Source organism: Dreissena polymorpha, chromosome 5 (assembly GCF_020536995.1).
Source record: "Dreissena polymorpha isolate Duluth1 chromosome 5, UMN_Dpol_1.0, whole genome shotgun sequence".
NCBI classification, from domain to species: domain Eukaryota; kingdom Metazoa; phylum Mollusca; class Bivalvia; order Myida; family Dreissenidae; genus Dreissena; species Dreissena polymorpha.
The window spans coordinates 73,548,376-73,617,842 of NC_068359.1; the positions used below are offsets into that span (position 1 = coordinate 73,548,376).

General features: G+C 35.3%; 1 protein-coding gene across 1 annotated transcript; it reads left to right on the forward strand.

The window, feature by feature from the left end:
* The first annotated feature begins 31,637 nt into the window (after positions 1-31,637).
* On the forward strand, positions 31,638-59,388 carry LOC127831343 (uncharacterized). Its single transcript, XM_052356311.1, has 7 exons — positions 31,638-31,697; positions 32,056-32,214; positions 33,261-33,567; positions 35,630-35,857; positions 37,637-37,764; positions 41,650-41,888; positions 59,211-59,388. The coding sequence occupies exons 1-7, from the start codon at positions 31,638-31,640 to the stop codon at positions 59,386-59,388; spliced, it is 1,299 nt and encodes a 432-aa protein (XP_052212271.1).
* The last annotated feature ends 10,079 nt before the right edge of the window (positions 59,389-69,467 follow it).

Genomic DNA, 69,467 nt, shown 5'->3' on the forward strand with positions numbered 1-69,467 from the left:
GTTTTATATGTTTTTTTTTCAACATATTTCGCATTAGAAGAATTTATCGAATCTGTTATTGTCTATAAACATTGATCACTATCAGATTAGGGCCTTACGCAGGGGTGCAGCATCCTGTATCACCAAGGTCCCTTTTATCTACATATGCCTTTGTAGTGATTTTATCACATTATTATAACGCAAGTTGTATTTGATGTTTCAATAAATCCATTCAGAATTCTTGCAAGTATCCGTTCTGTGTCGATAATTTTTTGAAGCGTAATGTTTTTGAGAAAACAACTGACTTTCATTGATCATTGATATTGCCGAGATATATCAATTGGCATAGGAACAATATTTACGAAAGAGTATGCTTTATTGAGTTAAAGGCTCTATAAAGGTGAAGATCCGTAATTATTTACCGATTTTTAAATATTATTTTCATATTTTATTTATAAAGGTTATCAAAAAACAATATATATGTGCAATTGGACATTACAATAAAAAAATGAGCAATACAACTTGTTTTGAGCTCAAAATAAAGTGTCCTCCAGGTCAATTGTGTTTACAAACAAACCGTTTATTTACATCGCTGTTTACTCGGGAAAAAGAAAGTGAAAGTGACTCAGGTCACCAAAAATATATCGATGATTTTTAACGTTTTCCGGTATTACTCACAAAGTAGGTCTCTTCTAAATGGTTAAAAAGTTTGTAGTGAACTAATAAGTTACTTTCTGCTGGTAAAAAGTTGTTTAAATAGAATTAAAATTGAATTTTCTTTCGGCTATTTTTAGCATATGTCACCGCTCTGAGGCTACACATCATGTAAGTTGCAAAAATGTAAACATTTCTTCCAATTATGAAACGGGTATATCTTCCATAATTCTTGGCAACGTTGTGCCTAAGCTGTGTTATCAGCAGTTTTTATGCAAGAGTAACTGAAATCCGGAAAAAATTTGACCAGTTGGTATGCATAATAATTGGATTTGTCACCTTTATAGAGCCTTTTATTCAATCTTAAACATGTTCGGACAAGAACAGTGCTTATAAATAAGTTTGTGTTCTCGCCTTGTATTTTTGAAAGTCTTATTGGAAGGAAATCCTAACTCTAAGTTAATTTATAGACATTAATTAATACTTTGCAGATGTCTATAAAATTACAATTGCCTCTGAAGGTCTTACTGCGTACTTTAAGAATATTGATATTGCTTACTTTAGGCTCATACAGTTGGTCGTCTGACGGAATAATATTTTGTGTGTTTCAAAGAATTTTTTTTATCTTTTTTAATTCTCTTTGTTCACTGAATATTGAAGCTGATAAAAGAGTATTCTAAGACAGACGTGCATATTTAAAGTTTATTAACTGAAATATCAACCGATTCAACAAAACAAGTTTAATACACGTGTATTAATATATGGGAATCTAAGTTGTTCTAAGACAGACATGCATATAAAGTTTATTAACTTAATTATCAACTGATTTAACAAAACAAGTTTAATACACGTGTATTAATATCTGGGAATCTAATTTAACAGGTTCTGTACATGCAAGTAACATTCTTTGTTCAAAAGTTTTACACATTAAGCGCTATCAATTTCTGAGATACACTGTCGCTCTTAACTAATCCTGAAAAGTATTGGAACCTTTGCGTGTGGAATGCTCTGTGCTGAGCAGCAGTTTTTGTAATTTACCGGTAGCTTTCCCATTCATTGCGACGCACATGGGTGCAACTTTAAACAGGTGATCTATTTAATGGTATGAACAACGGATATACACATACATTGAAGTCAATCGCTAACTTGACATCTGATCTTTTCGAATGACTAGGAAATTGAAATACTTTCTGCGCATGTGTTGAATTTATATTCAAATTAATACATGTACCAATAGAAACAAGAAAGCATTTTCGAAATGTTAAAACAAAATCAACAACAAGTGAAACTACATGCAGAAACAATGGAAACAAAACATAAAGTATGAAACGCAAACTTTACTCATCCTCACGCTGATTCTGTAACGAGGGTAAACAAAAGGGAACATATTAGCGATTGTTCACAATAAAGTAATGCATACAAATGTAACAAAGCATTCACGAAGCTTGCAAACATACATGTACATGTACGGTCTGGAATATCGAAATGAATTGTGTTAATTTCACATTTACCTGTATTTCACCGCGAACCACCGAGGCCGCGGTGATCCACCGCGATCGCGGCGGTCCACCGTGAGATCGATTTCCCGATAACGCCCGCGGTGATCAACCACTGTCATCGCTATTTATCACGTTGGATAGATCACCAGGTCACGGTGATTGTCCACGTTGACGAAAAATTGTCCACGGTGGTACTGTGTTTTAGGCAGAAATCGCTCTAGACGTACTCATACTGACCGCGAACTGACCTTGATACCTTGCGGGTTGGAATGCAGTGCACTAAAGTGAGGTAACGAGTCCACTGCTGGGACAATGGCTTGTTTAAAGCGTTATACGTTGACAATTCAATTTCAAAAGCAGTTAAAGATATTTTTGTCAAAGCGTGTATAAGGTTATTGAACAACACTAATTATATGATCTCAAATATAAGAGTATACACACAATGCAACATTGTGGTACTTACTAAATATGAGAACACAGCCTTTAAGGACAAACGCTCTGTCGCTAAACATATTCTACTTATAAAGGGTCACACACAAAATGAATTGATATCGAGAGTTGAGTGAAAAACTGTTTTATCTCTCAAGCCTTATAATGAGAGATAAAACTGTTTCATGCTGAACATGATGTTAATATCGTTGCAAAACGCACTGTTGTATCCCTTTTCATACCCTATACTCCCCAAACATAGAAAGTCAATTGAATAACATATTAATGTAAATGTCAGTTTTAAACTGTTTGTAGATTGCAAGTATTCTATTTCGAAAAGTGTCAGGCCTACCTGCAGGAAATGTTATATTCAAATTGATAGGACGCTTACAAAGGTCAGCTAAAATGAAAAGCAGGGTTAGACAGCTAGGCCGAAAAACATCGAAACACAAAACAATGTTAAGATTGTAAATAATGCCGATGAACAGCTAACGTAATTTCGTCTGCTTGGTTTTAAAGAACAAGTACAGAAAAAGTTCTTTACGCGGCGGGTAGTAACCTTTGCCTGAGTTTGCATCCATCTGATTTATAATCGGCTGCATAACTAATTCAAACCTGTTGTGTAACATTATAGTAGTTGACAAATCGGCCATTGGATAGGTACAACAATATTCCATTGTCTATTTACATAACAGGGGAGCTTTGAGCAGCGTTTTACCATTGTTCAATATAAGATAAATTACAGTCAGATGCTGCAATCATCTCTTACTTGGCATTTGTACATAGCGATGGTGAATTCAGTATAAAGGGATTATATATACATTATTGTGAACTCTGTAATGACCATATAATTGTGTATGTATTTAGATGTGTTTTGGTATCGTTTGAATAAATCGCATTTTCGCGTGGGATTGAGTTTTATGTTTATTACAAGTAGGACAATGAGAGCGTTGCTTTAAAAACAATTGTATGCAAAAAGTACAAATGCTAATCTAAAGTACAATAGTATGTCAGACAAAATTAAATTGTCGTTCTGCTGCTCAACAAAAAACATCCTACCGAAAAACAAACTAAAAAAGTATCCATCACATAAAAAAACTTACGTAATATATAACTTTTCTAGCTCAAGATCAGTATTGATATACATGTACCCATGATTTTGCAATACTGTTAACATAGCAACATTTTGACACGATGTTTGCAGAATTGTATATCTTAACGAAGTTACCTTAAAATGTATTTCAATATATTTCCTGAAATGATAAAGAGTATTAAAGTGTGTTTATTGTCTTTCTTTTACACAAAATGAAAACGATTAACTTCATTTTAATTTTAATCTAACACCTAAAAATAAACTACCAAACATATTCAATTCTCAGCTTTTTAACATGCTGCGTTAAATACAGGCACTTTATGCAAGTAAACTATTAATGATGTACATATATGATACCATCTTGCATATGGAACAATAATGCTCCGATTGTTTTTAAATTTAGTGGCTTGTTTCGAAAACTTATCATTACGATATAATGTTTTCAAATAAAATACATTATTATACATATTGGCTTCATTCGGTCTTAAAATGTAATGTGCATAAAAGTTAAACTTAAGCCCAATTGTAAATAAGACCGCTTATTCTTTATTAATTTTCAAATCCCAACAAATAAATCATCTACAAGTATACACACACGTAATTTATACATAAACAAACGAGATACGGCAACAATATACCGCTATGAACGAAGTTAATGTTATTGCGGGTCGCAAGGTATTAAACAACTTTTCAATATATTTTTTTTCAAATGATAGTTTAAGTGAAATAACCGAAAAGCCATTGATGCGAAGCGTTAAAGAGACGCTACTTGATAGTCTATATTGTGACCCAAGTAAAACAATACTAGGCGTGATTGTAATTGCAAATATATTACTCAATCCCAGTAATGAATCACGTTTCTAACAAGTTAGATGGTTTCATTAATTTGTATCAAGATAAAATGCCCATAACTATGCATCATGTCAGGTTATTGAGAATGCGCAGTGTTTGTTTTTGTTATTAAACATATATTTTCCTCATGCCCACGAAATAAGCATACACAATTTACATCTTAGGCCATCAATAAAAAGGCCCAAAGTCCCACGTTCGTATAAAACCGCCACTGATGTCAAACATAATCTGTTTTGGCCAATTTTGACTGTTGGAATTTGAGTTCGACCTTGTCATTTGAGTTAAAATTCGGATAATACAAGTACGATGCAGAATTTTAGAAATATCGCTATTTATTTTGTTCAATATTTTAACTTCAAACATGTAAAGTCATAAGATTATGACATATCTTTTGAGTTGATTCGTTATTGTATTATACAGTTCACAGTTTGGTACTTGAAACTCTGTAAGGCGTTCTGTTAACTGGAGATTCCTTTAAAAACTAAAAGGCGTATTAAAAGCATAATAAAGAGTTTCCTGTTGTTTCAATACATGTGACCAAACGTATTTGCAATCACGCAGATGTAAGTGTACCAAGGCTGTAAAAATACGTTGAAACCATTTATGTTATGTAATAATTCACTGCGTTAACAATTATTGAATATTATACATTATAGTTGACATTTGTGAGCTTGTATGAAAACGCTTGACTTACTTTCATGTTAGCATGCGGAGACTACGTGAATCTTTACATTCTTTAATACTGGTATAATATGATTATATTTCCATTTAATAACAAGGAAGTCTTCCTCTTGCAGTAATACAAACCATCTAACAACGTTTAAATTTCGCTGACCATATTGAAAATCTACCTACCTGAATAAAAGCTAAGGCAAAGATGTACAAATTATAAAAATATATAAAGAATGGTGTTGTTTCACTAATGTATTACAGCTTTTACGGGAATATCGATGGCATTTCCCTTACGTATCAACATACATACAAAAATGTACAACCCCTTATCTCAAGCAATTGTGTATCTGTTAATAATGTTACATTGACGAAACATATACATGTATAGACGATGTCAAAACATTTTATTTCATAACACGACTCCTATTGGATTCAACAAATGACCTTCTTCAACGGAATGATGACGTCACAATATTTAATATGCATGCATATTTCGGCATTTCATGCACATACGTTACGATTGTATTTTACAACTGCTTTGCCTAAGTCAATAGTATGTTCACTGTTGTATTCATTAACGACTATGCTTGTCCAGGAAACGTGAGTATACATTTTGAATGCTGTATTTTTAATAACGGCAACAGAGGCATGGCTATAAGTCACATTAAACCACATGGTATTGATGAGACTTTCGTTTGATTTGCCCTACCAAAAAAAACAATCGTGTATTTTTTGTTCCCGCAGTTTGTTTTTACAGAGGAGCTATTTTTATGCCCCCTTTTGAAGAAAATGGGGCATATAGTGATCGGACTGTCCGTCTGTCTGTCTGTCTGTCCGTCTGTCTGTCTGTCCGTCTTTCCGTCACACTTTGCGTTTAGGTTTTGAAAAATGCTCATAACTTCTATGCCCCTTGAGATATAACCTTCATATTTGGTATGCATGTGTTTATGGACAAGGCCTTTCCATACGCATACATTTTTTTACCCCTGTGACCTTGACCTTGAACTTAGGGTCCGCGTTTAGGTTTCGAAATCTGCGTTTAGGTTTCGAAAAATGCTCATAACTTCTATGTCCCTTGAGATATAACCTTCATATTTGGTATGCATGTGTATATTGACAAGGCCTTTCCATACGCACAATTTTTTTATCCCTGTGACCTTGATCTTGAACTTAGGGTCCGCGTTTAGGTTTCGAAATCTGTGTTTAGGTTTCGAAAAATGCTCATAACTTCTATTTCCCTTAAGATATAACCTTTATATTTTGTATGCATGTGTATATGGACAAGGCCTTTCCATACGCACAAAATTGTTTACCCCTGTAACCTTGACCTTGAACTTAGGGTTCGCGTTTACAAATGTAGGTTTCGAAATCTATGTTTAGATTTCGAAAAATGCTCATAACTTCTATGTCCCTCGAGATATAACCTTCATATTTGATATGCATGTGTATATGGACAAGGCATTTCCATCAGCACACAATTTTTTACCCCTGTGACCTTGACCTTGAACTTAGGGTCCGCGTTTAGGTTTCGAAATCTGCGTTTAGGTTTCGAAAAATGCTCATAACTTCTATGTCCCTTGAGATATAACCTTCATATTTGGTATGCATGTGTATATGGACAAGGCCTTTCCATACGCACAAAATGTTTTACCCCTGTGACCTTGACCTTGAACTTAGGCTCCGCGTTTAGGTTTCGAAATCTGCGTTTAGGTTTCGAAAAATGCTCATAAATTCTATGTCTCTTGAGATAAAGCCTTCATATTTGGTATGCATGTGTATATGTACAAGGCATTTCCATACGCACAAAAATTTTGACCCCTGTGACCTTGACCTTGAACTTAGGGTCTGCGTTTAGGTTTCAAACTCTGCGTTTAGGTTTCGAAAAATGCTCATAACTTCTATGTCCCTTGAGATATAACCTTCATATTTGGTATGCATGTTTATATGGACAAGTTCTTTCCATACGCACAAAAATGTTGATCCCTGTGACCTTGACCTTGAACTTAGGGTCCGCGTCTAGGTTTCGAAAAATGCTATAACTTCTATCAAAGCGTTGATAGGGGGCATATGTCATCCTATGGTGACAGCTCTTGTTTTCTGTTTAGAAAACATGTTTAACAACGTAGACAGTAATTTATCCCTTCATTTATCAAAGGTTAGCCTGGGAGCATTAAGCTGTTGTCATGTCTTAAAGGAAAGTTTAATTTACTCTCTAGTTGCTCTAAATCATTATGTAATACATATTTTTGAAGATATTTTTTCGCTCAGCGGCATCTTCCATTGATCTATGTAAAGTTATTAAACTGTTTTCAAAATATCACAACAGGAAATTTGATTGGAATGAAAGCCAATATCACGTGCATATATATTTTCTTTTATGTGAATACCATGAATCAAAGCTAGATATCAGCTGAGCTTCCGTTTAAGGTATAAGTTTAATTAGTTTTCGTTTTCTCGTTGCATACTTTTTACAATTCTTAAATCTTTGTCTACGAATTTTGAAAGCTATTTTGATAGTTGGCAAATTTTATATAAATATGATACAAAAGCTTCGTCGAAATGTGCTTTTGTGGTTAAAATGTACATATCTTCCTGCTTAGCGTACAACCTGCAGGTGTTCAGTGTTTACGTCGGCCTAAGGTGACTTTATTCATATCTCAATATCTTGATGGTGAAAAAGTTTTGAAATGTTGATGATCATGTTACATGGGATAAAATAACATTAACATAGAAAAAGGGGTATAATGTGCATTATGATGGCCCTTGCAATATATAGACTGACTCAACTGGTGGGCTCACACAGGTTATTGAGAGTCCGCAATAACGGGTTTGCAATTCACAGACTATTTTGCAAAACGGTCTTGTATCAAATACATTGTACCGTCTAAAACAATCGTAAGATGACATCCGTTGGTCAATATTCGATCACTGATCAATCGAAGTCCTTTTACGTTTGATTGGGGACAGCGACTTCATATTGGTTTTATAAGGATTAAAGGGAATGTTCTATGCTCATGTTTTCATGTTAAGACACGTTTATAAATGTTGGTTACAAGGATTGAAATTCTTAAGACAATACAAAATGCCGGATATAGAAAGTTCATTTGCTACGTAAATATTGTTTTGAATTTTTTTTACATTCCGTTATTTAAAAAACAATATAAAAATTGCATAATATGGGAAACATATGTGTTATTCCACACATTGCTTGCATACGTATACACATTGTCGGTAAAGCAAACTGTAATTGCTTAAGCACATCTAATGCAAAACGTTGAAATTTTGAGAAAGCGATAAGCAATGACCTTTACCTGTAATGTGTTTATCCTTTTAAAGCTAATATTACTGTCAGCGATAAAACCCTGCTCTAATTACATTATACTATTATAAAACTGTCATGTCATTGTAATGACGTCCGCATCTATATCAAGTGACTTATTTGCACAAGAAGGTCGGTGGATTTGCGCAGATGGGTGAAAAGTCTGAAAGCAAGAAAGAAGAAACGAAGAAGTTCCCATTTTTAATGATAATAAGGTTAAGTTTAATATATGAAATTCGACAGTTTTGAGGTTCTTTTTATTTTGCAACGTACTGTTTTCTTACCATATATCATTTATCCGATTAAAGTGCGTACAAAAGTATGTTGACTGATCGGAAATGATTGCATGCGTGATTTTGGGCGATAAGGGAAAATCTGTTACTGTATGCGCATTTACGGACGGATCAGTAACATTTTTAACACACATTATTAAAACCGCTCCATGTTTCATATTTTGTGTTTAGCAGTTCAAAGTTTGAACTTAGTTTAATGGAAAGACAATTAAAATACAAACGCATTGGCATCGTATTCATATGATATGTAATGTACCACGTAATGAGTACGCTATTTCAAAAACTTTATGTTGATAGTTTTCGGAGTTTGACATCCGGTTTCCTGTGATATTTTCTTAAGAAAAACTTAAGATCTTAAGAAAAAATACATCATGCGCGAAAGGTATATGACACTCATTCTGTTTTAACCGACTGTAATATTACATGATATTTTCTTAAACTGGTCCTAACATTTCGTGCATAAATAGATAATTTAAATATTGTTTAAGGGCTTATTTTCTAAATGAGTCACAGTCCTGAAGAAAAAAAAAAGAGCTAAGCGGATTGCGGGACTAAATAGCCATGACTACAAACGGCAGGAGGCAGCAATTAAACTTAAACATAATGTTTTACGATCAATGCATGATAAGGTTTATTGGTGACATCATTGTTATGCAACAAAATAAATATCAAATAGGTCAACAAGCATGTTTTGAGCACGAAACATACTTTGTATGTCGTACAACACATATATTTTGTACAGCACAAATACATACTTTATTGATGTAGTAACTGGGTAGTTCCATACATTTCGGACTTATGCCGTTACACTATATACCATATTGTATAAAAACAAATGTAAATATTAAATAAGAGCAGATAAACGTTATGCATAGTATCAGTGTATACATGTACCATGCGTACATGACTTTGGCATGTATGTTCAAATTGTACATAAACGCGCATAGAAGTACGTTGTTGTCGGTTATTTCACGAATGTCGAACATACTATGGCATATATCAATGCAACAGAATGTTCTAGTAACATACTTACAGTTTTAATTGTTTAATATATAGTCTGAAACCAAACATTCTAAAAATCTAATCAATACTAAAGAGTCAGTGTCAGTACCAGTGCAATTACATCCTCAAAAAAACGTGCCAGTACAAATGCATAGACATTCTCAAGAACAATTCTCAGTTCCTGCAATATCATCTTCAACAGACAGTGTCAGTAGTAAGGCCATTACAAAAACAAGGGACGGTGTCAGTACTAATGCAATATTATCTTAAGAGACTGTGTCAATAATGCAATGACATCCTCAAGAGGCAATTTAAGTACCCATGCAAAGGCATCCTCGAGGAGCCAGTGTTAATACCAATGCACCGATAACGATTTACCAATGTAATGACAATATCAAAAAGATGTGTCAGTACCAATACGATATCATATCAAGAGACAGTGTCAGTACCAATGCAACGACATCACCGAGAAACAACGTCAGTACCAATGCAATGACATCCTCAAGAGACTGTTTCAATACCAATACAATCCCACCCTCAAGAGGTTATGTCAGTATTAATGTAATCAAATTCATTAGAGATTGTGTCAGAACCAATGCAACGACATCCTCAAGAGACAGTGTCAGTACCAATGCAACGACATCCTCAAGAGACAGTGTCAGTACCAATGAAATGAGATCCTCAAGAGACAGTGTCAGTACCACTGAAATAATATCGTTATGAGACAGTGTCAGCACCAATGTTATGACATTTTCAAGAGACAGTGTAAGTACCAATGTAATGGCATCATCAAGAGACAGTGTAAACACCAACGTAATGACATATCAAGAGGCAGTGTCAGCACCAATGAAATCACATCCTCAAGAGACAGTGTCAGTACCAATGCAATAACATCCCCAATGGACAGTGTCAGTACCAATGCAACGACATCCTCAAGAGACAATGTCAGTACCAAATGACATCCTCAAGATTCAGTGTTAGTACCAATGAAAAACAATCCTTAAGAACCGTGTCAGTACCATTGCCATGACATCCTCAAGAGGCAGTGTCAGTACCAATGTAATGGCAGCATCAAAAAGACCGTGTCAGTACCAATACAATACCATCGACAACAAGTGGCGTGTCCGTTGCAATGAAATGAAATTCTCAAAGGACAATGACAGTACCAATGCAATAACATCTGCAAGAGAAGTGTAAGTACAAATGAAATAACATCGACATACGGCAGCGTCTTTTTTATATATGACCAATACCAATTTATTGACTATCAAGAGAGATAATAAAATGCAATAACGTACTCAAGAAACAATGTCAGTAACAATACAATAACATAATCAAATGACACTGCCAGTACCAATGCGTTGACATCCGCAAGAGACTAATTTAGTACCATTAAAACAACATCCTCTAGAGACAGTGTCACTACCAAGGCATTGACATCCGCAACAGACATTTTCAAAGGAATAACTTTCTAAACAGACAATGTCATTACCAATGCTATAACAACCTCATGAGACATTGTCAGTACCAAGGTATTGACATCATAAATCAGTACTTATACCGTGACATCATAAAGTAACAGTGTCATAAGTTATAAAGTGAATTCCACAATAGGCTGTTTCAGAACCTATACAGTGACATCCACAAGGGGCAGTGTCATTACCTATACAGTGACATCATATAGAGACATTGTCAGTACCTATTCAATGGCATCCTCCGGCCGCAATGGCAGAACATATGAAGTTACATTAGAAAGAGGCAGTGTCAGTACCTATACAGTTACATTATCAAGTCACAGTGTCAGAAGATATAAAGTGAATTCCACAGGAGGCAGTGTCAGTACCTATAAACTGACATCCGCGAGAGGCAGCGTCAGAACCTATTTAGTAACATCCTCAAGATATATTACCAATGTAATAACATACTCAGTGTCAGGAACACCCTTAAGATACATTGACATTACAAAACAAATGTAGTAACATACTTAAGAGAATATGTCAGAACTTATGTAGTAACATCCTTTACAGAAAGTTTCAGTACAAATACATTAGCACAAGCCAGGACCATAACAGTGAAAGCCTCAAGAGACATTGTCATATCATTTTCTGGAGTAAGATTCAAAGGTTAAAGATCATTATGTTTGGTCTGTTTAAGTGAACAAACGTTTGGTCCGCGATACTCACCTACTGCCTTTACCTTCATGCCCACAACTTGCTTTCAAGTTTGGAAAGCAACAGTTATCTTGGCATTGTTTTTAAAACCAACAGTTTATTTTAGATTATTTCTTATTAAAAGCCCTATTTCCTAAATGTTGAGGACAGCTGTAACAAATGCTGATTATGGGATGTATTGCTGATTTAAAATAAGCGAAACAATTGTTGTAACTGTTCTCTAAAGGAGCGTTATTTCGCTTATTAGATTGTTATGTTTATATTCTTTTTCGAATATTGGACAAATGTTTTCGAAAATTGTCATTTAATTTAACCGTTAACAAGTCCCATATAAGTGTTATTTACTGCAGAAGTGCATAGAAAATCGCATTTGTAATTTATATTTAATAAAATGCATCCACGATTAAAATATCAATTTATATTAAAAACACAAAACATAAGTCATTATTTAACATATCGTTTATTATTGTATGTACTACACTTTTAGACAGCTACATAAACCAATTCTCAATTCAAATTTGGCTACAAGCTTAATTTTTTGCAAACTTTAAACACATTCAGCCATGTATGAAGTGTATGAAATGTAATACAAGGTATGTTCCTTCTTCCGTTTGAAGAAACACGTAAAACAATTTATAGCTTCTTAGTATGGGATATTTAAAACCGTTCGGGTAATTTAAAAGCGGTGAATACTTTTCAAGATATGACTCAACGTGTGTACAACCACGGTTACTATATGTTATAAGTCAAAGTTGAATTAAAAGTTACTTTAAAACAAGGAATTTATCTTATTCATATGAAAGTGATCATGTTTTATTCGAAGTATACTGCAAATAAAATATATACAATATACATATAGTGCAACAAAGCAGTATTAAAGAACGTATTTCGTTTATATTTTTCAATGATACGAGTTACGGTCAGAGCATCGCAACTGACTTAAAAGAAATCAATGGCATACACATATGTATAATGATATTGAAATGAAACGTTTTATCACGTATCAAACCTATGTTCTGTAATGAAGTTAACTTTAATAACATAGCGTTTGGTATTATCTGGTGACCCCTAGTAGTTCTGTTTTGTCTGAACATATAGCACGATTACACTTTGGCATATGATTAAAGCAAAGACACTAGACGGATTTACTTACGTTAAAAACATACAAGCAAAGTCATCTATTATAACACATTTTAGATTTATGTTAAATTCATCACGTTTATTTGTACAAAGACAGTTATGCAATTACTAACTCTCAGATAGAGTTAAAACACTATCTAAATAATTATTTGTGTATACTACTGAATGGGTTAAACTTTAAATGAGGACTAACTTTCATTAAAATGTGTGATAAATATTTTCTTATGATAATGTTCGATTTCGATGAGACAAATAATAATAGGATGCAACAACAATATAATGTATTATTGCATACACGTATGTGTAACTGAGTGGTTTAAATGAAGCGTTGACTGTGTTTAACTGCCATGTAGTAAGTTATTGCCTTGTGGCGAACGTTTCAGTAATTCAGTAATCGACAACTTAAAAAAACTTGCAAGTGCATTTAAATATACACGAGGCGTTTACCCATCATTTACTGTATCATATTTTCCGATAGTGAGACGATTATTCAGTTTCTTACTAAAGCTTCAGTACTATGTCAATCCATTAAAGCAGTAGCCCATAACGTTTGTACCATGAGATACGCGTCTCTGGCCAACCAGTAACGAGCTAACTGGTCACGTGGTAGTGTCACGGTTTTGTGCACACTGCGCATTTGGTTTGTAACCAAGGAGTGTTAAGGTTGTTTAAGAGATGTTATATAAATTCGAGCGAATTAAATTATATATCCTGTCCTACGTACTATGTAAGTACAATTATATGTTTTATTGCTAGTATTTATGATTTTATTTTTGGAATGCACGAAATGGAAACAGGCATATCTTTAAATTACAACGTTGTAATTTTGATGTATTTAAACATCAAACGTCAACATAACAATAATTAAGTTTTTCCACTAAGTTGCATACTATAAATATTTTAATAGCAAATATAGTATTAACCGTCGTATAGCTTTCGAGCCCAATTGAAATTCCGTTAAGCATATAGAAATTTTACAACGAATATATATAAACAGTTAAGCGAACCATCGCACTAATGCTATGTCTCGATAATAATTGGGATCGAATGAGTTACTCACAACTGTACTCGAAGTTTTCCTCGACCAGGAGTTTGGAAAAGACTCCTTTCAAAATTCCTTTGATGTGACGTGTTCGGCCCTGATAACAATACACGAGAATGACTACAAAATGTAAAGCAATGATTTAATGTCAACATATATAAATTCATAAATAGATCAAGTTGCTATCTTCAATATTGCAAATATTGAAGATTAAATAACGCGCGTGGAAGCAAAAGATTTTGATTGGCTGTTATTTCTGGAAGAGCACTGATTGGCTATAATATTCGCAGGAACAATTAAATCCTCCTTAGGAAGAATTCAAAATTCATAGGAAGATATAATAGCGCGAGTGAAATGTAACGCGTATTTTGATTGGTTGTTATTTTTAGCAGAACTCTGGTTGGCTATAACATTTGTAGGAACAATTAAATCTTCTAAGGAAGAATTCGAAATTCACAGGAAGAATTAAGATGACGCTGCTAAAAGGGTCATAAGTCACGACATTTATATCTTTCCTAGAAAGATGTATATCTTCCTTAGGAAGATTTAATTGTTCCTACGGAAGATATTAATCTTCCTTAGGAAGATTTAAATATTCCATAGGAAGATGTATATCTTCATAAGGACTAAGGAAGATGTAATATTTCCTAAGGAAGAATTCGTTACTTTAGATCCTCATGGTACGTCATAGTCTCCCGTACTTCGATTGAAAATGTTAGTCGTTCATCTGCGAAGAACTAATGTTAATACTACACGCTTCTGCCTTGGATTTACTACGACATACCAACTTGCACACAAATCGAGGTTTAGTGAAAGCAGTTGTATCTTTTAACATTACGTCATGAGATAAAACAGTTTCACATCCAATCCGCATTCGCGCACAGAAAGAAAATCTATTTGAAATTTAGGATATTGTCTGAGTTGGACATGTTAATGTTGAATAAAATGTTGATTTTTTTAACGAATCTTATGACCTAAGCAAACAACACAATAATCGAACACATAAACAACTTATGCGTTATGTCACAAAGGTATAGTGACTTTATAGTCACGTGGTCAACCAGTGAAAAAATGCTATCTCACCGTTTCTCATTTGCGGAAAGAAGGAGTGCCTTTTACGACGATACACAATTTAAAAAAAAATGCATCGTTAAGTCGAGATACGAATTTCAAAGAAAGTAAAATAGTATAATACTATGTAAGGATCGTCAATTAATTAAATTATTAATTCATAGAGATGGACTGAGTAAAACTTTACACATTCTTATGAATATCTCGCTTATTTATTGATTCAAGTTTCATTTTATGTTTTATGCCACCTTTTCAAGTCTCACAACTGTTCATTTGATCGGGAAAGATAATGAAGAAATGCGTAATTTAAGCAGCACAGGTAGTCTTTTAAAATATGATGCAATTATTTGGTCAGGTAAAAACACACTACTCTAATCAACACACACTCTGATCGGATATTTGAGGTATATTATCCTCGTACACATCTTCAATGTAGTCGTTGTTCAGTCGTCAGAGAATATTTTCAGAAGAGCTTTGTTTTCTTATGTAGATGAAACATATTTAAAGCTGTCCGAGTTGATATTTCTCACAACAATTCAGTTATCTCACTGACCTGAATTGATCAGTATTCGTCAGATACATTCTAAAGCTTCACTCTTCAATACTGATTTTCGCAAAATTGTGCCAAAAAATGCCAAAAGCATAAAAAATATGAAACTTAATCATGAACATAACGGAATCCTCAAGACTATTATTAACCTGTGACGTATGCACGCTTTGGGTCACGTGAGCGCCAATTTCACGTGATGTCAACTCCCGCGCATTTCAAAGCAAAGAAGAACTACTAAATAACATAATCAGTTTGTTTGTGTTTGGATCTAAATCCATTAATGTTAATACTTTGTACATTTAAAGACATATTTTAAGTGTTGTCCTGTACAAAAGCAAGTTATCTACCTTTATAACATATACGATATCAATACGAAACAAACATGGCTGCGTGTGTAAAACTTACATTACAACTGGACATACACGACACTATACATGAGGTTAAAATAATCAAGTCAATGACATGTACAAATAAAAGATGACTGCGCCCATGAATTAATCGTTAACGGGCATTTTATATTGACAAGGTAAAAATAGATCATAGCAGACGATAAGAAGTGTATCGATAGAGATTTAAAGCTGAAATTTAAACTACGTGAAAACAAGCGGACGATAGTAAAGTTAACATGGGGCGGGTTATACGAGTATTGAAAATGAAGTCATAAAGCAGACCGAGTGTATTTACGAATTAAATCGGCACTATACAACAGAATAATGTGAACATGATTTAAACTAAATGTGCATGTGTAAGACAGCATATATTTAAACTGGTAATGACATTATTATTCATCATTCATGCAAATGGCGTTGTCAACAATGATGCAATGGTCATGTGGTTTTACATGTGACCCGCGCGTGTTTAAATTTAGATCATGGACAGAAATTGAAAATCTCTATCTTTGTACTGAATTTGGGCATTTCTTGACCGATTTTGACCAAATTTTTTGCACATCTGACATAAATACCATCACATTTTGACTCATAATCACTTTTTTACAACAAATTACAAAAATGGGAAAATATACCAACATCAACTCGGCCGGATTTAAGATCTTTCTTGAACCTAGTTTGTTTGACATATTTCCCTTGATAGTTGGATATATTTTATATGTAGATTATAGACCATATTTTGTTCTATACTTAAAACCTATCGCCGGATCTTTTGAGTAGATTTCCGAGACATACGACACTAGGACACTTAATTACATGCACTATTTGTTTGCGCGTCACGTTTTGGCATCCATGTTTTAATTTGTCTGCATAGGAGCATTTGATTTAAATCATTTTCACAAATATCACAACATAGAGTTAAATCATACACTATTATATGCAAACATAACATTTAATTTATAATATAAGACGGCACGCGTAAAACTTATGTAAACTTATTAATTTTCTCTGTTTGAAGCTTAATTGTACACAGCATGCTAAGTGCAAGCTTTGGGATCTCCTTTTATAAATTTATGACGTGCGTCATCCCAGCGTACACGTTCGAAACAAACCTGTCTCCTCTTAAACCTATGGGATGAGTATCACGAAACTTCACAGGAGTAATAATTGGGTTAACATGTTTCAAACTTATGTTCAAAACTGTTTGGTTTCGCTTCATATTTCATTCAAAAGAGCTTACAATTATTCTAACAATAAAGTCTTCTCATCTAAATCTGCATAGAATTTGGATGTCACACGAGATTTAGACTTATAAGGCATATGTTTCAATAGATATGGTATAAGTATTGTGCATTTAGACAGGTTTATTGTTTAGGTTTAAATGCACTGTTTGTCGTCAATCTGAAATTGTCTCTTGAAACCCACGTAAGCTGTGCTTTTTTGCTGATCACTGTTTAGAGGTTCATACTTGTTTTTAGGTATTGGTTTAAATAAAACGAGGTCGCGGCCTTTATGGTTTGCCAGTATTTTGGTCATGTCAAGTTGTTAATCGAACCATTTTAAGGTCACTGTAACATACCCCACGGCCGTTAATCACGGGCGCCAACTCGTTTTACGCCCTCCTTCGAAGAAGAGGGGGTATATTGCTTTGCTCATGTCGGTCTGTCGGTCTGTCGGTCGGTCCGTCCACCAGGTGGTTATCAGATGATAACTCAAGAACGCTTGGGCCTAGGATCATGAAACTTCATAGGTACATTGATCATGACTCGCAGATAACCCCTATTGATTTTGAGGTATGAGGTCAAAGGTCAAGGTCACGGTGACCCGAAATAGTAAAATGGTTTTTGGATGATAACTCAAGAATGCATACGCGGCCAACAGGGCGAACTCTGAACAATATAACTGAAGCAACTGGTCTGTTATCCTAAACCTGAAATTATCAGTCCAATGAAACATCATCTTTTGAGTAAAATAATGTGGATCAGTAAAAATATTATCAGAATATGATTTTTTTTGTATATTTTGTATATTAAATATTGTGTTTATGTTTAATTTTGTTTATTAATATAAATATAAGCAGGACAGGGGAGGTAATACACTATTATATCTTTCTTAGGGGAAACAAATGCAATAAGTTAAAATTTCATGTTTAATGAATAGATGATATCATCCTCCCCCCAATTTTTTTTTAAAACATCATGTAATAAATTACCACACCCCACATTAAACCCCCCTCTCACCCCACCCCCCCTACCCCCAACCCCCCCTCCTTCCCCACCCCCCCCCCCACCACCCCCCCATTTTTTTTAAACATCTAATAAAAAACCCACCCCACATTATACCCCCCCCGCTCACGCCCCTCTCTACCCCTCACCCCCATTTTTTTTAAACATCGAATAAATTACCCCACCCCATATTATACCCCCACTCACTCCCCCTACCCCCCCTATTTTCAAACCCCCCACCCCCAATGTTTTTTTAAACATCTTATAAATTACCCCACCCCACATTATTACCCCCTCTCACGCCCACCCCTACCCCCCCACCGCACCCCCCCAATTTTTTTTAAACATGTTATAAATAACCACACCCCACATTATACCGCCCTCTCATCCCCCACCCCCACCCCTACCCCCCCATCCCCCCTACCCCCCCATCCCCCACCCCCCCCATTTTTTTTAAACATCTTCTAAATACCACATCCCACATTAGACCCTCCGCTCACTCCCCCCGAAAAAATTATCCAACCCCACATTAGGACCCCCGCGAGCCCCACCCCGGACCCCCCACCCCCACCCCCAAGGGGGGAAAAAGAGCGGGGAAAGGACCACCCCCCACAGGAGACCCCCCGCACCCCCGAGCCCCCACCCCCCTACCCCCCCCCCCCCCCCCAAAGGGGGGGGGGAAACAGCGAATAAAAGACACACACCCACAGGATACCCCCATCTCACGCCCCCTAACCCCCCCCACCCCCCCCCCCCCACCCGCCAACCCCCGCCAATTTTTTTTCAAACATCTAAGAAAGTACCCCACCCCACAGGATTACCCCTCGACCCCCCACACCCCACCCCCCACCACCCCCAGCCCCCACCCCCCCGCCCATTTTTTTAACCATCTTATAAAGGGCCACACCCCACAGGGGACCGCCCTCCACCCCCCTACCCCTCCATCCCTACCCCCCACCCCCCACCCCCCCTAATTTTTTTTAAACAGCTTCTAAATTACCACAGCCCACAGGATACCCCCCTCGCACGCCCCGACCCCCCCTACCCCCCACCCCCCCCCACCCCCCCAATTTTTTTAAAACATCTTATAAATTACCACACCCCACATTATAACCCCCCTCACTCTCCCTCCCCCCCGACCCCCGACCCCCACCCCCCCCCAAAATTTTTTTTTTTTTTAGACATCTAAAAAATTATCCAACCCCACAGGATTTCCCCCTCCCACCCCACCCCCACCCACCCCGCCCCCCCCACCCCCCCCACCACCTCCCAAGGGGGGGGAAAGAGGGGAAAGGACCACCCCCAACATTATACCCCCTCTCACCCCCCCGACCCCCACCCCCCACCCCCCCCCCCCCCCAACCCCAAAAAAAAATAATTTTTTTTAAACATAATAAATAAAATACCACACCCCACATTAGATCCCTCTCACTCCCCCCACCCCCCCCCCCCCCACCCACCCCCACCCCCCCACCCTCCACCCCCCAATTTTTTAAACATCTAAGAAATAACCCCACCCCACAAGGATTACCCCCCTCACCACCAACCCCCTCTACTCCCCAACCCCACCTCCCAACCCCCATTTGTTTAACCATCTTATAATTTTCCACACCCCACATTATTACCCCCCTCTCACCCCCCTAACCCCTCCATCCCTACCCCCCAACCCCACCCCCCAATTTTTTTAAAACATCTTATAATTATCACACCCATCACCCACATTAAATAAACCCCCCTCCTCACTCCCCTACCCCTCCCATCACCCCATCCCCCCCCCCAATTTTTTTTTACATCTAATAATAACCGCACCCCACATTATTACCCCCTTCCACCCCACCCACCCCCTACCCCCCCCACCACCACCTCAAATTTTATTTGTTTAAACAATCTTTTAAATTACCACACCCCACATTATTACCACCCCCTCTCACCCCCACCCCCCTACCCCCAACTCCAATTTTTTTAAACGTATTATAAATGACCACACCCCACATTATACCCCCCTCTCACCCCCTATCCCCCAACCCGCCACACCCCCCCCCCCCCAAATTTTTTTTAAACATCTTATAAATTACCACACACCACAGTTGGACCCCATGGCGTCGCGCCCCCGACCCCCCCGACCCCGTCCTACCACCCCCCCACCCCCACCCCACATTATTACCCCCTCTCACCCCCACCCCCCTACCCCCAACCCCCAATTTTTTTTAAACAACTTATAAATTACCACACCCCACATTATACCCCCTCTCACCCCCCACCCCCCCCCCCCCCCCCGCCCCACCCCAATTTTTTTTTAAACATCTTTTAAATTACCACAACCCACATTATACCTCCCTCTCACTCCCCCATTGATCATGACTGGCTGATGACCCCTATTGATTTTCAGGTCACTAGGTCAAAGGTCAAGGTCACAGTGACTCGAACTAGTACAATGGTTTCCGGATGTTAACTAACATTAGGTCAAAGGTCAAGGTCACAGTGACAAAAAACGTATTCACACAATGGCTGCCATTACAACTGACAGCCCATATGGGGGGCATGCATGTTTTACAAACAGCCCTTGTTAAGGGCAAGTTAATGCCAAATTATATTTTTTATATGGAAACTTAGCGGTTTCATGCAGAACATGTAATTGTGAAGTTTCTGTTAGAATATTCATATTGTGCCAAAATGTCACAACTACAAAGATTTCACTCTGTGAAATGAAAAGAACATGTACTACTTGACCTTCATTGTGTTTATAATAATGTCAATAAAAAGGAAGATATGTGTAGTAAATGTCGGACATGCTACAAAGATTAGGTAAAAGTAGATCAGAATTATTGATCGTTTAACAGGACCAAGTTTTAAGCAATTTATTTGTCCGCTTAACTTCACAGTTTAAATAAAGTTGATACACCATCAGTTGAGGTGAGGTAAGAAATAGTAGAGGTCATTTTTGTGACATACAAGTAACAAAAGCTAAAAGTAGATTACAAATATTGATTGTTTATTTAAGGCCCAAGTTTTAAGCAATGCATTTGTAAGATTAACTTCACAATTTAACTTCTATTCATTCATATTTTACCTGAGGTTCACAATTTTAATATGTGTATATATGACAGATTCCCTTATAACTGTTTCACTGTTTTTTGTTGTCTTGGATATCAATTTTCTATGAGCTATTGTCTGACCTGGGAATTATTATGGGCTTGGCAAGTGGACATTGCTGTCTAACTTGTATATAGACAACTAGTAAATTGGGGCAAAATTCAACAATTAATTTCATAAATATACTCGTTTAGTGTATTTCAAACATTCTATGTTTATTATATGCAAAATATTTTATGTTTACAATTGAAATCAGAAAATATCTTTAAAAAAGATATTCAATGTATATCCTGACTTTGAATTAAGGTAGAACATTTATTTTTCTAAGTTATAAATTAAAACAAAAGTGTTCTTTTTTTCACCTTAAAGTCTCATATCCACTGCATGAAATGTTTGTCATGAAATGCATTAGTTTTCGTAGATACAAGTTTTAGTAGGTTTGATCACAGAATATGTTTTTCTCATGTGTCTAATTATTAACTTTTTTTTGTCATCAAAAACTTTGATATTTGATTAAGACACAACTTGCTTTCCATCATTTTAATAACAGAGCTACAAACACGTCATGCAAAAATAGGTCTTATGGCATTTGCATTCAGCATAGCTCGTGCCAAGCCTGCGCACTTCGGCAGATTTGTTAGGGGATACACTTTCAGCTATAAAAAACACACAAGCTTGAATGGTTTCTCCTAAGTATCCTCCTCAGTACGTATATGCTGACAAGGCTGCGCAGATGCACATGCTAGAATGGAGCTAGGTCGCATAGGTCCTGTTTTTTCTTAAAAAATCTCATTGCATGTTTAAAATGGAACTTCAAACCACGATACTTTCCGATAGAAAATTGATGTCATACTGTGTTATTTATAGCAAAGCAGGAGCTGATAGACTTTTGTAATACCTCATTTCAAAATCACAGGGGAAACGGTTGTCCTTTTTCAAACCTTCCCTGATTTGGGCAGACGAAATAGATATTTAATATAGTATTTCGTAATTATTAACTTACAATTTTTCATTAAGAAACTTTTTTCTAACATTTTTTACCAAGAATATTGCTTACACCATTTTAGTGAGTTTTTCTAACACCGTTTTACATGAAAAACCGTTCTTAGAAACTAACACAAATTTCTTTTGTAAAACAAGTCTGTTATTGGCAAAAGCGAGTGACTAGAAATATTGGGATTCCATTATTTTTATTTTTAGAAAATTGCCATCTACAAGGCAAACTTAAAAGAATTACGTCCCTTGAAAACAAAGGGAGATAATTATATTACTGCTTCATGCGAGGTAGGGTACTTTTATTGCTTGGCAATAGTCTTGTTCTTCATAAAAAATCTTTTTAATAGCCTTTTACATTTTCATTCAGACAACTAATCCTTTAACATTTACTTCAGCAGAAACTTTCCTGTATCTTGCAAATAGACTTTCAACGCCATTGGCGCTCTCGTTCTCTGCTGCTTTCAACAGTATTTTAGTTATATTTCTTTGGTCATTGAACTACTCACACTTAGTTAAGGTACTGTGTGTGAATTTTAATATTCCAGTAATTCCATCCCATGCAGGGCTATAGATAACTTTTGGGGTATATTGGGTACCCCTGTGAGAGTTTAATGAATTGTTCATGAACCATTCATGAATCATTCTTGCATCATTCATGAACAACATTCATGAACTATTCATAAGCAATTCATGGAGGTAAAATGACCGCTTTCTGAATTAGTTCTTGAAATATAAGTTCATGAACCATTCATGAATTATTTTGTTCTTGAATCATTTATGAAATAATTTGTTCATGAATCATTAATGAACCATCATGAACTCACATAATAATGAATATTTCATGATCACTTTATGAAGCGGCCATTTAATCTTCATGAATAGTGCATGAACAATTCATGAATTGAAACTGCATAAATTCATGAATTATTCTTGCTCTATTCATGAAATTTCAATTTATGAATTATTCTTGCTCTATTCATGAAGTATCAATTCATGAATTATTCTTGCTCTATTCAATGTTCTAGAACTAGTTATGAACAAAGTGATGTCATGAATACTTCAAGAACAATGAATGTAAGAAGTTAATGCATACCATTAAATGTATTTGAAAGATAAGAAAAGGGAAAAAAAACAGAAACATATCAAGATCACTAATCCACAGGTGATCTAGTTAGTAAGGACCTATAAAAAATAATATCACATTAAATGAGCCTCTTAAAAAAGAAACAATTGTGGAATACAATCACACCAGTTTAATTTCATATGAATTGGCAAAACAAAATATTTATACAAAGTCATGTCTTTCGAAAGAATGCTCCCTAACCAAAGAGTGCCCCGCCAAAGTTTGCTAACGCTCCACTGCGAATGCAGTTTCATATTATTGTCTGCAAGTTGGTGCAGGGATCTTGACCTCTGACCTAGTGACTCAAAAGTGGTCTTTTACAAGAAGTAACCAAAATAAAACATGTCACCAGTCACAGACTGTCAGGCTTATTACAGGGGTTAGTTTTTCAAATTGTTTTTCCAAGTCTTTAACACACTCCCATTTTCCTTTCTGGCGCAGAATATTGAACACCATGCACTGCCTCCGGATCCTTTCTGGTATGAGGTATATTGTTCACATGCTCTACTGAATAAAAAAACATAAAAAGGTCTATAGTAAAAAGTTATTTACATTCAAACTATAATAAAAGTGAATCTACAATCAATATAAATTGGGATCTGACAACAGGAAATGGACTGAAAAGTCTGATTTTGTTAGGCTAACCCTGCATGGTGATTGGTCTGATATTGTTCTGTAGGACATTTATCTGGGACAAATTAAACAAGAAAAAAGCACTACTTAAAATTCAAATTAGCCCAAAAAATAAGATACGTCCCATAAGTGAATATTATACATGATAACGAGCAAATACGGACATAAACTCATTTAATGAACAGTTAGTGCAAGCCCCGTACCTTGAAGACAGAATACACCGCTCTGTTTGAAGCTTTTTTCAGCATTTGGTTGTGGATGCCCTGGCACTCAAGTTGATTTTGCCATATTGGGGACATTCATCACCCTGAAATCGGTCTGTTTATTACAATAAGTTACATAAAAAATAATGTATAAGCTCGGAATTGCATATCAGATATGTTATATTAGCACAGCAGATAACTATTTATGCCCCCCTTCGAAGAAGAGGGGGTTATATTGCTTTGCACATGTCGGTCTGTCGGTCGGTCCGTCCACCAGGTGGTTTCCGGATGATAACTCAAGAACGCGTGGGCCTAGGATCATGAAACTTCATAGGTACATTGATCATGACTCGCAGATGAAGCCTATTGATTTTGATGTCACTAGGTCAAAGGTCAAGGTCACGGTGACCCGAAATAGTAAAATGGTTTCCGGATGATTACTCAAGGACGCTTAGGTCTAGGATCATGAAACTTCATAGCTAGATTGATCATGACTTGCAGATGACCCTATTGATTTTCAGGTCACTAGGTCAAAGGTCAAGGTCACTGTGACCCGAAATAGTTAAATGGTTTCCGGATGATAACTCAAGAACGCTTAGGCCTAGGATCATGAATCTTCGTAGGTAGATTGATAATGGCTGGCAGATGACCCCTAGTGATTTTAATGTCACTAGGTCAAAGGTCAAGGTCACGGTGATCCGAAATAGTAAAATGGTTTCCGGATGATAACTCGAGAAAGCTTAGGCCTAGTATAATGAAACTTCGTAGGTAGATTGATAATGGCTGGCAGATGACCCCTAGTGATTTTCAGGTCACTAGGTCAAAGGTCAAGGTCACGGTGACCCGAATTAGTAAAATGGTTTCCGGATGATAACTCAAGAACGCTTATGCCTATGATCATGAAACTTCATAGGTACATTGATCATGACTCCTAGATGACCCCTATTGATTTTCAGGTCACTAGGTCAAAGGTCAATGTCACGGTGACCCGAAATAGTAAAATGGTTTTCGGATGATAACTCAAGAACGCTTATGCCTAGGATCATGAAACTTGATAGGTAGATTGAGCATGACTCGCAGTTGACACCTATTGATTTTCAGGTCACTATATCAAAGGTCAAGGTCACGGTGACCTGAAATAGTAAAATAGTTTCCGGATGATAACTCAAGACACTAATGGCTACGATCATGAAACTTCATAGGTACATTGACCATGACTTGCAGATGACCCCTATTGATTTTGAGATCACTAGGTCAAAGGTCAAGGTCATGGTGACCCGAAATAGTAAAATGGTTTCCGGATGATAACTCAAGAACGCTTATGCCTAGGATCATGAAACTTCATAGGTACATTGATCATGACTCCCAGATGACCCCTATTGATTTTGAGGTCACTAGGTCAAAGGTCAAGTTCACGGTGACCCGAAATAGTAAAATGTTTTCCGGATGATAACTGAAGAATGCTTGATCCTAGGATCATGAAACTTGATCAGTAGATTGATCATGACTCGCAGATGACCCCTATTGATTTTCAGGTTACTAGGTCAAAGGTCAAGGTCACGGTGATCCGAAATAGTAAAATGGTTTCCAGATGATAACTCGAGAAAGCTTATGCCTAGGATCAAGAAACGTCATAGGTACATTGATCATGACTCGCAGATGACCCCTAATGATTTTCAGGTCACTAGGTCAAAGGTCAAGGTCACGGTGACCCGAAATAGGTCAAAGGTCAAGGTCACAGTGACAAAAACATATTACGCAATGGCTGTCAATACAACGGAGAGCCCCTATGGGGGCATGCATGTTTTACAAACAGCCCTTGTTATTGTAGTATTTCATTTCTTTCTTTTTTAAAGAAAAATAACCAGATTTGTTCTGAAAGCGAATTATTTCAGTTAGAAATCAATGTTATTTGGCATGGCAATTATTTTATTAGATAATGAAGACTTTGTACCATGAATTCATGAACTTCATGCCGCAGGGGTAATTTACCCCCTGTTTTTGACAACAAAAGGGTTTTGTAAATTCCAATGAGTTTTAGCAAAAATTTTCACCCCCACTTTTGAGCTTAATTGGGTTTTTTTACCCCCGTTTTTTTTTACTCAATTGGGAAATATAGGGAATGACATATACAATATAATAAAATTCTAATGAGGTTACTATATTATTTATACAAATAAAATTCAAAAAGGTATCGGTGCGTAACAACAATAACTGAATTTCCAATCAAAGTTCATTTATTTTTGCGTTGAATAAGACCGAGTTCGTGAACATCGCAGCACAATTGATGAAGTTATGGCTGTTAAAAGCCATGCATCCTGTTTTCGGGTCATTTTGAGTTGAATACCTTGTAAATGAAAGTAGAAATCGGACGGGTCTACGAATAAGTACAATAATACCCCAAAGATTGATAAATATTGGAAAGACTGCCTTCTTTTCTTCACAGGACGGCATATAAACTATCCGGTACATTTTTTGTACGGAAAATAACCAGTCTAAAAAATACGCCCAGTGTTCATAAGCAATGCGTTACGTGACTTAAGGTGTTTTACGGGAATTACGTTATTAAATTTGTTTTTGCGTTTTTGTACGCTTTATTTTGAATTTAATTACGTTTTTGGTTATTTTAATTGCGTAATAACGCAAATACGCTTGCTATCTATAGCCCTGCCATCCCATGTTTGCTTCTCTTTCAGGCGTTGTTGTATTGTTGGTCCATTTTACAGAACTGCTCCTTTAGTCAGAAGTCACCTCTATCACATGTGCGTGCAATTTTACTATTCATATTAAGGTTGGGTGTTCTTGTTTTCCAAGGCATAAATATTGGTAAGATTCTGTTACATTAGCCAAACCTAGATATGTATATTCAGTGTATAGGGGTTATTGTTCTGGAATTGGTAGTGCTATGATTTCTTGGACATTGCCCGTTCAAAGTATATGCATTACATCGATCGGATGGACTGTGTGCAATTGAAGTAAAAACATGCTTACTTACAAAACATTTTTTTTTGTTATGATATGCATTAAACAAAGGTATGTATATATGATATACTCATATTATTTTAAAGTGCATATGAAGTTTTTAAGCAAGACAATCTGGGAATCACTGTCATTATGCCCCCCTTCGAAGAAGACGGGGTATATTGCTTTGCACATGTCGGACGGTCTGTCTGTCGGTCTGTCGGTCTGTCAGTCCGTCCACCAGGTGGTTTCCGGATAATAACTCAAGAACGCTTATTTCTAGGATCATGAAACTTCATAGGTACATTGATCATGACTTGCAGATGACCCCTATCGATTTTGAGGTCACTAGGTCAAAGGTCAAGGTCACAGTGACCCGAAATAGTAAAATGGTTTCCGGATGATTACTCAAGAACGCTTAGGCCTAGGATCATGAAACTTGATAGGTAGATTGATCATGACTCGCAGATGACCCCTTTTGATTTTCAGGTCACTAGGTCAAAGGTCAAGGTCACGGTGATCCGAAATAGTAAAATGGTTTCCGGATGATAACTCAAGAACGCTTATGCCTAGGATCATGAAACTTGACAGGTAGATTCATCATGACTCGCAGTTGACCCCTATTGATTTTCATGTCACTATATCAAAGGTCAAGGTCACGGTGACCTGAAATAGTAAAATGTTTTCCGGATGATAACTCAAGAACGCTTATGCCTAGGATCATGAAACTTCATAGGTACATTGATCATGACTTGCAGATGACCCCTATCTAGTTTGAGGTCACTAGGTCAAAGGTCAAGTTCACGGTGACCCAAAATAGTAAAATGGTTTCCGGATGATAACTGAAGAACGCTTATTCCTAGGATCACGAAACTTGATAGGTAGATTGATCATGACTCGCAGATGACCCCTATTGATTTTCAGATCACTAGGTCAAAGGTCAATGTCACAGTGACCCGAAATAGTAAAATTGTTTCCGGATGATAACTCAAGAAAGCTTATGCCAAGGATCACGAAACTTGATAGGTACATTAATAATGACTCGCAGATGACCCCTATTGATTTTCAGGTCACTAGGTCAAAGGTCAAGGTCACGGTGACCCGAAATAGGTCAAAGGTCAAGGTCACAGTGACAAAAAACATATTCACGCAATGGCTGTCACTACAACGGAGAGCCCATATGGGGGGGGGGGGGCATGCATGTTTTAAAAACAGCCCTTGTTTGAGATGCATTTATAAATGAGTAAATGCCACTTCCGAGGTGGCGCTCAGGCCCGGATGTTGAAAAAATTCATGGATGGTTTACAGCGTGATTGGGTTTTATTATGGAATTTTTCAGCATGTATCGCATTATTTTTAAAATCGGGCAATGTAGTTCGATTCAGCGAAAATTAAATCATCAAAAAATGTACTGACACATACATTCTCAACCCATTAAACACGTGATAACCTTTATAAGTTGTGGCACGTTTGAGTTTTAAAAAGCATTTCGATTAGTTTTTCTTGTGTGACGAGCAAATTTCCACCCTCTTAAATCGATAACGACATTAAACGATTGCGTGCAACATATATTAGATGCTGCATACAAACAAATATTGGCTTCTTGCCGACGTAATAGATGATTTTGCATTTTTTCCAAAAGAGATGGAGCCAATGCTTAGGAGATGGCGCTAATGACAGGAGGTGGCGCCAATGCAGGATGTATAAATTAACAGTCGTAACGCAATGACATCATCACATGACGTACATTTGATAGATAATTTTATTTGTTATATTTACTTTATTTTTTCAACGTACGAACGAACATTCTATAATAAATAATATGTTTTTTTTTAATATATAAGTTTTCAACTCAATTAAAAATTCACCAACATGAAAATTACATATTGCACGATATAAACCAAATATTTGACATACCCAATGAAACAAATAACTAAATTCTCAACATTATCAAACTTGTTCGTCGACAGCAATTTTTGTATACAGTATGATAATTCACGAAATAAATATAAGATAATATTTCTTCTTGAAACGATGATTTGTGTTCCTTAGTCCAAATGCTTAATTTACTAAAAGGCCGTGGCCAACAAATCTTAATTAGGCTTATATATGTTATTTTTCCTACAATCAACTCCAACAAATAAAGAAAGCTCGGTCTTTTTCCGTTAACTTTTTTCTGCCAGCTCCTATTCTGAGCGCCACCCCTGGTATTGGCTGCATTTCTTTTTGCAAAATGCAAATTTATCTATTAGATCGGCAGGAAGCCGATGTTTTTGTGTGTGTATTTACGTGTACATGTTTAAAACAATCGTTTTATGTAATGAGCGATATACTTGACTAGGAATATTCTCGTCACACAGACATATTTTTGCTTTTAGGAGTTCTACCATGCCACTACTTATAAAGGTCATCATTTTTCCAAATTGGTTGTGATTGTATGTTTCTGTGCATTTTGTGATGAATTTATCTGCGCTGAATCACATAACATAGGCCGATTTTTAACAATAATACACAATATGTTGAACAAACATATAAAACCTTATCACCCTGTAAAATTATCCGTTAAATTTCAAAATACCAGGGCCTGAGCGCCATCTCGGAAGTAGCATTGGTTCATTTATTAATTCATCTCAAAAAAGCGGTGGCGCCCGTAGTTGACGGCCGTGATACTCGCACAGAAAATTGTATACTTCAGTTAGGACTAGTTATAACAGCATAAATCTTGTCTTTAAATGTTTGATTTGAAACAATAGATGCTATATTATTTTGGAGACAATAAATTCAAAACATCAGAACATCAGAATAATACTGAAGTATGTACTTCGGAAACGATTTTTTAACTATTGGTTTTATCTCAAAGCACTTTATATTGGAAGACATGTGTCATCATAAACCGCTTATTTCAATGCAAACCAATGCAATAATTTGATGTTTGATTAAGACTTACAGCAATTTGCCACTTTTCCGATAAGATTTATTTATAGACGTGCGTGTGTTTAAATGTGTGGTTTATTCGTGTATATAGTATAAATTGCTGAAGTTTTATTGCGTGTTCAGAATATAACTTTGTACATTTTAAATCATATTATAAAACTTATTATTGACCGTTGAAGTAAAAAGTATTAGAGCAAGACTAGCACATTTGACTTTACTTTATTGCTTTACCTGTTAAGTAACGATTTGCGAGTGTTCGTATTTACATCGTTTATGGTTAACCACGTTTGAACAATTTTTAAAAGTCAAAAGGTGTATACACATTGATGTGCCGATTAAATAGTCATTAAGAAGAAAACATTAAAAAGGAAGAACATGTTTTTTGAAAGTTTGCATACCTCCTGACAATACCTGCAGATATTTTGTATTTTGATGGCGGGCAACAATAGCACTGTATTTCCAGATAAAATATACAATTGTATGTACACTGTTATTTGTTTAACTTGAATTGTCAATCGAATATTTGACTGAAAAGAATGTATGTAGTTTATTGACAGTGATTTCTTTCTTGAAGACTTTCACTGCAAGTACATGCAGTGTGTTTTGTTATCTGCTTTAGTGTTCACACATGGCAGTTCATTAATCTTAAGAAAAAAAAATCGATTTGTGCATAGTTTTCAATTTGTTTACTCCCTGCAATCCCTGATACAATCGACTATTTGGCAAAGGTTTATGTTGTACATTCGATCGCCCCGAAAAAAGCTCATTGATAATTTAAACGATATACACCAATGACGTAATAATGGAGTAATGTGTTGATGGCATATTTTCAGGATGCATGTGAACATTGCCAGTTTAGTTGAGGAACCGTCATGTTAAGGACAAACAATGGCGAGTATTGCGAAGATTTTTGACGATCAGGAAAAGAAGAACTGGCTTAAAGCATGGCTAGCACTCGATATAACAAAGATTGGTTTGCAGGATTTCATTAAGAGAGAAATACAGTACTTTCAGAGCAGTATTTTACAATCAGTTGCGTCGAATGCTGGGCTTTCAAAGTATTCAATATGCACAAGTTGCTTAACCGCGAACCTTTTGAAATGCCCCTCAAAAGGAATATGCATTAAGAATAAAATAAACCCAGTTTGCAAGCTACATGACACGCCTATAAAACAACCACGAGCGTGTCCAAACAGGATATGCGATTCAGTTTGTAAAGAAATTATCCAGGCACATAGGTACAATGGTCCTTCGTGGAACAACACCTCTGCGGAACAATGGGCCATTAATCATTGGGAAGTAGCAAAATGTTATATGCCTCCGGACGGGTATATAGGAGTGTGTTCTATTGAGGATACAGATTTCAATGGCATTGTCAGTGTTGTATTGAATTGTAAATACTTTGATAATTCGTTGTCGTTTTCGTTAGCTCCACAGCAGCAAAAGGCGTCCTGCCTTCTAACAAAGGTATTTTTACCATTTCAAATATCGTTTTAAAAACGCATACAATACATAAGTTTATTTTGGCAAATCTGAAACAAACATAATGTTTATATATTGTGTACGAGTTTCAAACAAAACATTAAAAAGAACAATAAGATTGTTGAACATAAACATTTTCGTTGATCAGTTTGTTAACTATTTTATCATGCTATTCTATAAAACATACAAGTAAAAGTATGTTGAATCTAACACACCATAGTATTGAAGTAAACAGCTTTATTTGTTACAGGCGCGGGACATCAGCAAAAAAGTTCGACATTCTTCCGATTTGAAAGTGACGAGCACTGACCTTCAGGACTATTTCCGAACATTGGTCACATTACTCAGTGATTCACGAGTTCTATTGCACGATAGTGGTGCACAAGATGCAGTCAGAAAATTAAATCAGGTAAACATAATATGCGTTATATTGACATATTTTTATTACATGTGTTTCTGAAGTGAAAACCAGTTTGCTCTCAGTAATATTCTGAGAATAAAATTAAATAGCCATATTATATACGCCGTCGAAATTATTTTCAAACACATACGTTGGGCACATTTGAGTATGTGGCCATCAATCGTTTATATTTAAATTTTAGAAGAAAACAGTTGATAACACTAACATTGTGTTGTTGTTTTTCAGTTAATAAAATACGAACCATTTTAATTAGTGTGGTTAAGGCTAAGAACGGACTGGTGTTTATCCCTTCAATTAATAAGCATGCCTGTTATGAATGTTAATATCTCCCAAAGTATCCTAAAGCCGATCATGCATAGAATATAGTTTTATACGAGTATATAAATAATATATAATCAACATACAGAGGTTTAACCCATCAAGTGTCCTCGACAAAGTAACTTAATAACATATTACACACGAAAACGACATTTACTTAATCGCGGTGCGCAATGATGTCCAAAATATCATTTTCTCAATTTTTTGGTGATATTCGCTTGATTTCCGATCTGTTAAAAAAATATGAAATTAACCTTTTTTTATTTTACCATTTGAGGTAATCTAGTTTTATATACTCTTCTTATACAAACGTATACAATATTTTAGTGTACAATCAAATTTAATGCGTTTCTTAAAACTAGTATTACCGCCGTCTGAGAAATAAATGATTTGTGTAGTTGTATTGCTGACTAATGAAAACTTTTGTTAAGGTTGCTCCGATAATTTAATAATTCTAATCGATTGTGTTGCCTAGATGCGGTTATGATCATACAAGCGTTTATCGCGGATAACGATATCACACAGTCATAGTCATGTGTTGAAACTCTGACAGCAGAATGGCGTATTTTAATTTTTATTTATATATAAAAATATTGAAAAAATATAATGCTTGATTTTCATTTCTTCTTTAAAGATATCATTTATTAACGATATCAACAGTTCAATCATCAAACTTTTTTTAAATTAAAACAATGTGCTGTTTTCTATTTGAACAGTTAGAAAATGATCCCCTTAACATTTCTGAATCGGACGCATGCCAGTTATTAAAAGATATACTGCGGAAGGCTGAACAAGCATCTGAAGAAACAAAGACACAATTACAAACGGTAGTCAATGGTTTACAGCAGGAATTAACAGAGGTGGAACACGTATTTGAAGAAACAAAGACACAATTACAAACTCATAGTGAACATATAGAGATTTTATACAGTCGTCAAGATGTTTATGAAAAGGCAATTGAACATAACCAGATCGACTCCCGTCATAACAGAGAAGAAACAAACTACGATCAAAGTGTTCAAGGTAAATATATGTTGTATTATATTTAATAGGTCTTAAGCGTCATATTTCTTGATCATTTATCTCTACATTCACTTGGATAAACACCAATTGGACAATATATAATTATCAAAATCACGCATTCGTTTGCTTTTGTTAACAAATACCTATACGCGGAATATTGAAACGACTCCAAGTCAATAACCAGTCGTTAGTTAGCGGTTACAGTATTCATCCTGAAAAAAAACATTGCGAAGGATGGAGAATGAGGCGTATGGAAATACAGAATGTCAAGACAAAACATGATACCTGTATTTTATATTTTTAAAACCTTCTTTGAACCTAAAATCACTTATGAATGTACACTATTCAATAAACACAATCAACATTACAACAAGTTTAAAGAGAGATTACTTTAGATTAAAAGCCTTTAAAAGTAATAAAACGTGTGTGAATGTAGAGTTCAAAAACACACGGTTTCGAAACCAATCAGCAGCAAACTCGAGCATGGACACATTTAAGGACTTATGTCTACGAGAATGAAATATACATTTGCTAATAAGGTATAATAAAACAAGTAAGTTTCAAATTTACAAGGAAAATATGGCTAAGCGACTCATAATTTTAATATTTATGAGTAGGCACGTACATGCAATTAAGTACAACAGTAAGTACAACAGTACGTACAACAAGCTTGAAAGAAAAAAGTGTGTGTTTAGGCTACATTAGACTCGACATTAAAGATAACAATTGTGTTACCATTAAATATACTAAACAATGACTGGGTGTCATATTTACTGAAAAGGCTGTGCAAAGGCGTATGCATGCGACTATCCGTGCATTCTAAAGCGATACGCATATACATGTTTAGCGATTATATAGAAACATCACACGTTGGCCTTAATAACTCAATATCATGCGACCAATATAGTAACATATATTATCAAAGTTAAATTTTATTACGCAAATAGTTGTTAGAATGCTAAAATGAGTATGTTGAGAGTCGTTAAAGCAAATATTCGTGCAAGTTATTATTCAATAAGGAAGATTTATTATTTAACGAGCTGTAAGTCAACAATGTTCAAAAAGTAAGCAAATATATAAAATAAAATAAAAATAAAATAAAAGAAAGTAAAACAAACACCATTTGTTTGTTCAAGAATGTCTACTCAATATGATTTTCACTTAAAATTGTATATGAAACAAATTAGCGATGCAAAAATAAAAAAGAACATCATCAAAGTCCGGAAATGTTTTCATAATCATGAAATTTAAGACTACGCATTAGATAAATATTATCGAAACGTTTTAGTCCAATAATGCATCAGTTCAATTCAGTCTGACTCAATAATAATTCTGTAAAAAAACGCAAACAATGGGCGACGCAATTGCTTTTTATTTTCATGAGACTTTAGAACAACAAACATCCATTAATGGTTTTTATTGACATAGAATGTAAAAGGTAAAGGTTTGTCTTATATCAAAAAGAAACATCCTGACTTATGGAGGAGAACAATAAATATCATAATGCATCCATTAATGATATCAAGTTGCAATCTTCAATATTGCAAAAGTTATGGCCAATGTTAAAGTTTGACGCAAACAAACTAACAAACCAACAAACAGACAGGGCAAAAACAATAGGTCCCTCAGTATAGACTGGGGGATATACAAACCAGTATAAATAACACAATATCCAATATTTGGCTACGAATGTGTACAACTGTTGACGAGAACCTCGAGTCTCATTACAATCCTTTTGTTTATAGAATTATTCTAATAACCAATAGCATTACGATGTGTAGTGAGACAAAATTAGGAAATGAATATAACATTCACAATTACGAATTCATACGGCAATTCACGTACTTCAGTGGCATGTCCTTAGAGGATTGAAACACTAAAAGGTGTTTCAAATAAATTTTTAGGTTCTTTTACCACAAAATTATTTTGTTTTACACGACAAATGTGATCGGAAATATTTTGTCATTTGAAACTTGTTTGCTTTATAAAAAAGACATTCCAAAAACACTAAACCAGGCAGGCAAATACAACATTACTTTTAACTATGTTTTTAACTTTTAAGATTTTCGAGAGCAATTGATCAAGCATTACCAAGAGAAATATGGGAAGGTAGCTGTGTCCCCATTGATGCCTAAAAATTTCCGATCTTTAGAAGAAACATATGTAGCCCCCAAAATACGCCGAATAGTAACAGAAAGCGATGGGTCAAGAAAGAAGAAACATCAAGTCAGTACGTATAAGGATTTTCTGCACACGGACAAGGACTCGAAGAAACGGATATTTTTACAAGGTGAGCCTGGCAAAGGAAAGTCCACATTTGCTGCAAAATTAGTTCTTGATTGGTGTAATCAGTTTTCTTCTGTGTCCGCACGCTTTCAAGAGAAAACATATTTCGTCGACGTAAAAACATTGAGTAAATATAAATTTGTCTTTTTTGTTGAACTGCGGGAGTCAAGAAAGGAAACAAAAATAACGGAGCTGATTAAAGAGCAAGTCATTAAAGAAATATACGATGATACAGATAAAGTTAATGCCCACTACTTTCTTCTTCAACGCATCATGCAAAGGGAAACTAGTCTTGTAGTTGAAGACGGTTTGGACGAATGGTCTACTCCTGACAATGAATGTGCTTTACCTTTGGTGGTCTCTTCATTCCAGTGTTCAGTTTTGGTTACCACTAGACCCTGGAAGATGTCCGATGAGCGGCTCAAGATATCCCAGTTTGACTCGTTACTCGAAATTGAAGGCGTTAATGACCCTTTTATTTTGAGTAAACGGATATTGGAATGTGTCGTTCATGAAAACATTGACACAGAAAACCAACATTTCCAAATGTACATAGAAGATAATCGGTTGAACGATTTATTATTGACACCAGTGCTGCTCACAATAACTGTGTGTTTGTGGGTGGATAAAATATATCTAAAAGGATCAACTTGCGAAATATACAGCAGTCTGCTGGATAGCATGCTTAAAAAGGTGAATACTACAGCAGAATATTTCCATCAGCCTCCGTTCCAGTGTTTCAAGGATTTAAAACATCTCAAACCTAACCTGGATCAAATCGAACGTATTTCAGAAGCAGCGTTCTGTTTATTGTTTTTAGAAAAAAGGGAACGTTCTCTCGTATTTACCAACAAAGAGTTATCGAAATATTTGTCTGCAAAAGAAGTGAAGTTTGCACTTAAAGTCGGCATTTTGTCTGAACGAGAATATTCTACCATGTCAAACAAACCATCGACATGTTCATTCATACACAAAAGTTTTCAAGAATTTCTGGCTGCAGTCCATATCGCTGGAAATGTGAAAACAAGCTATGATACACTTTATGAATTTTTGAAAAGTGACATAAAAGTTTGCTTTGAAATAGATCGTGTATTCACGTTTCTCTGCGGACTAAATATTGCTGCTGCGAATAAATTATCACAAGCTTTGGATAGGAGTCACACAATACCAACGGATACTGCGTATAGTAATATCATCGATGTTACGTTGTATCAAAACATGATCGTTTCTGGTTATTGGGAGGCAAAAGCCAACAAAATTGTAGAAGAAACGATTTGCTTGCAGTTAAGTAATTTTAACTTTATTGATTATCTCCATAGAAAGAGTTTAAAACGCATTCTGTCAACAAACAAGTCAAACGTTCAATATTTAGCGATTTGTGCAACTCAGTTGTCTGAATATATGTTTAAGGAAACATTGTCATCCTCAGCTCAGAGTCTTAAACAGTTACTCGTTTATTCAACTCCTGCGCGTGAAAAATCACACAATGTTATTAGTAGTTTAGTATTGGATTTATCTTCACATTACAAGCTAGAAGTATTATCCATTAGTGGGCCGATTACCTTAAACACGAATTCACTTCGCCAGCTTCAGAACTTGACAGAGCTTACACTAACAGGATTCAAATGTGCTGTGGATTTGTCATCTTGTCGAAAGCTTATCAAGCTTGAGCTCGATGAACATGTGACAGTGTTACCAAATGCACTTCGTCATCTTGACACTCTGAAGCAACTTTGTTTGGGCTTCAGTGTAAATGACACAGGTTTGTTTTATATTTTCTCAGACACCTCAAAGACAAACATGATGCCATTGTCGCAGGATGCTTTATGTGATCTGCATAATTTGGAGAGTATTAAAATTGACTACAATTGTAATGGACTGGAACTAAATGAATGTAGTCGTCTTAAGAAGGTAATGTTCGGTAAACGAGTGACACTGTCACCTTTCGTGCAATTCAATTTAAAAGACGTAGTTTTGCTTTTTATAAATTCCAAAGTTGATTTTCTGGACCTGTCATCTTGTCATATGCTACAAATTATTTTTCTTGGTGAAGAGGTCACAGTGGTACCGAACTCTATGCCAAACCTATGTAACCTGCAACGTCTTCATTTGCAATGCAAGTACGCCAGTCTTGACTTGTCCATGTGCATTAATCTTGCGCACATTTTTCTATGTGAACAGGTTTCTTTGTTACCAAACACACTACGCAATCTACATAATATTGAACATCTTACACTAAAATGCAGATACGATAATTTAGATGTTTCAACGTATATTCGTCTAAGGACACTTTCCTTGTGTACACGCGTTTCATTGACACCGACTACGTTTCAACGTTTTCCCAAACTAAAGGAACTGGAATTAAATTGCGCTTGTGATGGATTGGATTTAGTGGGGCTGACATGGATTGACTTTGGAGAAGATGTGAGAAAAGTGCGCAAAGCACTACGTTATTATTATGGCCCAAAAAACAATCGATTAAAAAACATCCATGCTTGGCTATGTTTTTGTTTGTATCCAAGACTTAGAAAACTTAGTCTGGGTGAACATGTTATTCTTTTGCCGAATGCACTTTATGATATAGATGGCGTAAACGAACTTTGTTTATTATGCAAATATGACGGACTGGATTTGTCATCCTGTCACAGTTTAAGGAAACTAGTACTGTGTAACAGCGTGACACTTGTGCCGCATTCGCTTCGTGATCTTCGGGAGTTTGATTACCTGCTCTTAGAATGTAAATATAAAGATCTTGACGTGTCATTGTGTCACAGATTAAGGACACTTATTCTGCATGAACACATTACAGTGTTGCCAAAAACACTTGATGGCCTTAATAAATTAAATGATCTGCAATTAGCTTGTCAATATGATGGACTGGATTTGTCATCCTGTCAAAGTTTAAGGAAACTAATGCTATGTAACAGCGTGACACTTGTGCCGCATTCGCTTCGTGATCTTCGGGAGTTTGAACACCTGGAATTATTTTGTAAATATGAAGATCTTGACGTGTCATTGTGTCACAGATTAAGGACACTTATTCTGTTTGAACACATTACAGTGTTGCCAAAAACACTTGATGGCCTTAATGAATTAAATGATCTGCAATTAGCTTGTCAATATGATGGACTGGATTTGTCATTCTGTCAAAGTTTAAGGAAACTAATACTATGTAACAGCGTGACACTTGTGCCGCATTCGCTTCGTGATCTTCGGGATTTTGATCACCTGCGCTTAGAATGTAAATATAAAGATCTTGACGTGTCATTGTGTCACAGATTAAGGACACTTATTCTGCTTGAACACATTACAGTGTTGCCAAAAACACTTGATGGCCTTAATAAATTAAATGATCTGCAATTAGCTTGTCAATATGATGGACTGGATTTGTCATCCTGTCAAAGTTTAAGAAAACTAATGCTATATAACAGCGTGACACTTGTGCCGCATTCGCTTCGTGATCTTCGGGAGTTTGAACACCTGCAATTATGCTGTAAATATGAAGATCTTGACGTGTCATTGTGTCACAGATTAAGGACACTTATTCTGTTTGAACACATTACAGTGTTGCCAAAAACACTTGATGGCCTTAATGAATTAAATGATCTGCGATTAGCTTGTCAATATGATGGACTGGATTTGTCATCCTGTCAAAGTTTAAGGAAACTAATACTATGGAACAGCGTGACACTTGTGCCGCATTCGCTTCGTGATCTTCGGGAGTTTGAATACCTGGAATTATTTTGTAAATATGAAGATCTTGACGTGTCATTGTGTCACAGATTAAGGACACTTATTCTGTTTGAACACATTACAGTGTTGCCAAAAACACTTGATGGCCTTAATGAATTAAATGATCTGCAATTAGTTTGTCAATATGATGGACTGGATTTGTCATCCTGTCAGAGTTTAAGGAAACTAGTACTATGTAACAGCGTGACACTTGTGCCGCATTCGCTTCGTGATCTTCGGGAGTTTGAACACCTGGAATTATTTTGTAAATATGAAGATCTTGACGTGTCATTGTGTCACAGATTAAGGACACTTATTCTGTTTGAACACAGTACAGTGTTGCCAAAAACACTTGATGGCCTTAATAAATTAAATGATCTGCAATTAGCTTGTCAATATGATGGACTGGATTTGTCATCCTGTCAAAGTTTAAGGAAACTAATGCTATGTAACAGCGTGACACTTGTGCCGCATTCGCTTCGTGATCTTCGGGAGTTTGAACACCTGGAATTATTTTGTAAATATGAAGATCTTGACGTGTCATTGTGTCACAGATTAAGGACACTTATTCTGTTTGAACACATTACAGTGTTGCCAAAAACACTTGATGGCCTTAATGAATTAAATGATCTGCGATTAGCTTGTCAATATGATGGACTGGATTTGTCATCCTGTCAAAGTTTAAGGAAACTAATACTATGTAACAGCGTGACACTTGTGCCGCATTCGCTTCGTGATCTTCGGGAGTTTGATCACCTGCTCTTAGAATGTAAATATAAAGATCTTGACGTGTCATTGTGTCACAGATTAAGGACACTTATTCTGCTTGAACACATTACAGTGTTGCCAAAAACACTTGATGGCCTTAATAAATTAAATGATCTGCAATTAGCTTGTCAATATGATGGACTGGATTTGTCATCCTGTCAAAGTTTAAGAAAACTAATGCTATGTAACAGCGTGACACTTGTGCCGCATTCGCTTCGTGATCTTCGGGAGTTTGAACACCTGGAATTATTTTGTAAATATGAAGATCTTGACGTGTCATTGTGTCACAGATTAAGGACACTTATTCTGTTTGAACACATTACAGTGTTGCCAAAAACACTTGATGGCCTTAATGAATTAAATGATCTGCGATTAGCTTGTCAATATGATGGACTGGATTTGTCATCCTGTCAAAGTTTAAGGAAACTAATACTATGTAACAGCGTGACACTTGTGCCGCATTCGCTTCGTGATCTTCGGGAGTTTGAACACCTGGAATTATTTTGTAAATATGAAGATCTTGACGTGTCATTGTGTCACAGATTAAGGACACTTATTCTGTTTGAACACATTACAGTGTTGCCAAAAACACTTGATGGCCTTAATGAATTAAATGATCTGCAATTAGTTTGTCAATATGATGGACTGGATTTGTCATCCTGTCAGAGTTTGAGGAAACTAGTACTATGTAACAGCGTGACACTTGTGCCGCATTCGCTTCGTGATCTTCGGGAGTTTGAACACCTGGAATTATTTTGTAAATATGAAGATCTTGACGTGTCATTGTGTCACAGATTAAGGACACTTATTCTGCGTGAACACATTACAGTGTTGCCAAAAACACTTGATGGCCTTAATGAATTAAATGATCTGCAATTAGTTTGCCAATATGATGGACTGGATTTGTCATCCTGTCAGAGTTTAAGGAAACTAGTACTATGTAACAGCGTGACACTTGTACCGCACTCGCTTCGTGGTATTCGGGAGCTGGAACAACTGGAATTATTTTGCAAATACGACGGACTAGACTTGTCTTCTTGTCAGAGTTTAAAGATACTCAAACTATGTAATACAGTGTCACTTGTGCCAAATGCCCTTCAAAATTGCCATGTGCTTGAACACCTTGAATTATTGTGCACATATGAAGTTCTTGACTTGTCAGAGTGTCGCAGACTTACGACACTAATTCTAGATAAACACATTAGATTGTTACCAAAAAGTCTGGATGGTCTTCGTGAACTGAATCATTTGCAATTGATTTGCCAATATGATGGACTGGATTTGTCATCATGTCAGAGTTTAAGGAATTTAAAACTATGTAACAGCGTGACACTTGTGCCGCATTCACTCCGTGATCTTCGGGAGCTTGAACAACTGGAATTATTTTGCAAATACGACGGGCTGGATTTGTCATCATGTAAGATGTTGAGGATACTAAATCTATGTAATACAGTTTCTCTTGTGCCAAATACTCTTCATAATTTGCAAACGCTTGAATACCTCCAATTATCGTGCACATATGAAGACCTTGACTTGTCAGAGTGTCGCAGACTAACGACACTAATTCTGGATAAACAGATTACATTGTTACCAAAAAACTCTGGATGGTCTTCGTGAACTGAATCAACTGAATTTGATGTGCCAATATGATGGACTTGATTTGTCATTCTGTCAGAGTTTAAGGAAACTAGTACTACGTAACAGCGTGACACTTGTGCCTCATTCTCTTCGTGATCTTCGGGAGTTTGAACACCTGGAATTATTTTGTAAATATGAAGATCTTGACGTGTCATTGTGTCACAGATTAAGGACACTTATTCTGCTTGAACACAGTACAGTGTTGCCAAAAACACTTGATGGCCTTAATGAATTAAATGATCTGCAATTACATTGTCAATATGATGGACTTGATTTGTCATCCTGTCAGAGTTTAAGGAAACTAGTACTATATAACAGCGTGACACTCGTGCCGCATTCGCTTCGTTATCTTCGGGAGTTTGAACACCTGGAATTATTTTGTAAATATGAAGATCTTGACGTGTCATTGTGTCACAGATTAAGGACACTTATTCTGTTTGAACACATTACAGTGTTGCCAAAAACACTTGATGGCCTTAATGAATTAAATGATCTGCAATTAGCTTGTCAATATGATGGACTGGATTTGTCATCCTGTCACAGTTTAAGGAAACTAATACTATGTAACAACGTGACACTTGTGCCGCATTCGCTTCGTGATCTTCGGGAGTTTGAACACCTGGAATTATTTTGTAAATATGAAGATCTTGACGTGTCATTGTGTCACAGATTAAGGACACTTATTCTGTTTGAACACATTACAGTGTTTCCAAAAACACTTGATGGCCTTAATGAATTAAATGATCTGCGATTAGCTTGTCAATATGATGGACTGGATTTGTCATCCTGTCAAAGTTTAAGGAAACTAATACTATGTAACAGCGTGACACTTGTGCCGCATTCGCTTCGTGATCTTTGGGAGTTTGATCACCTGCGCTTAGAATGTAAATATAAAGATCTTGACGTGTCATTGTGTCACAGATTAAGGACACTTATTCTGCTTGAACACATTACAGTGTTGCCAAAAACACTTGATGGCCTTAATGAATTAAATGATCTGCAATTAGCTTGTCAATATGATGGACTGGATTTGTCATCCTGTCAAAGTTTAAGGAAACTAATACTATGTAACAGCGTGACACTTGTGCCGCATTCGCTTCGTGATCTTCGGGAGTTTGAAAACCTGCAATTATTTTGTAAATATGAAGATCTTGACGTGTCATTGTGTCACAGATTAAGGACACTTATTCTGTTTGAACACATTACAGTGTTGCCAAAAACACTTGATGGCCTTAATGAATTAAATGATCTGCAATTAGCTTGTCAATATGATGGACTGGATTTGTCATCCTGTCAAAGTTTAAGGAAACTAATACTATATAACAGCGTGACACTTGTGCCGCATTCGCTTCGTGATCTTCGGGAGTTTGATCACCTGCACTTAGAATGTAAATATGAAGATCTTGACGTGTCATTGTGTCACAGATTAAGGACACTTATTCTGTTTGAACACATTATAGTGTTGCCAAAAACACTTGATGGCCTTAATGAATTAAATGATCTGCAATTAGCTTGTCAATATGATGGACTGGATTTGTCATCCTGTCAGAGTTTAAGAAAGCTAGAACTATGTAACAGCGTGACACTTGTGCCTCATTCGCTTCGTGATCTTCGGGAGTTTGAACACCTGGTATTATTTTGTAAATATGAAGATCTTGACGTGTCATTGTGTCACAGGTTATGGACACTTATTCTAGACAAGCAAATTACGGTGTTGCCAAACACACTGGATGGTCTTAATGAATTGAATGAATTGCAATTAGATTGCCAATATAATGGACTGGATTTGTCATCCTGTAAGAATTTAAGGAAACTAGTACTATGTAACCGCGTGACACTTGTGCCGCATTCGCTTTTTTATCTCCGAGAGCTTGAACACCTGGAACTATTTTGCAAGTATGATTGGCTCGACTTGTCAATGTATGATAGACTAAAGACACGTATTCTTGGTGAAAAAGTTACACTGTTGCCTAATCTGGCTTATACCATTCGCGATTTTACTTTAAATGTAATTGGATTTTTCATTTTATCTTATGTATACCCGGATCTTCATGAATTGTTGTATGACACATTATTCAATTCTTAATAATTAACAGATCTGTCCGTCCTTAGATTGTCTGTCTAAATATCATATTCCTTAAATTACAAATGCTATTTCTGTCATTTTTCTGGTTCAATGAGTTTTAAGCGTTAATACTCTCTGGTGCCTGAGAGACGTAAATTACTAAGTCGGTGTAAAACAGCCCATTTTATTCTCTGAAACAATATCAGAACACGCACTATATAATATATCAAAACAACATAAATATTTGAATGCACAAATATTATTTGTGGAATATATATTTATACATATATGCGACGAAGTTGATAATCATTATAAATTAACAAATCATACAAAATAGTATTCTTATTTTCCCAACGTTAAAATTGTTCAATCAAATCATAAAACAACGGAGTTGTTAATTCATGAGAAAACTGTACTTTTATTTTTGCTGGTATAATACTCATAAAATAGCGACAATTATGAATACCAGAATCCCTATACTTTTCCGGGCATTGTGCAATAAAGTAATTTTCCTAAATACCCTATATCGAACTTAAAATAAATGAAAGTAACGAACAATAGTTTAAGTATAATAATATTCATATGCAGCAGACAATAATTTAAGTGTGAAAATAAGTAAATAGTAACACAACTCTGACCTGAAACAATATCAGAACACGCACTGGCTAGTTAGTCTTGCGCGGTTCTTAAATATCATTTCAGGGTATGTGGGTAGGGGCTAAGTCTAGATTTCTTAGAATTGCGATCAGGCATTTCCAAATTCATATCCCACGTGATCCCACGTGATTGTCCACGTGAGTATACATGTTAACTTTTGATACGTCCACCCACTAACTTATTCATATTTATTCGGGTCAAGACCGTTGACCCTAAGTCACGGAATTTTTCGATTCTCCGGACTACCCTCGGACGTTCTTAATATGGGGAAGAATTTGGATAGGAATGTGTTACTCATTTCTGGTTCCTTTGTACCCTGCTTTTTTCATTCATAGTAAACGTGGACAAAGGTGAAACTCCGGGGCGAAGTGTTATTTATATGATCTTTCTGTTTGTATGTATCTACCTGGCTAACCCACGCGGGAGATTTTAGTTAAGTAGGTTGTTTGCAGTAATGCTACAATCAAGTCCGAAAGAGAGATATTTGTTCGCTGTGATTTTTCATTCATCTATTTGTTCATTTGTTTATTGATTCTATTTTCATTTATTCTCTGTTTATGTATTAAATATTTGTATAACTTCATAAATTAAATGCTGTATCAATTTGATACATTGTTATCAGAAATAAAGTGCACAATTCCTAACATAAAAATATTTATTTTTTATCAATAAGAGATCGATCGTGTCAAACAATACTGTGACCCAAAACGCGCGAACTTGGTTTCATTTTTGTAAATAAATGTTCATGTAACTGTCCCTTCAGTTTCTGTGTATGTAGATTGTTCTAACGTTGGCGATGTGTTGGAGATGTATATATATATATATATATATATATATATATATATATATATATATATATATATATATATATATATATATATATATATAACATTCTCGCAGCATAAAACCTGGCCGATACGATTGCAATAATATCACTAGATATAAAGCCATATTACTTTATGTTGAAACATTTTCCTATCAGACAACGATAGAAATACTCTCATTAGATATCAATATATATTTATTCTGTTACTATTCCTCGGATATTCAGAATAGTATGTAAATATTGCAATCGATTGATTCATCGTTATTTTGTTCTGTATATTTTTTGCTTTTACGGTATTTTGAAGTGTTTTAATTTCGTTCAGTCATATATTGTTGTATTGTTTTGCTACATTGTTAAGCCTTTTTAAATAATGCGTCATTGAATATTAAATGTGTTGAAAGTATTGAATAAAATAATAATTACGTTTGTAATTTTTGAGATATGCTTTTGTATTTCTTATTGCCATTATTTGATTTTATATTGTATTCATATTCAAATTGTCATGATATTCGTGTATTCATTTATTTGTATATTCTCATATCAGTCTTCTCTGCATATTAAGTATCGTGTCATATTGAATAAATTGGGTATATTTTTCATCATGTGACCCCTATAAACGATTTCCCATATATATTTCACATTGCCATAATGAAGGTATATAATATTTAATGGAGGTTGGGTGCTTCTCCGTAAAAATCGAGACTCAAATAGCGTGCATAGCCGTCTACCTGATTAATGAATACTTTTTGTCTAAAGTGATCCGGTACTCATCCCGTGTCGCCAATAACTATATCAATATTTTGCGTCATTTAAATATAGATCACGTGACGTCTCTAAGGTTTCCTATTTAAAAATTCCTAACAACTTACCACTTAATTTTTAATATGGCATTACTAAGCGTAAGTCTATGAATGAATCATCTATATATGATATAGTATACCTATTTAATGAAAGTTTAAGGGATATTATGTTGAAAGGAAAGTATTAATTATCTTCAAAATATTAATATATTTGCTTGTTGGGTTAAACATTTGCTTCAAATATAATTTATTTTGGTAGGATAAATCACACATAAAATCCTCTTCATAGAAATATAGGACTAAATCAGCTATTTTGTGCACAGTTGGTTCTTATTGGTACGTCAATATTTTGTTATTATTATTTTCGATTGAATCCAACAAAGAGGTTTGCCTAAACAAAGTCGAGAGCTGAACCTTAATATAAAACAACCCAAACAGTAAAAATATTCAAAATCAGATTTTACTGAAAAGATTAGTGCAGATAGAAGTCCAACATAAATTGACACATGCTATCATAAAATTATCAAGACAGCGTGGCGAATACACAAACTATTGCCTTCTCTTAAAGGTCAATGTCCGAATAGTGAAATGGGCTTTATGTATATTAACAGTAAGAAAGGTACCTACATGCTAGGTTAACTATTTGCGTATGGTATGGCAAACAACAACAAATAGCAGGGCATTCCGTCATAAGGAGACATTGTACTCTTATGTTAGCTCATTTATTGAAATTACTTAAATGTCTGTGTATCAAAATGACATTGACATTTATTTGATATGTAGTGCAATCATATGATACGCTCGCATGACTGTTTACAATATATACGTATTCAAAGGCGTTTTTGTTCCAAAGTATGCGTAATTAACTATGATGTTGTCAATATGCTCTTAATAGCAATTAATGATGTTCGTGTTTATAGACGAAGTAAGTGTTTATTGTGGTGTTTCTTGCTAAAAGAATGATACAAGCATATTGAAATGTATATTACATTGGACCATATTTTGTATCTTAATTTTAGTCACCTTCTGTCGAATGAAACAATAAGGTTCGAGTAAAATATCTGGGACAACGGCGCTAACAGATTCTGAAAACATACATACTCATGCTAAGACGTTCATTGTGTTTTATCTTTGACACATGTTTAATGATGCAGGTAATATTTACAAAAACTACTTGCGCGAATATTATAAAACTTTAAAGGGAAGATCGACGGATAATACGTTATTGTTTTGAGTATATACAATTTTTGTTTGGAGTTATATACCATTGTCTTTGCGATTTCATTTGATTGAAAATTTGACTTTTATTGTAAGGTAGCTTGCTCATAGACATATTTATTGACATTTTTTCCTGAGTGTTTATAATAAACCGTCATGATGATATTTGTTGTTCTTACGTTCTTAGACATCTTACATTTAAATTTATTTTTATGTATAGTAATTTAATGTGTACTTTTGTCCTTTTGGCAAATAAAATAAAACTATTTTTATCTAAAAGTATTATATTTTACCAAAATGTGTTATTTGAGAAATCTGTGTGTGTGTGTTAACATTGCATATAAGTTCGGCTGACAAATATTTTTGTATTTTATTCTCCTTTGTCCGCATCTTAGTTTGGTTGGTGGTCACTAAAATCAACAGCTGGGTGTTCCCTCTAGTTACTCCGGTTGATCAACACAGCACAATACAACACCAAAGTATTTAATATCTTTCAGTAAAAACACACATAGCTGTAAACTGCAGCTTTAATTCGAAATGCGTCCAAAATGGTGTGAGTCTAGTATGTTAATTAGGTTGGAGGTCTGGGACATACTCCGGGTTCTCACAAAATGCAGCCTTAAGCGGAACGAGCTCATATATATCGAAATACACACACACGCACTCACAATCATACAAAATGTCAAATAATAGTATTGCATTTCATTCGTTAAATAAGAATGCAAACAAAAAATAATTTTCGAAATGTATGTTAAAATTGATATCACCCAGAACAACTTAGACAATCGTGTTTCAAAATATATTGAATGTAACACAAATGTAACATATATACATGCCTTCCAGTGATTAATCTGTTAATATTTTATATTTTAAACACAAAAATAATTGTTAAAGTCACTATTCACCTTTTGTGTTTCTACCCGTATGAATTATGGTGACTGAATACACTATGCGTTACTACATGTGTATCAATTTTGCATAGCAATTTATTGATATGTATTGCACTCATAATTTAAACGATTTGTTGATGTAAATATTAACAAACTTATGATCGTTGCTTTACTGAAGTATGTGTTATTTCTTGTTATACTGGCAGGTTGTCTAAATGTACTATACTAATTAATTGATTATTTGAGAATTGTTTTAAAATATAATCAAAATGTTTCACAATTTAAATGTATTCAACGCAGTTGGTAGCTGTAATTGTTGTTGTTGTTGAAGCTGCTGTGAGTGAGTAACAAACAGATAAGGATAACAAAAATCATTGGTTTGTCTTTAAACTGTTTATACAAAAATAATACATTGACATATAATTTATGTATCGGTCGCTGATACGACGTTACATTTTCCGAAATGACAATTTCCTTTTTTAAATATTTAAATATTTATTTAACCAATGGCTGTTTAAAATATAGATATCGCATTTTAACGCTCAGTCAAATAAATGTTTCACTTGTGAAGAATTTTTGGAAACAGTTATCAATTGTAAGGAATGACATGTATAGGAATTACCGTCGTATTGACGTTCACTATTTATAATAAAATAGTATTGTTATAAAAAATATTAAGGACTTGTCCATTTGGTATATGTGAGAATCCTAATTCCACTAGATCCGTGTATCAAATGTTATTAAATTTATGTCTTTAACGTGAACAAATGTATTGTTAAAATGCATGGCTTTATTTCGTGTGAAATACCGTCGATATACCACTTTACATTCTCATTCTTTCATATCAACCACCGTTTTGAAGGCAAGTACGTACACAGTGTGTGATCAATATAATACATGCCAAGTCATTTTAAACTATAAACGTATACACATGTTTAGTTTTGTATGTCCACAAAATGATACAAAATGGTACAGTATTACGATAAAACAAATCGAAATACTAGTAGGTTGTTTATTATTCTGCACGAGCTCTTGTTTCAGTGATTGTTTAGAGAAATAATTTTGTTTCAGAGTTGAAAGCTTCAGATCATATCTAGATTATGAGTGACGCGACGAGTTACGGCTAATCACCACACATGATGATATATTTTGTTGGTATAATACATCGGTAATAATTTTTTGGTAAACATCAATAATAATTCTATGTTTGTAGTGGAAGGAGCGAATATATACTAACGTCGTTGACGTTAAATAAAAAATATGTATAGTAGTTGTACAAAAATGTCATGCTAAAAAAATCTTCAAGTATGTTATAAAGTAAGAAGACGATGATGATGAAATAATTGATAATAAATTACGTAAGTTTCGCTTTTAAATACACGAAATATAAAGACTGTTTAACTGCCATCTTTTTTAAACAATACACATTATCAAAGGCCCTAGGTCTCTCTCCTGAAACACGCAGAAACTAACCTGTTATTTTAAGAGTGTGTGATGTTTGTTTATTAACTGTATTGTTATAAGGATTTTTACTCTTTATGACACAGACTTAATGTGGTTTGAGACAGTATTTTAACATATCAAATGTTTTACTATAAACATAAAAAGTAACCCCAAAAGTGAGGCCTAATTTGACCGTAGGGGCTAAATATAATAAAATTTAGCAGAGGACCACCATAAAAGGTCGCACGTCAAATATTAAACCTTCGGCCATTGCGTTTTCTAAGGTTTTCTTCACTATATAGGTCTATATAGTCATTTGATCCATGTGCGTAGTTTGTTTTGACCCCATGTACATGATTTGAACAAACTTAGAAGAGGATAAATATATTATGTTACACACCACACATCAAACTCCTGACTCTCGCGGTTTCAGAAAAGAATATTTTTGACATGTATCGATATTTACTGTATCAATCTTGATTAATAATCCTTGGCGTGGCAATTTTTTACCCCATGTGCGTGATTTAAATAAACTAATCAGAGTAGCAATATAAAACGAAACACACCAAATAATAAATTACTGTTGCATATGATAATATCTCTGGTATCGCATCACGAGGTATCAAAGGTCAAGTTTTACTCATGATTTATCATTCAGTAACACATAAAATTATGAGCCCTTATGGTTTCCAAGTGGTTTAACAAATAAAACATTTGCACAAATTATTCAATGGAATTATTTAAATCGGCATTTGTTTAAATTCTTGTAACGGCGTTTTATACAAAGGAATATACTCGTTTGTTGACCATTATGCAAGACGCAATATGTTTCGATTTGCAATAAACACAAATTTGAAAAACGATTTAAGCTTCAACTCATACGCATCATCAAAAATATATTTATTTGTTCACTTTGTCACCAACATTTGTTCATCCAGCCTTTGTCGGAAAACAGCACGTGTAAGTTACTTCCGGTTTCTTCCAATCCTCTCTGTCGTATTAATTTACTTCTGTTATTCACACATTACGTCAGCGTTGGCTCTGACGTCATCACTCGATACGCTGATCGCTTCCATCCTGAATCTGAATTGAATTCGTGTCTTTAAAATTCGACATAGACAAAATATTTCAGAACAACAATCAACTTGAAAACTGATTTATCAAAATCGTCTTTTGCCATGCATATATTATTCGTGGTTTGTATATTATTTTCTATGACATTGCATATGTGTTGTTTGTTATGGGTTTTTTCGGAAAAAATGTTTTGATGAAATAAAAAACATGTTTTAAATTCCGTTTGCTAATATATAGCACTTTGCACTAAACGAACATACAACTTCATAATCTTCTTCATTTCGCCGCATGCACCAATCCAACTACTTGACTAGTTGATTGTAATTTTGTAATTTTAAATACGTAAAATAGCTCATAACGAAACATTTAAACAAGTCATATTCTTGAATATTACCAAGGATGCGTTTTTAAACATAAAAATATACAAAATATTATGACAAAGGTGGTGTGACCGACACGTCGTGAACACGAGCATAATTGTGTGGTATTTATGATAACTAGCTACGTGTGAACTTTCAGTCCAGCAGAATTCGATACAGAAAGAAGTAGGCATTGTCGGAAATTCCTATTCTATCGTTTCGTATACGATTTGTTTTTATTCCAGCTTGTCAGCAGATATCATTGTCCTGTAAGTATTGAAATTTTACCTTAAAATGCAACATGTTTCATTTGAAAGTAAAGCATATTTATTTTGTCGATATAATATAATATATCGACAAAAAGTCATTTGATAAAAAACAAATCATTGATTCCTAACAAACACTAAATTACCTTCTAAATTCCTTTTATTTTTATCTTGCAAAACACAATTACTCAACTTCTTTGATGTCATATAAACCCATTATGTAAAAAATGGTTTAACGTATAAAGCTGATCACTAAATAGGAAACAAAAATAGCCGATATCTGGTTAACGAAAATCAAATAACAAATCAACAAAAATAATACCCCGAAAATAATTTCCATTTTTTGTTGGTGCCAAATATAAACTGCGTTTGGTTTTCCAGATTGAGTTCTTTATCATATTACCTACATTCAATCATAATTTCTCAATTAACGTTGTCTTATAACGAAGAATATTGCATGAATAATTACAAATATATTTGTCATTGAATATCTTTATTCATTTCATTTCGTTTAATAGATTATTGGCACTCCTGTTTCAAAAAAAGTGAACAAAACAAAATTTGGCCGACCCATAAAATCCTATTTTTAAGATGTTTTTTGCAAAATATCTTTGTTTGGTCTTTACTCGGTATCCGTTAAATACTAGCTGAAAAAGGTATCCGTTGAATACTAGCTGAGAAAAAACTTAAGACTTCGCAAGCACTTGTCGAATGACCTTCAGTAAAAATAACGAAAACTCACCGATCATACCAAATTTGTAATGACTCGAATGTGCAGTTACCATGCATATGGCAGTTTTACACTTTTTTATCGTGACTACTTTTTGTACCATGGTCGTTATATACAAGGCAGCATTTGATACAAAGGTCAAACTCGAACGCGCCTACTCGCCACAACGATAAATCATTGGCGACGATTCTAAACTTTTGTACGCACCAGAACGACAAAAAGACACTTAAATATCCCGCGAGGACGGTCCTTGTATGGCGAGTTGGTGCCAATGGGTTTTCGTTCTGGCGGGTTCTAATGACGCTTATTAAGAAATGTGTATCCGTTTCATGTTTCGCGCATGTTTAGCGGAAACCGCCGAGACGAAGGACGAAAACTACCAGCTTTCATTCATTATAGTGCCAATTCTTATTATTGTGGTGCGTTGCTCTGAAAATGATAATGATAATAGAATTTCACTATTCCGATATATATATTTATATATTCATTATCCGGGATGAATGAACACATCAATCGTTTCAAAGATGCCGTTACATAAGGTGCGCAATTTACCCATATTGGTACAACTTCGGATACATTTTGCCGAATAAGTTAAAATAAGAGTCCACGGCAGCCCGTAACGGTGTTATTATCTATAAATATATAAAATGTGTTGCGTCCCTTGTGTTATAAATCTTGCCTAGTATACACTGAACAACTTTTCTCTTTGGTTATATTGAATATTTTCTTTCTTATTTTCTCAAATCTTAATCGACGAAGTCAGTTTGTATATGTTTGCCATATACTGTTTTCATATCTTACTTTGGATTCGTTTAAATATGTCAAAGTAAGATTTACAACAATCACTGATCGGTTACGGTAAAAGGTAAATCATTTCGTATCTCCGGTTCAAGATTTGTGTACGCGCAATTTAAACAACTCGAAAGTCGTATTTTTTCTTTCGAAACTGCTTTTTACAAAAGACCTCATTTGACCCAAATTTGTTCTGGACATTTTCCAGATTAATATTCTCACGAAGTTTAATCGCGAATGTGTCATAAATGTGGCTTCTATAGTGTTTCTTTTAACATTTCACCAGATGACCTAGTTGTTTTACCTCACTTTAACGAGGTTCGAACTTGGCTTATGAATTTGAACTTTTAAGTTTCAAACCAAGATTAAGCCGAATTGAGTCTTAAAATATTGCTTCTAGAGTGGTCACAATATTTGTCTATAACGTGATTTAGTAACATAGTTCTTTATCCAAATAGAGCTAGATTCGATCTTGGCCTATTATATTGTCAGTATAAACATTCTGGCCAAGTAACATTAAGGTTTTTGCAGAAAATGTGTCAACTAGAGTGATAACGAGATAAAATTGAATCGAATACTTTGTTTTGTTTCTAGCATTTGACCTTAAGCTATCTGATGACCTAGTTTTGATCCCACTTGATCTAAATTCAAACTTGGATATGCTTGAAACCCGTAAACTTTCTGCGCGGGTGTGATAGAATAGCATTTTATATAAGATATCGATGTCAGACTTCAATTGGAGTTCATGCACTCATCTTGCAGATAAATGAGTACGGGTTTGTGTCTTTTATGACCTTTAAATTAAAGAGTTAGTCAAAATACAGCGATAGAACTCGCGTGGCATAAGATATTTTTCTAAAATGACCTCAAACAATCGATAATGTACGGTGGCATAGAGGTGATATTTACTCCTCTATTTTTAAAATGCAATCCTCTTTTTTTCTATCTCGTGGCCACGAGTTACTAAGTCGAGGCCACGAGATAAAAAGAGGAGTGTAAAACTTAATAAAAGAGGAGTGTAATTAAAGAAAAATAGCAGTACAGTAAATAAAGTACAGGTGCATTAAACAAAAGAGGAGATAATTTTAATTGCCAATATTTGAAGAAATATCCATGATGTATATCATCAAAGACTTTTTGGAATAGACGATGCTTAGCATTTAATTATATATATAAATTTGTGTGTGTGCTTTATTTTCAATGAAATTGGTTTAAAAAATATTAATATCGTAAAAGGCAAACCAAGTGTCAATTAAGCATTACAATAACACGTTCGTATGCCAATACCAGCTTATTTACGCTATTTATAGGGAGTCGGAGACGGGCAATATCAGATGGCTGCAGGCAAGCAGAATCAGCCTTAAAATTGTTATGGCAGATGAGAGAGCTGCAGTGGACAGCTAATCAGTCTCTGGTCTAAACCGCATCTCTAAGCTATTCTCTTGATTGGCTCTCCAGCTAGCCCAGTGGTTAGGACACTCGATCCTTACATAGGCGACACGGGTACAGTTCCCGTTCCCGGCAGCATGTGAGTTTAGTTGGTTATCACCACATCACAATTGACATATTCTTTTAGTAACAACGAAAACGCTGGAAATAGCAGCTTTAAATCAAAATTCGTCCCCAATTCCGTGAGTCTAGTAAGTTAACCCATTTATGCCTAGCGTCCTGAAAAAAGGACATTGCAAACAGCGTAGACCCAGATGAGACGCCGCATAATGCGGCGTCTCATCTGGGTCTGCGCTGTTTGCTTAAAAAGAATTTCTTTATGAAATATTCTAAATATAGAAATAAATATACTTGACATCCCTAATTTTGGAAATAAATTGATCCAATTTAGAAGGATGGGCGAGTCAACTAGGCATAAATCGGTTAATTCGGTAGGAGTGATGGGGCACACTCGCGGTCGGCACATGATGTAGACTCTGCGCTCATACACTTCGAAATACACACACATTCTCGTGAATCGAGCGACATCGCCGGTATCGGTAGCGAGAGTATGGCCAGGTATCGAACCAGTGTGGGAATCAATTAAAGTACGAGATGTAACGAAACAAAAATATGTTGCTAAATTAATGAAATCGGGGGGGGGGGGCTTACTTTGTTCGTAATTTAGACAACACAAAAAAAACACGTTATTTATAGCTGGTGTATGATATAAAATAAACGATACTAAACAATATTCTGGTTTAAAAAAAGACCACAAAGGGTAAGTGTTTTTTAAGTGTGCCCTTTTTTAAGAACCTCTAAAACATAGATTAATAATAGTAATAAAATTAGTCATAATAATCATAATAATACAATAACACCAACAAAGTAATCCCCCAACCGATTTTTATTTTCAACGTAAATACGTAAACCCAAATATAAACAGAACATATACACATTCTATAAAAACCAAGATGTAAATATATTAATATATAAGTAACCAATTCAAAAAGTCAATAACCTGAAAAAAAAACATATTGTACGATATGTATCCAAAATATTTAATATTAAATAAATCAAAAAAGTTAATTCTCAAAATATTTTGTTCTACAACAACAAAATTCAAGAAGTAATTACAATATGTTACTTCTGCTTGAACAATGAGTTTTGACCCCTATTCCAATTACGCAATTTACTAAAAGGCAAAGGTCAACGATTCTTAAAGGGGCCATTACACCGATTTTGGCATGCATTGAAGTTTGACATCAAATGCTTTATATTGATAAATGTACACATTGGATCTAAAAAGCTCCAGTAAAAAACGAGAATAAAATCAAAGAAAGAAAAAAAGTTACCCTCAACTGGGCTCGAACCACTGACCCCTGGAGTTAAAGTCTATCGCTTAGACCACTCGGCCATACGCGCTCATACAATGAGTGGTGAATTTTATACTATATATAAGAAATTTTCGTATTATCACAAAATATAGCGACAATAACAAAACTCTCCAAATTATTCAATCGTTGACGTTGCAACGCTTTATAATTTTCAGGTTTTTAAATCGTCAAAAGATGCATATAATGGATATTTTAGAGTATGGTATTAAATGTTACTGTTTCCTCACAAATAACATAACTACAACTAAAATTTGCGAATCTGAAACAATTGTTTAAATTTTGTCAATTTACCGAAGCGTGAAAATGCCCCTTTAAATAGACTAACATATGTCTTTTGTTCCTACTAATATCTACAAAAAAGGATAGCTTCGGCTTTAATCGTTACCTTTTTGTTTATTATATTCAACATTTTTTAATGCTCATTTTGCAAGAATATTTGCAATTATAATCTCGCGATTTGCGAGAGACGCATATATTATGGCAATATGTTCACAGAGCTTCATTAAAAACTTGCTTTTTATAAATCAAGTACAAAACTTCTAATCTATACTAACAAGTATAAATCATGCACGTATTTGTATTCTGCGCATAAGTGTATGCCCAGGTAAAATATGTTGTATTTTTTGTAACTTTTTACTGGTTCAAGCTTAAAAATAACTGTCTAAAATTGAACCGCATTACCATAAAGTAATTTTCTTTTCCGATTTACTACAGATTAAACCCTTTATTCATCATAACAATGGTAGTCGCCCACGAAAAACTCCCTTTACTTTTCTCTGGTGGGAACATCCAACCAAGGAAGAAACGTGTGAACCGTAGCCATGCACTTAGTCCATTCTTCAGAATATAGGAATGACGGTCTTATATATTTATATACACACATAATCTTGTATATAACAACAATAACATGAATTTGAATTTGATGTTGCCACGTTGAGGACTTCGCTAGAACTGAAATCAAACGCTATTTATTTCTATAAATACACAAACAAACTTGCAAAACCGGTTTGTTTTCTCATGTCCGTCAGCAACAAACTTCAAACAAACATAAACAACAACTATGTTGTGCGATTTGCGAGAGACGCATATAGACCATGCAAAGTATAGTAGGATAAACATCAAATTCCAATTCATACATATGGTTTCATCGGTAGTATACACGAATTTACAATATCTAGCAAATTACAAGTTTAAAGTTTTTGTAACCGATAATCTTTTATCTAAAGAATCTTGAACATAAACGTCTTTTGCTATGTCAGTTTTCCATCTCCCATGCCTCTTAAGACATCTTTCAGAAACGCTAGAAGTATTTGCCACATTAGTGGCTCCACTGGCTCGTAGTGAGTGTGTACCAAGGTTAAGTTCGGGACCAACTAATTTCAATTTCTAATTAAACAATGCATTCTCTTACTCGTGTGTAACTTAATTTCTTCTCTTTTTTAATTTAAGAGGATACAGTTTAAGAACGAAAAGCTGAACAAAAAAATCGTTTGATTCATTACATAATTTTGCTAATGACATATATTTTGCTAAAATTCCATATGGGCAAGCTGTAGTTGTACCTTTTGCAATTATAATCTCCGAACCATTTCTATAAATGTCAGTTTTGCAATGGCACACATCAATAACTAAATGATCAGATTTGAATTGAACGTATTTACAACGAAGTTCACTTACTTCGTTCATATGCATTAAACCAGCATATCCTAAAATGATCATAGCTAAATCTCTTACATCAATTACATCAGTAGAATTTTCATACATCAAACATAATGACTGTATCATTTCTGAAGAAAATACATCTTTCTTTTGAACTGGGTTTGAACAATCACGTTTTGAAGCTTCTAATAATTGTTTAACAATGGTGTTTTCCGTTTGATCATTTACACCATTTATGGAATGAACCCATTTGATACTGTAGAACACAGATGAAACAACGTTGTTAGATTTTCCTTGATCCATCAACTGAATCCTGTACATTGCTACTGATATAGGTACGGCTGGCATTGCAACTAACGAATTTTCGTCGCAATATGTTTTGAAATGTTCAAATGAATAAATCTATTTTTCACCGTATTGCCTGCTTTTGATTGCATCAAATATCCAGCCATTCTGTCCGCCATTTGATCTATGTGTTGCCCATGCAAACCCGCGTCCTCTAATCGCTTTTTTAGAGTTTCGCTCAAACCAATACCTGTCAAGCATATGTTATAAATGCATCAATACATGAAATATGGTATGCATCTTAATGCTATCATATCAAATAATAATATATTTTCACCAAAACAACCGTTATTTTCCTTTCCAGGAATCGTACAATCTCTACCAAGAATTTGACAATCTTTTACAAAATCTCTAAATATGCCGTCGGACGAAATCAGCATTGTCCAATAGGGCGAACTGCCCATTTTGGGATAACAAGGGTGCATTTTGCTTTATCCGATATCATCTTAGCCATGCAGTTCGGAACCAACCTAGGTGGCGGAACTAACCAGTTTGCATCGCTTCCCCAATATTGAACTAAGGCATCTACTGCCTCTGTTCCTGGAACCCACCATCGGGAAATTAACCTTCTGCATTTATTATTTAAATGCGATGCGAATCCATCAACTGAATGTTTACCCCATGTGGTATCTAATGCTATAAAATAACATGGCTTTATCTGCCAGACATCTGAATCGAAACATCTACTTAAATAGTCGCTCTTTTCATTGTTTGCTCTTGGAATCCATTCCGGACATATTGCTATATATTATTTTGATCACACAACGTATTTAAATCTAAAGCTATTTCATGAAAATCCTTTTTTCGACTACCATTCAGTAATACTGATTTTACATTTTTATTGTCTGAATACAATTTTATGTACGAATTTTGTAAAGCATTTCCAAAAGTTTAAAACTATTCTGTTAACTGCCTCCGCTTCTCGTCAAGTGGAGCTGCGTGTCTTTTCTATATCAGACCAGATGCCAAGTACTTCTTCATCTTTTACCGTATTATCAACCACCTTTATAGAAAAAAGATAAAAATCGTCACCTTCCGCCGACTTACCATATAATCTACAACCCATCTCTGACAACCGTCTAATATCTTTAACGTCCTCTTCAGCGGACTTACCCTATACGCCATGTCTCATTTGCGGGAACCATGTAATGGAGTCTTTGTCCACTTCCGGGGACCCAATCATACCTTTTTTGCTCACTTCCGAGAGGCATCTTACGGAATCTATGTCCACTTCCGGGGGCCAAAGCATACACATTTGCTCACTTCCGAGAGCGATCTACTGGGCTCTAAGTCCACTTCCGGAAACCATAGCATACTTTTTCTGCTCACTTCCGGGAGCGATCTACTGGGCTCTATGTCCACTTTCGGGGACCATAGCATATAATTTCTGCTCACTTCCGGAAGCAATCTACTGGGCTCTATGTCCACTTTCGGGGACCATAGCATAGGCTCTATGTCCACTTCCGGGAACCTTAGCATAGGCTCAATGTCCACTTCCGGGAACCATAGCATACTCTCTCTTCTCAGTTCCGGGAAATCTACTGGGCTCTATGTCCACTTCCGGGGACCATAGCATATGATCTACGTCCACTTCCGAGGACCATAGCATACTCTCTCTGCTCACTTCCGGGAGCAATCTTCTGGGCTCAATTTCCACTTCCGGGGACCATAACTTACTCTTTATGCTCACTTCCGGGAATGATAACATACCTTTTCTCAGAGACCGTAAGTGAATTAAACAAATTGCTGTTAAAATTTGCTCTTTGATTTCCATGAAAGTCGTAGACTAGACTATCATTTTGCCTATCTACATGAAAACTACAACTTTCTATAAAACCTCCATAACCTGTGCTTCTTGCTTCGGCACATATATTAAACAAACATACTTGATTGTGTTTGAAATATTTTCCACTGCTATTTAATTGCCTAGCGTTCTCTTTCCAGAACGTAAGTTCGGAAATAGCTTGCTCAGTCATAATAACGGGAGCTCTCCAACTAGCCCTGGCATTTATGCAATTGTATAAATTTCTTGTTAGCAACCTAACATTATTTCCAATAACACTCTGAAAGGAAATTATCTGCCCTACAATGCTAGCTACGAAACTTACTGGCAATATTTTTTCGCTCGTTTGATTAATTTGATAGATCATCGAATCAATACTTTTCTCTAGTCTAGCCACTCTTTTTTCAGTAATGAACAGCATATTTATTGGCATATCAAGCACATGCCCTGACCATTCTACTCTCTGAGAAGGAATGCAATTACAATTATCTTCGGCCAATAAAAATCCAAACTCTACCAGGGTATTTCTTGTCAATTCACTGACACATAATGCTCTATCATATTCTAGATTTCCACAAATACCATCATCCAAAACCATAACTATTTTCAGTCCTTTTGACCTACCGGGTACATAATTTGCATAACAACAAAATGCCCAAGCTTCTTTCCAGTTTTATATTATACGTGTATTCAATAACAGAAATATCCAATATCTCTTTGCAACAAATGTTTCTTCATAATTATATTGACTTAACTTTTTTTAAATTATATTTCATAATGATCGAATTAATAAAACAGATAGAACATCCAACCGGAAATACCACACAAAAAGTGTATGGTCGTGACCGAAAATTTAAATAGCTGCAAATGTGCATTGGTGCCACCTCCTGTAATTAGCGCAATCTCCTAGGAATTGGCTCCAATTCTTTAAGAAAACACCACATTATCTAGTAAATCCATAAGAATCCAATTTTTTTGTGCATGGAAAAACTTGTACATGTTCAAAGCATTAGTTTGATGCTGTTAGCGATTTCATTGGTTGGAAATTTATTCGTTACAAACGCAAAATACATCGATTTTCTGTTAAAATCTTTACCGTGTTACACTTTATAAAGGTAGTCACGTTTCCAAATGGGTTGTTATTATATGCATCTGTACATGTATAGATAAATACATCTTCGCTGAATCGCACTAAATTGCCCGATTTGGAAAATAATGCGAAATATGTTGAAACAAAACCCATATAAAACTGACTCACTCTGTAGAATAAGCCATGACATTTCATAACATCGGGTCCTTAGTGCCACCTCAGACATAGAATCGGCTCATTTAACAATCCATCATAAAAAAGATAACCCATGACACCCGTGATTAACGGCCGTGCCTAAGCCTTGACTAGTTCAGAGACTGTTTGTCATGGTTACTACGATAAGAAATCGTGCAGAAACACATATCGATCAGCGTGTACTTGTGAATCTGAATATAGCATGATGACCAATATATAAGACTATAATTATGTTAACAGGTGTACATTGACTGCAAATCTCTCCGAAGCACATGTTGAAATAACACGTGAATGATAATGTTACATGTAATTAGATTGTATTTGAAGATGACCAATATATAAGACTATAATTATCTTAACAGGTGTACATTGACTACAAATCTCTCCGAAGCACATGTTGAAATAACACGTGAATGATAATGTTACATGTAATTAGATTGTATTTGAATTTCAAGAGGCATGTCGGCAGATTTTCCACAAAAATATTCTGAATATTTATTTATATTTAAATTCACGGATATAGGCGGAAGATATGAGAGCTAAACACGGTGTAGAACAAATATTATCCATGACATTCCACTGACACGGACATTATGTTATAAATATAGGAACTTTTAACATTTATAGTCTTGATTGTATACTTATGCACACGTACATATTTATAGAATATAAACTCAGATGTTTAAGTCAATAAGAAAATAAGAATCGTTGTTGCATGTATTCAACATTAATTATTTTCAACGTTTTTCAGTACAAATAAAAATTTGCAAATGTCATCAAATGTTTGCTTTTGGTTACACACAAGTCATGCACGATGTAAAACTCGTACATTACTAAGAACAATTCAATTCTCTGAGTTTACAGTAACTCTATAAAGTTTGGTGTTTTTTTTAAAGATATATGATGCACTGTCTGTTTTCACATATTTTATCAACATTGTTTTGGTTCAAATTCTTCATTTAAAAGTTCTGGCGGGTGTGAAGGACGCGAGAACGACAAACAGTCGCCCTTCAGGGTTTCGCGTATGCTAAAACGAGGACGCCGAATCGCCCCCCAAATAGACGACATATACTAAAGGTTCGAATCGGCGCATTCTGTAGTACCGCGTACATTTGTTATAACGCTCGTTAAATTAAACCCCCAGTAGCATTTTAACCTTAGTTAGTTTGTGGTAAAACAGGTTAAGTGATCGTAAACATAAGTTCATTATATTACAAGAAATATCTTTAAAAATATATTTTGCGTATACCCTGACTTTGAAATAAAGGTAGCAAATTTACATATTACTTATTAATTTTAAAACAAAGGTTTAAGTATTGTTGTGTTCTTTTTTCATATAAAAAATGCGTATCCACCGCATGTAATGTTTGTTATGAAGTTCACGTTTATTAAACCACATACTAGTGTACGTAGATACTCATTTTATTACGTGAGATCACATCATATGTGCCCTCGCTTGGCTTATTATCAATGTATCTCTTCGTCATCGAAACATTTGATATTTGATTTATCGGTCCGTGTACATACCGTCTTTTCGTTTTTCGTTCTGCAATCGACAACACGAAAATAAACGCACATTAGTTCATATTCCGATTTTCTTATAACCGAAACAAATACAAACAACAAAGAACAAATCGACTTATTTATATCGTTTTTCGTTTTACTAATTACAAAACAAAACACGAAATGTGTATGTCTATTCCTATTTCGTTTCAATTTAAATTACAACAAATTCAATATTTGAAAATTGAAACAAAGCGCCTGCTCTCATTTATCGTTCTTGATTTGATAAAACGATACACGGAAAACGGAAAACGAGGGGCGATGCGCAGCTTTATTTGGATGATAACTCATGATTAATCTTAGTGCGCAGTTTCCTCCCTTTGAATCTATTATTTTGAAGAATAAAATGTTCACTATAACATGTATTATAGAGGAAGAATAGACGAGTCTTGGTACAGCTCTTTTTGGCTAGTCTAATGGAATAATGAATAGATCAACAGTAAAGTTATATAACGATACCAATATAAATGCCTGCTTTTGTTTCAAGTCATTGGATTTGATTTAATGTATAAAATGCATCACAATAAGCATTGCACAATAAAATATCTTTGTTCGGCGTAGCCTTTCTCTTCAAGTAGTAAACAACAATCGAATTATTTACTACACTGTATTCATATCTGTTTAAGAAATGAAATAAAAATCTACATTATTGCTAAACATAAACACATGTACATTCAATTAGTATGGTGAATTATTCCTAAGAGCATGCACGACCTCATAAAGCCCTGTCATGGCACGTCGTGTGCCGTCCTGGCTCATACACTTCGGGTAACTGGCTGGCAGTGGGCGCTCATACCAGGTGTCCATGCAGTTCTTGCATCGAACAAGTGATTTGCAACAAGTTGCAAATGTAGGGTGCGACACTGGTCCTGAATGTAACAATTTATGTTGTTAAAAAGCTATTGGTTCACGCACTGAGTTCTTTTTAAATTTTATCAGCATGATTATATTTGGTGCTCCCTTTATAGAATAAAGAAAATTTGCTTATAACAATTATAAAATTATTTGAAACTCTTTGCGAGAACACATCATTCAAATAACAGAAAAATCAACGCTAAGTATATGTCAATGGATTTTATTTTATAAGTTACAACTCTGACGTTGCTACAAATTTATTTATTTATTTTTAATTACTTTTTTGTTTGGTGTACAGATTTTGTCCAATTTGTGAAGGACTGTTAAAATGAACTGGATGTGTATATTTCGAATAAAATAATACACTTTTCGACTAATAAATGTACTTTAACAGATCGTGCAAGCGAACGCTTGATGGCGCGCTCCTCATATATATCATTGGCTCAGCAAATCATACACGTATTGTTACAAATGTAAACACTTTTCTATAATGGCATTCGAGTTTCATTTTAGGAGACAACCGAGGTCATAAACGGAACATTTCAACGAGTCCAAGTAGATGCTATAGGCGTGACGCATGATATTCGCCTTCTTTAAGTAACGTAACGTTTAAAGGAAACAAGATTAAGCGGCGTTATAATATCATTGGAATGTACATATCTTGTTAGCAATAACTTACTCTTGAGCGCTCTTTCAGGACCATTAAATATGTTGTTTAATAAGTTTTATAATTGGTACATTTATTAATTATATTTAAGTTAATTTCATTTTCTTCAAGCGCAAAGCGGTTTTATATAAGGTGTTTGGTTCTAACTCTTGTTTTAGAGCTAAAGTCACTAGACATATCACAATGCAGTTGTTAAATGCAACATGTATTTGTTATTAATCGAACGAATTGGAAATTATATATAAGCCACCTTGCACTTTACCGTTCCATAAGATTAAAAGATTTTTTATATATTTATTCTCCTTTCGCCCTGTTCTTTCTTTCAACAGTGGCTGTACTAATACAACTTTGACATTCTATTATGTAAGGTGACGTTAAAAGTAAAACATAGGGACATTTTAGCAGCCGCCGCCGATTATTGTGTCTTTAAAATGTCATGCGGGTCTAACGGGTAATACAAATAGGAATACGGGACTCAGGGGACGGGGTATTACAGCTCTTAAAATGTAAGGATCCCCCCCCCCATGATAATAGGATTAAAACGAGTTGTTTTTTGTAAAATAAGTACTGTATTTACATAGCATAGGGGCAAAGAACAAGAAGTGTCATAAGAGGCTAATTATAGCCCTATCTAATCGGCTGGATCGGCATGAAATACCGGTACGTTGGAAAACCTTTCGATGTCAAGATTATGATCATTTCATATTGGAAAAAAAACAATACCTGGACAAACAACTGAAATATCCACGTCTCTGTCCCTTACGGGCGTGTCTTTACCTCCACGAAAAAAAGCACGTAGGAAGCCATGCTGATGGAGATAAGTGATTAAGTCTAATGTAAGGGAGAAAAATACCCGCAAAAAGCCACTACTGAGTTACCTCCCCAAGACAGCAGCACATCCCTCAAACGCCACTCGTTTTTCGTTTTTCGTATACCGTTCTTTCAAACTAAGAACGGTAAACGGGATCACACAATCCGTTTCAATTTTCAAACATTTATTTTTGTTATATGATTTTAAACGAAATGGATTCCCCTGTTCATATTTCGTTTAAAATCATATTGTTTTATAATAAGTACACCGAAAAACGATATAAAGAAGTTAATTTTGTTTCCGTATTTTGTTTAAGTTTCGGTTATTAGAAAATCGGAATATGAATTTATATGCGTTGATTTTCGTGTTTCGTTGTTTCGAATGTTAAACGAAAAAGGAAAAGACGGTATATACACGGACCAGTATCCTCCTCAGTATGCATATCCTTATAAAACTGCGCGGATGCGCATGCTGGACTGGAGCTAAGCTGGTCGCATATTGCATAGTGCCATTTTTGCATGACACGGGTCTTTAAAAATCTCATTGCGTCTTGTAAATGGAACATCAAACCGGGATACTTTTCCGATAGAAAACCCAACCCCAAAATCCAGAAGTCTAACTGCGTTATTTATAAAAACTGGCAAATGTCGGTAGCCTATTCTGGCTTGTAGGAGAGATATTCAGACAGACTGACCGCATACGTCACACATGAGTGGCTAATTAATTAAACGATTGATTTCACAACTTGTGCGCAGTTTTGAAAGCTTATCTTTTCTTTTGCAAATAACTACCAAAATGTTCACCCAATAAAATAGCTGATGTCATCAAACGATTGCTTTCAACATTTTATTCTTGTCGATTTAATAGATTTTTTTCATTCTTTCAAACGTAATACAGGCAATTACCATAAAGATATTCTTCTTCGCCATATCTTCATGGTATGGCACGATGACGTGGACTCTAACATGATATGACAATAAATGCATTCGGTCTATGTCTAGTGCCGCCCATGTTAGTATTTTTGGACCCTCATGGTATATTAACAAATGCAGCCGACACAAATGTTGTTCTTGGCTGTTCCCTTTTGGTTGCCCCATCCACTCATCCGTGTAGCATAATGTTAGCAATCCTGCTATCTTCCATTCGGAGCACATGAACTAGCCACTGGTATTTGTCTGGTTAAGGGCCTTCCTGATGTCGTCATTGCTCATTTTGTCCATGATGCGAACGAATTTCAAGTATCTTTCTGAGAACTAACATCTCGAACACTAGAAGTAGCTATTCTGCAGCTCTTATGAGTCCACGTTTCAAATGAGTACAAGGCAATCACGTCTATGAGGGAATCGTGCAGTTTCATCTTGGTTTTCTGGTTGATGTTCTTGTTCTTCGAGATAATGTCCAGGTCGCTCATTGAGCTCAACGCTATGGCTGTCCCCATGTATTTCGCGCTGTCATATTTTTTGGTCAATGTCCATCCGAAACACTTGAAGCTGTCTGTATGTTATAGTTTCTTTCCTCTGAGCAGCATTCCCTTCTCCACCTACTTCTTCACTGTTTGCTGAGAGTGCGAGCGCAGTAGAATCAACTCGGTCTTGGTGCCGCTTATTTCTTGTCCTGACCTAGAGCTGACGCTATCCACTCTATCCAGAAGGAGCTGAGTGTGACTTCGAAGTTTAACCATAAGGTCGATGTCGTCAGCAAAACGTAGGTTGCTAATCGTTCTGCCATTCATAGAAGCTCCTTAGTCTTCCAGTCCGTCGAGTGGCTTCCTCATAATGTTCTTGATATATATCTTTAATTGATCCGGTGATAATATGCAGCCTTGTCGTACATCGATTGCTTTTTAAAACCAATCTCTTCCGACTGTTATGGCGCTTTGCGTTCTCTTGCACAGGTTTTCTATCAGACTGATCTAGCTTTGGATGGATGCCGTAATGGTGTAACACTCTCCAGAGGCATTGGAGCCACACTCGGTCAAATGCATTCTGGAAAACTATGAAGATCAAGTAGAGCTCTCTGTCCTGAAGTGAGAGGTACATTTCCGCTATCAGTCTGAGTGAGAAGATCTGTTCAATCGTGCATCATCTTTACCTGAATCCGGCTTGGTATTTCCATTTGTGTTTCGATTGAGTTCTCCATCCGGCTCCTGATAATCGCCAATATGATATTGCTTACGTGGCTTATAAGGTTTGAAGTGCGGCCGTTCTCGCCTAGTACCCCCCTTTTGATGATGGTGACTACAAGAGACATTGTCCCATGAATCGGAAATTCACCGGTAGTCCATATCTTGATGCATTTCTTGTGCATTATCTGGACCACCGTTTTGCCGAAGTCTTAGCTCAACTTCTATTCCATCGATCCCAGGTGCTTTCTGTGTTTTAATTTAGCAATAGCCGCTCGGAATTCGCTTTCGGAATGATCTGGCTATTGCTCATCTCTTACCCAAAAAATGATTGGTTTTATATTCGGCGTAAATATATAATAATTGTACTAATTATAATGCGCACCAGGCAAGAAAAAAGAATTTGATGTTTAAACATACATGCAATTAAAACAATAACACTTATAAACTTGAATAAATATTCAACTCTATCTATTCGAAAAAACTGGGCGGAGAATGATCATTGTAATAATACTTAAGCGAACCGATTTCTTCCGTTAGAAAATCATATCGATTGGATGTTTGCACCTGATCCCGAATAGCCTTCGTGAGTCAGTCCGCAAAAACGATGATTATATTTTTGGCGATTCTTTTTTGCTTGCTTCTCTTACGAAGAAGGCGCTATTTTTTTTTCCTGAAGCTGTTGTTTGTATGGGCAGGGAACTTTGCTACGATGTATGTGTTGGCCGAGTCGTAATTAAGGTTGAATTTGGCGGCGTTTAAAATGTGGACGGCTGTTGATTAATATGAATTTTATTACCACATTCTGGAATTGCACAGTCAACCAGCTTAACTCTCTGCTTTGTTTCCACGGCATAAGATTGGGCTTGTCGTTCGAAGCAGCCTAAAAAAACAATCAATCGTATATCGAGAAATGGGATGTGCTCTGTGAAAAGGGAGTTTACTGCATATGCAAGTGTCGTCCCAGATTAGCCTGTGCAATCCGAACAGGCCAATTAGGGACGAGGGACGACACATTCCGCCTAAACTGGATTTTTGCTAACAAGATACGTTCTTTAAACGAAAAAAAAATACCATTAAAGCGGAAAGTGTCGTCCCTGATTAGAAAGTGCGGAGTGCACAGGCTAATCTAGGACGACACTTAACGCACATGCACTAAACTCCCTTTTCATAGAGCACGGCCCAAATATAAGTGACTCAGTGTGCTTCTCACGCATCATCTCCATTTCCTTGTGTCAGAAATGCTCTTAAAACAGTTATAGCAAAGCGTTTGGTTGGTGCATTTTCATTATCATGTATCGATATAGTTAGACAATATAAATGTGAACTGAAGCCGGAATTACATCACAGTTCTAATGGTGTTTAAGGAACGTCTGGCTGAACAGTATGGCTTGGCAATGGAAAATCAAAATTAGTGTTCATATAAAGACTTGAGAGACCGTTGTTGTGTCCGACGCTATTATCGAATCCTCTGTGTCCCTTAACCCATTAGTTGTTTAGATTTAATCAGTTGCTGTTTCCATTGAATCCGTTGTTGTTTCCATTGACACCGTTGTTGTTACCACTGAATCTGTTGTTGTTTCATTTTAATATGTTGTTGTTCCATGTGCACTTCACTTAAACAAAAGACCGCAAGAGCTTGTTAAATAGATTATGTAATCGCATCTTATAATCAAATATTCTAGCAATACTCTGACCTAGCAATAACAGTACCGTCAACTATATGCCTAGACTAAATCACAAATTGACAGGCCCACCAATTCATTTGCAATTTTCGATTACTTTTATTTGATACAGCAATTTTATTAATAAGACTATCATACTCACGTTTGGCAAAACATGTGTAATATTTGAAACAAATTTCCACAATATGAACATTCTATACAAAAAAGACTTTATGCTTACACACAGACACATTTATCAAAGCGACTCACAAGGCAGACATAGTACCAAATCAGACATGCGCTAACACAAATTTACTTCAATACCTCAGTATTTCCATTTTAGGTCTTTTTATCAATAAATCTAACTGTGAGGTCATATTCACTGCAATGAGCTATTCACACAAACACCTATGAAATTTGCACGATGATTCTAAGGGGAACATTTTTAAACGGCTAAATCGATAATCTACATCAGGAAATGTATGTGCAATCATCAGTATTGTTGAATGTCACATAAAATTCTTATTTGAATTTAAACCAGACCATAAAAATAAGCACACTATATGTACAATATATCTTCCTTGTCGGTTCACTTTTTTATTTACTATCTTAATGCTTTTTATAGGCAGTCTCTAACAAATATGCTATTATGAAAATTTAATTGTTTTGGTTAACATGCATGCAGAATAACAAAATAACCATTTCGTGTCTAAAATGTTCGCTCCAAGTGTAAAACAATATTATAACCATAACAAACTTTAAAAACTAGATTTATAA

Excerpts from the sequence above, each read along its gene's own strand:
- LOC127831343 (XM_052356311.1), top strand. The coding sequence starts at position 31,638 with ATGCCTCCGGACGGGTATATAGGAGTGTGTTCTATTGAGGATACAGAT. Across the intron at positions 31,698-32,055 it reads ATACAGATTTCAATGGCATT|GCGCGGGACATCAGCAAAAA; the intron begins GTCAGTGTTGTA and ends TATTTGTTACAG. Across the intron at positions 37,765-41,649 it reads AATGTAGTCGTCTTAAGAAG|AGTTTAAGGAATTTAAAACT; the intron begins GTAATGTTCGGT and ends TCATCATGTCAG.